The sequence below is a fragment of the Podarcis muralis genome, chromosome 6 (assembly GCF_964188315.1).
Source record: "Podarcis muralis chromosome 6, rPodMur119.hap1.1, whole genome shotgun sequence".
In the NCBI taxonomy this organism is placed as follows: domain Eukaryota; kingdom Metazoa; phylum Chordata; class Lepidosauria; order Squamata; family Lacertidae; genus Podarcis; species Podarcis muralis.
The window spans coordinates 60,632,799-60,697,274 of NC_135660.1; the positions used below are offsets into that span (position 1 = coordinate 60,632,799).

The 64,476-nt window shown below is 42.9% G+C and overlaps 2 protein-coding genes across 9 annotated transcripts in view; one reads left to right on the forward strand and one right to left on the reverse strand.

The window, feature by feature from the left end:
• Nucleotides 1–2,499, reverse strand: part of STK32C (serine/threonine kinase 32C) — a 165,470-nt gene extending 162,971 nt beyond the window's left edge. Inside the window, exon 1 of one of the 4 annotated variants that reach the window (XM_028729875.2) lies at nucleotides 1,731–2,499. In XM_028729875.2, the coding sequence (XP_028585708.2) occupies nucleotides 1,731–1,821 (91 nt within the window). In that variant the 5' untranslated portion in view covers nucleotides 1,822–2,499. Of the gene's footprint in view, nucleotides 1–1,304; nucleotides 1,325–1,730 lie in introns of those variants that run through there. The other 3 variants (XM_077930398.1, XM_077930401.1, XM_077930399.1) reach the window with 3 other exon arrangements.
• Nucleotides 2,500–15,707: 13,208 nt separating this feature from the next.
• On the forward strand, nucleotides 15,708–55,921 carry LRRC27 (leucine rich repeat containing 27). 5 transcript variants are annotated; one of them, XM_028729871.2, is made up of 12 exons: nucleotides 15,708–15,909; nucleotides 16,040–16,120; nucleotides 17,052–17,327; nucleotides 17,594–17,724; nucleotides 19,254–19,312; nucleotides 25,778–25,930; nucleotides 34,421–34,661; nucleotides 37,139–37,282; nucleotides 38,210–38,297; nucleotides 50,767–50,900; nucleotides 53,360–53,486; nucleotides 55,177–55,921. In XM_028729871.2, the coding sequence occupies exons 3-12, from the start codon at nucleotides 17,118–17,120 to the stop codon at nucleotides 55,324–55,326; spliced, it is 1,437 nt and encodes a 478-aa protein (XP_028585704.1). In that variant the 5' UTR covers nucleotides 15,708–15,909; nucleotides 16,040–16,120; nucleotides 17,052–17,117; the 3' UTR covers nucleotides 55,327–55,921. The 5 variants fall into 5 exon arrangements, with proteins under 5 accessions (XP_028585704.1, XP_028585705.1, XP_028585707.1 ...); XM_028729872.2 differs by having other exon boundaries at nucleotides 16,040–16,103; XM_028729874.2 differs by lacking the exon at nucleotides 16,040–16,120 and adding an exon at nucleotides 28,829–28,951.
• The last annotated feature ends 8,555 nt before the right edge of the window (nucleotides 55,922–64,476 follow it).

Here is a 64,476-nt window from a genome sequence, read left to right on the forward strand (position 1 = left end):
TTTCTGAGAAGATGGCTGTACTGCACTTAGTTGTGCTCTGGCTTGGCTTCGTGTATAGGGGCGAGCTGTGGTTTTGTGGCCTGTGCCAGCCAGATCTGTGTAGGGATTGCAGGGGGGTGCAGCATCCGGAGGTGCCACCATGGTTTGGCTACTGGATGGTATCTGTAATTTATCTGTGGAGAGGGTCTGGGTTTGGGTTTGGTGTGGTTGATTGGTGATGGCATTCTGTGTGCCTCTGGATCTGGTGTCAGTTTTTGTGGGGAGGGCTAATTTCCAGATGTCTGGCAAGCGGGATGTGTCGTCACGCTTGTTCATGTTGTGAGGGTGTTCATGTTGTGAGGGTGTTTCTCTATCTCGATGGCTTCCAACTCAAACACTAAGATCCTGCTCTGTTCCAGTAACAAGAAGCCGAAAGCACCAGCCTGAAGATGACGAGTGAGACCTCGTCGAAACGTCGCCTAGACACCCCAACTTTTACACGGGAAGACACCCGAGGACACCAAAACCTGCATATATATATATATATATATATATAATTATAGATGGCTGGGTCTTAGTGCTTATTCAGAGTGTTCAGAAACTAATGGGTTGTGTAGAGGTTCATTTTCTTTAGAACTTTATATTTCCTTTTGCACTCTAAGCCTTCAGTGAGTTGGGTCCTGTAGGGCACCTGTGATTCACGACAGTTTCTTTCTCAGCACTCTTTATCACAGAAGCCAATGAACACTGCTAAAATATTAATAATGCATAGAAGGAATAATACCATTTACCATCAACCAGTGCATCCTGCTAATTCTGTATGGTAGTACTGTACCAGTTTAATGTAAGCAAATCCTGAGAGGACCTGTAGCATGCACAATCCAATTCTGTGCATGTTCCTCTAGGAATTCAGAAGGGTTTACTCCTGAGTAAATGTACACAAGCTTGCTGCAGCCTCCTCTTCCAGTCTAAATAGCCTAATCTCCATTATCAAAAGTGATCTATAGAGCCTAATCCCCATTACCAAATTTTCACAGCTCTCCTTGTTCCATAATCCCCTGCCATTAACACGTGCAAATGTCTAATCCTATTAGCCCCCCCCCCATGGTTTTATCAAATTAAAAGAAAAGGACATAGAATTATAATATATAGATACAGTATAGGAGGTTTAATAATATAATATAAAGCCTCCTATATCTATGCAATGGTCATATTTGCATACTACCAGCTCCAGATTCTGCATCTGATACGGATGTGCGACTTATAATTTTTTTTAAAAAAAAAAGTTATGAATTGTATACGTTTGCGCTTAGAAGTAAACTTACAGGATGGCAAAGGCATAAACCACAGACACGGAACCGTGCGGACACCATGTGCCCCTTCCGGAGGCAGAAAACAAACCCCAATCTTCATTCACTCTTCTCTTTCTTACAGAAACTGCCTCTTTGCCCGGCCATGCGCCCGCAATTGGCTACATCATTTCCGGGCAGTCTTGTCGGAGGCATCTCAAGCCCATCGATTCCCCCCCCCCGCGCCGTCCACAAAGCACTTCTGAGTTTCCTACCATTTCACTTTCCCCCTAAGTGCCGCCTTAGAGGGTCCCACGACGACCCTTTCCGGAGCGGAGTTCCTGAGCCGGACTCTTCCCTGGACAGACATGCACAGTCCACACGCGCCCTTCGCGCGTAAAAGGAAGGATGGGCAGTGTTTGAAAAGCAGAAAGGGAGAAGAAAAGGGCTGCTCTTACTCACCATCCTCCTTCTCGTCGAAGACGGGTCTCTTGGAAGACGAGGAGGAAATGCTGGCTCCCATCCTCTTCTTCCACTTGCTCCAGTGAAACATTGGCGAAGGAGGCGCCAGGGCATTCCCTACCAAAGTCCCGGGAAGCTGGGCGAGCCGGGCGCGGCGGCGGCGGTGGCGAGACGGCACGGGAGAGCACCTTCAAGATGGATCTGGGGTGTGTGAGAGGAGAGAGGGCGCGCGTGTGTTTGTGCGCCTGTGTGCAACGTGTCTGAGGGGCTCTTCTTCCCTGCCAGCCGCTTGCTTCTCTCTCTCTCTCTCCGTCTCCAGTCTCTCGCTTTTGTCTGCACGGCGCGCACCCCCAGGGCCCTGGGGGAGGGAGAAGAGGAGCCAAGTGCCCGAGCTTGGCTCCCTTTGGGCGCCTTCTTCCCGATTTGGAGAGAAGGGGGTCCCTTCTACTCCCCGTCAGCTTCTGGGGAAAGGAGAGAGACCCGAGCGCCTCTTCAGCTTCAATCTCTCTCTCTCTCTCTCTCTCTCTCTCTCTCTCTCTCTCTCTCTCTCTCTCTCAACACACGATCGAAATCGCCCTGGTTTTGTTTAAGCAACACGCCCCTCTCCCCCTCCCCCTGCCTCACCAGAGCCTGGGCTTTCCCCGCGCAAAGACGCTGCTGGAGACGAGGCGCGCCCCCGGAGCGGTCGGGGTTTTGTGTTCCGCGGCGCGGGTGCGCGTTTACAACGGCGAGACTCGCCAGCCGCTTGCCCTCAACTCCAGGGAACGCGAGACTCGCCACTTCCCGGCTAGGTGGCGCTCGAGTCGTGCCAACGTGGGGATTACCTTTCACCTTCTGAGATCATCCGAACGCAGCTCGCTGGAGGAGGTGGCAGTTTGGAGATGGTGGAGGGTGAGGGGGCTAGGCTAGTTGCCCATGCCCGCCTCCTGATTGCCCTGCCTTGTTCGCTTCAAAGCAAAAATAAATGCCAGCAGACTAAAAATTGTATCCAAACAGGATGAGGAGGGGAAGTTTATTATTATGCAAAGGGGAGGGGGCATTTCTCTTGTGTTCCCGCTCCCCTTTTTGTTGTTTAAAGGCTTTGGCTGTTCTTGTTAAACTAAGATCTCTTTGAGAGTGTTTTCTTTTCTTGGTCTGCAATAACCTGGAGAAAAAGGGAAAGGGGTTTGATTATGGGGTGTTCACAGAAAAAGAATGCCATCAAATGACCACCAGAATATGCCCAAGTTTCCTCAAGGGCCATTGGAGGGTGACTGGTCACTTCCCAATTGAAATTCCTCTTCCAAGTGGCCTGTGCAAAATGCACTGAGATGGAGAGGAATGGCGCCAGAACCTGACATCCTTGAGCAGTTGCTGGGGCCACAGTGTCTAGACAGGGTCCATTGTTGATGCCTGCCCTGGGACCTTTTAAAAACATTTTCCATGCTTTGAGCACCACTTGGTGATTGGAGTCAACTGCCAATTTAATTGAACACCTGGTGCCGGACATGATCAGTGTGGTGTAGTGGTTAAGAGCGGTAGATTCGTAATCTGGAGAACCGGGTTCGCGTCTCCGCTCCTCCACATGCAGCTGCTGGGTGACCTTGGGCTAGTCACATTTCTTTGAAGTCTCTCAGCCCCACTCACCTCACAGAGTGTTTGTTGTGGGGGAGGAAGGGAAAGGAGAATGTTAGCTGCTTTGAGACTCCTTCGGGTAGTGATAAAGTGGGATATCAAATCCAAGCTCTTCTTCTCTTCTCAACATGAGGCATGGTGGGAAATTAAAATGTCAGGCAACCTCAGTCATCTGAAACTGCTCAGAGAACTGCTGCTATATTGCTGATTGCTGATTATTGTTTTATTTAATCTGCACGTGCTGTAGAAGGAAGTGAGTGGCAGATGGGTCTTGTCAACCTGGGAAGGTAAGTCGAAGTCCACCTAGGAGAAGGAAAACTCTGATCCTAAACCTCCACTGCCAGATATCTTTGGGAGAAGAAAAGTCTACGGAGTAAACCCTACACAAATCCAGAGTGGAGTCCCTAAGACAGTTGAATGGCGTCCAGTACGCCTCCTTCTGGCAACACATGCAGCCAAGCTGGTGCAAAACATATTGCTCTGCTTTCCTTTGGACCACATCAGCGAGGCTGAGAGGAGGTCTTATCTGGACAGCCCAGGTCTTCTATACACAAGGCCCAGGCTTCTGTGGGGGTGTGTGTGTGTGACTGCAGTGCTGCTAATGCAATGGTTTAACCTCCCCTCTGGAGGTGCACTCGATTGACTCTCGAGACAGATGCCAACAACAATATTACTTAATATATTAAAAATATATCTAATACCTTGTGGTCTGCCCAACATCTCTGCAATTCATTCGGATAAAAATCCAATTCAAAAGTAAATAAACTTTGGCTTAAGTCCATAACTTATTTTCAATACATGTAAACCCATAGACAGCTTTTCAGCATGTGCAGAGTGTCATTATTACTAGCGATTGATCCACAACTCGCACACTTCTGGGATTTGGAGAAAGGGCCTGCAGGAGAGGTTGAGCTGAACAACATCTCTTAAACATGCCACTCCTCTCCACAACCATCCACCATTCCACCCAGCAATATCAGAACACCCAGGACTACAGTCAGGTTCTATATTTGTTCCTGCCATTTTTTAAAAAAATGAATTTCAAAGAACTGAATCCATCACTGTGTTTTAAAGCCGAAAATGGCAAAAACAACAACAACAACCCTAAAATCATCATTTTGGATAATTGCATATCGTAGACAATTTAGTGTTCTATAAACTTTAAACAATTCTTTCAGTAGGCTGGATAAGCACTTTATAAAAAAAAAACGCACACACCCAAATGTGCATTGCTTTCAATTAGAACTGCTAATTAATTCACAGCGGTTTTCTCCTTTTATTTAATTGTTCATTTAAACTGCGTGCTGTGCACTGAAAAAGACAAAGGGCGGGGCTTTAGGAAAGGGGGTTTGAGTTTAATGCATATTCTGGATTTCTTCATTGGTATGGTATTGCATATAATGCATTTAGTTCTTTGGAAACTCATACATAAATAACACAACAAAGATGAAAGTTGCATAATGGATACATAATTTCCCAAGCAGCAAGAATCAGAAGGTCCTAAATTACATGATGCTTTCATTGTGCAAAAGAAAAGATGTGCAGACTTCCTTTCAAATTACCAGTGCTGTGATTATCTGGAGCTTCAGAGACACAAACAGACAGTGCAGGTAATTAACATTTAAAGTCTTGTGGCTCCCTCAAAGAAGTTGTGTGCATCTTTGTAGGTGCATTCAGACATAATCCACATGGACTTACTCCCATGTAATTGTGCCTAGGCTTGCAGCTTTCCTTATTTTCTACATTAGGTTTACTGGCATTATAGCCAAGTTTCAAAAATTACATCAGAGCTCTCTGAATTCCTGGTGTGCCATTAGCACTTCAAGAGAAATGTGATCCGTACAACTATCAGAACAAATTCCAGAGGGGTAGTGTTGTGCTAATGCACGACAGCAAAATCACCCAAAAGTCATGCAGCAGTTTCAAGAGTAGCAACTTTAGTGTAGGTTAAGCTTTTGTGGAAGAGAATTCTCTTCATCAGATGCATGAAGCATTATCCTGAATTAGCAGATTGTTTACATGACTCATAAAAGCAGAACGACCCAAAAAGTCAGAAGCAACAACAACTTGATGAGCCCAAATACAGAAAATAAAGAAACACCAACCAATTCACAACAGCAACCCCCAGTGATTTTTAAATTTTAATTTATAAGAATATGTATAAACTGTCAAATGTATAAACATAATTGTATACAATAGTATACAATTAACACTTAATCAAATTCTTCAAAACTGTTTGGCGAAACAAAACTGTTTTCAGTAGATGATTGTTGATGCCTGTCTGATTTCGATAGGCAGAGCGGGCAGGAGTCAAGTATAGTCTGTCCGATCCAATGCCTAAGCCAATACCACTCACATTCTGTAACCAATAAAGTTGTGGCCTTCTTAACCCATTAACCTAAATACTTGTGTCCATGTGTATTATTTTATCTCCAAGCGGGGGAGGGGCCTCGACTCACAAAACTGTTTTCAGTAGATGATTGTTGATGCCTGTCTGATTTTGATAGAAAGTGTTTTCCAAATTACTGGGGCCACTGTGCTAAATGCCTTGGTACATGTAAAAATTAAACAAATATAAGATAACTGTGGAACAGTCAAGTGGGCCTCATCAGGTGACTGCAAGAATCTGGGACAAAGCGGTCATTCAGATACCCTGGTCTCGGCTGCTTGGGGCTTTATATGCTAACCATACAGGACTATTAATGCTACTGCTTTTCTGGCAAGGCTACACCCCAGTACACATGAAAAGGTAATGTCAGAATCATCCCTGAGTGCACAATCTAATGATGGGCTGCACAATCTTAGACTCAAAAGCTAGTTTCCCTGTGTTTGACAGGAATGGCTCCTTTGTAAATGAGTAAAGGTAAAGGTAAAGGGACCCCTGACCATTAGGTCCAGTCGCAAACGACTCTGGGGTTGCGGCGCTCATCTCGTTCTATAGGCTGAGAAACTGGTGTTTGTCCGCAGACAGCTTCTGGGTCATGTGGCCAGCATGACTAAGCTGCTTCTGGTGAACCAGAGCAGCACACGGAAACACCATTTACCTTCCCGCCGGAGCGGTACCTATTTATCTACGTGCACTTTGATGTGCTTTCAAACTGCTAGGTTGGCAGGAGCAGGGACCGAGCAACGGGAGCTCACACCGTCGTGGGGATTCGAACCGCTGACCTTCTGATCAGCAAGCCCTAGGCTCTGTGGTTTAGACCACAGTGCCACCCGTGTCCCTTGTAAATGAGTATAACCATAGAATTGTAGGGTTGGAAGGGGTCCCAAGGGTCATCTAGGCCAACTCCCTGAAATGCAGGAATCACAATGTTAGAATCCTTGACAGATATTCACAGACCCTCCAAGTGTCCCTATTTTCCAGGGACATCCCTGATCTAGATAAACCATCCTGGTTTTTTATTTGATCCTGGAATGTCCCACTTTTCCTTAGGATGTCCCTATTTTCATTGGAGAAATGTTGGAGGGTATGGAGTAATCCAACCTCCGAGCCATCTGAAGGCAGTCCTGTATCGGGAAGTTTTTTTTAATTTTTAATGTTTTATCATGTTTTTATGTATGTTTGAAGCTGCCCAGAGTGGCTGGGGCGACCCAGTAAGATGCATAGGGTGTGAATAGTAAAATTATAATTATGGAATGGAACATCCGTATTTTCATTGGAGAAATTTTGGAGGGAATCCATCTTCGGTTTAAATACCTTCAATGTAGAAGAATCTACTGTGTTCCAATGGAGTCTGTTTCACTGTTGAACAGTTCTTGCTGTCCTGAAGATTGCAGCCTTAATCCAGGAAAAGCTTCTGTAAAGATAATGGGAGGGCCATGAGCAATCTCATCTGCTTATTCAATTACCTTAGATGCATTTTTAATGTAATTGGGTGTATAATAGTTGCTGCAGAGACACTGCAGTGAAAATAGGAAGAGAGGAGAACTAAAATAAAGGCTACAGTCCCATGGGCAGTTTCTTGGAATCTCCACTGAACTCTATGGGATTTACATCCAAGTACACAGACATAGGCTTGGATTTGGGGAAATCCTGGGGGTTTGTGGCGTTCTGTTATCTATACGTCTGTGTAAGATGTTTGTCCTGGACAGGACCCAGTAGATGAGGAGACAGAGGAATGAGGCAGGAAAAAATGTCTCATTTCTCATGGATAAAATGGTAGATGACCCTCAGGGACCCTTTCAACCCTAAAATTCTATGATTCTATGTCTCTAAAATTATCTTTTTTGGAGGTGTCCCTCTATCAAGCTCTCTATTTCTCTGTTCTTTATTTGGTTTGGGTAGGCCATCAATCTATTCTGGATGTTTTAAAAAGGGGGGAAACATACCAAAACATGCTATTTTTAGAGTGATTGATACCTTATTTCTTGCCAGAAGTGAATAACTGCAGTACAGACCTTCAGAGGGTGCAGCAACTTTTCCTGCAATGGAAATGTAGTGATGAAGGAAAAACTTTTCCCCATGCTCCATCAGATGAGCTTACAGTGGTGCCTCGCAAGACGAAATTAATTCGTTCCGCGAGTTTTGTCGTCTTGCGATTTTTTTCGTCTTGCGAAGCACGGTGTCGGGAAAGTTTTGGAAAAGCTCCAAAAATCACCAAAGTCTTAAAAAACCTCAAAAAAGGCTACCACACCGTGTTCTATGAGTTGCTCCTCGAAGTCAAGTTGCAACTGTATTAACGGTGTTAAGAAAAAGGAAACAAACTTGCAAGACGTTTGCATCTTGCGAAACAAGCCCATAGGGAAAATCATCTTGCGAAGCAGCTCAAAAAACAAAAAAACCCTTTCGTCTAGCGAGTTTTTTGTCTTGCGAGGCATTCGTCTTGCGAGGTACCACTGTATTCTGTTTGTCACTACAGCAGATAGAGGTCCAGAGCCTCTGCCAGGATGAAATTCAACCAATCCTCTTTTCCCCTTTCTTTTTTAATGCACTTTGTTCACTATTCCATTTTAGTTATCCTTCAGCAGCTCTCAGAACTAAGCCTGGCTTGGAACAGTGACGGGATGATGACATTTTAAAAGCGAGCTCATAATTTAAAGCAAGCTCGTAATTATAACTGAAATATAGAAGAAAACACTTTCTTGGCGATATTGATGCTGTAAGTTTTCAATAAAGGACTTCAACTGACAATTCATTGTATGCCAAATGAGTGTTTTCAAAGCTGAATTCTTGAGAACTCCAAGCTCTTGGAAACCCAGAAGAACAATAAACTCTAATTAAAATAATATCACAGGCTGCCTTCTATACATGTGCCTGATCTTCACATTTCTCAATTCCCTTTTGCTAACACCAGAAAGATTCCCAAGAAATGCTACTGGCTTGTTTTCTTTCCTCCAGCATTGTCAACAGACCAAATAATTTTAACCAGCATGGAGTGCTTTTGAATAATGATGCAACTAGGGCTGGAACTCAGGGCTGATGTCCACAGCCCTGTAAACTAGGGGGCACCCAAATGACCATCACAATGCTAAAAATACCACATTGCTCTTTGAAGCACACCATCCAAAAATTAATCCCTGGTTTTGTTAATATAAATACTACCATGTTTCTCTTTACTTCTGCTTTCTGCCTGCCCCAGAACCTGTGTGTTTTGTTTAAGGGTTACAAGGTTGGACCAGATGACACTCAAGGTGCCTTTGAACTCAACAGTTCTATGATTCTAAGACAATGGGAGCAGACATTGATTCTCTGTAATAGAATCCTAGGGGTATTACCTGGTACCTCTAGCATCTGAGAGGGGCTTATGTAGCTTGCAATCTCCACCTTGGATCTGAGTCTACAAGATAACCTCATAATTACAGTGTCCAGACTAATTATTGCATTCACGAGCCCCCTCCGCACCCCTCCATTCCCTGCTTTTTGAAACAACCAGCTGGATGAAAAGTTCTTCAGAACTCAAAAGCTTGCTATGATTTTATGACATCTTGGTTGGTCCAAATAACTATATTGCCCACCTGTGGATTTTGGGTTTGTTCTTATCGGCCAACCTTTTGCAGCAGATGCTTGGTAAATACAAATTTCTTTCTCCCTTTCCCATCAGGGGATGGGAGAACAGCCCTGGCATATGTCAAGGGAGGGTCAGCCCACCAGGTGAGTTGTCCTGCTCACCTGACAAAGTCGGTTGGGCTGGGTAAAGATATGGCTCTCATAGCCGAAAAGGTTCTCCATCCTGGATAGATATAGTATGTTGCATGATTAGGCAGTTTGAGGCCAGCACCTCAGGTAGCTGACATTGCATTCAACGACAGGGTAATGATTTCTGATTGTCCTGGAAGTAAAAATATTCCTGACAGCTCTTGCATTGTAATTATTTACTTGGTGGAGGGGGAGTGTTGTTTGTTTGGTACAAATTTCTGGTCCTATAATTGGAAGCAGCATTATATTCTCTTTTGCTGCTAATGAAAATTGCCTTTGCAACACGAACGCTCTTCCTTATAAAACGGCAAATGTTGTAAAACATGTTTATTGTGGCGATAAAAACATTGTGTGAGTAGTACAACTGTGACATTCTGGCTCTTAAGAAAGCAATATTTACTAAACATAAAATGTCAACATATTTAGGCAGCATTTAAAAATAGACAGTGTTTGCAATCTGTACAACAAATATACCTTTTAGATGAGCATAGAAGCTACTTCCCATGCAGGGCAAAGTGGGTGGGTGTGTATGTGCATGTGTGTGTGTCTGTGTGTTTAAGTGGGGTTCAGTGGTGCCTTCGACACCTGCAAGCTGGGGCACCTGGTTTTTGCTGAGGCTCCTTATTTAGCCTTCCACCCCCCAGAAGAAAGTTGCACACTAGATATCAGAATAGGTATCAGGGATTGGCAAAGATCAGTTGCCCCAACTTGCAGAAGTGGAAGCACTTTTTGCTAAAGGAAAGCCATCATTTAATATAACCAACCTATTAGAAATACATGCACAAGATATTGATGCACACAACCCGTCTCCAAGCAGTGTAGAGGTTCCTGCACTTACTCAGGTTTTGTTTCCACAGTCAGCAGAGACTGTGGGTGTTTTTAGAAAATATAGTTTTATTTACACACACACGCGCGCACACACACACACACACACAAACACACACACAACCTGAGAACAGGATGGAGAGCAGGCATAGGCAAACTCGGCCCTCCAGATGTTTTGGGACTATAACTCCCATCATCCCTGACCAGTGGTCCTGTTAGCTAGGGATGATGGGAGTTGTAGTCCCAAAACATCTGGAGGACTGAGTTTGCCAGTGCCTGATGGAGAGTATCACAGCATTAGCACCCCAACAGATCTTGCTTCCCCAGTGGTTTCCAGAGAAGCTGCTGAAGGCTGAGCACAGAGCAAGGCAAGTCTTTGTGTCTCTGTGTCATCCAACTTCAAGCCTCGCACCAACTCTATTGTTCTCCAAGTACCAGCCAGGTGAGTGGCATGGTGGAAAGGCCCACCCATTTGTTCTATGGTGCAGAGCAACTTATTTCGATGTGCAAAATTGTGCTACTTAAACAGCCAGCCAAAAGGAACTAGTTTGGCAAGCTTCCCGTTATGCACCCCAGAGGTGCAGCATCCAAATGCCTGCTTGCCACCTTATGGGACTCAGATATAAAATGCACATTTAAAACACACACACACAATCAACAAGAAAATAAACTATTATCATGAGCATATGACATATCCGCTGCTGCTTTGCCAGTCCTGCCAATTGTAGTTCATGGCAGGCAGCCACTATCAAAGCTCAAGATTAACAACCTGCAGCTACACTAAGAGACACCCAATATGGCTTCAGTAGCAATTTCAGCTTTTGTAGCTAGAGGCAATCAGGGCCCCACCCACCCAGGCCAAGAGCAAAAAGGTCATAGGAACGTTGCATGCATGGATTAAGGGGAAGTGCTTATGGGGAAGAGGGAATGACTAGCAGGTAGTTTTGAACCCCTATTTCTGCTTGGAAATTAGCCACTGGGCAAAAAATAACATATTGAGGGACAAGAACGTGTACAAAGCATGCACCTGGAAGGGTCCTAGTGGATGTTTGGCTTTCATGGGTTTTCTAAGAATGCATTTAAAACACACACCGGTGTGACTTTGGAAGGTTTATCCATTTCTTTTCATAGTAAACTGAGGTGGGAAATGGCCTTCAGATCAGCTTACATTTTCACATCTGAGCAAGCAAGCAATTCCTTTGGAAAACAGCGCACATCGCACTTCACGTTTCCTGCCACTGGTGTTTCTGAAAATAGTGCCAGTTCTATCTTAGAAGGCGATAATAGTGACAGCTCTTTGCCTGCTCTTTAATTAATACTATTATATCCATCTGCAGAGGCCACAGCCAAAAATGAGAACTAGATCCACAATATAATGTCACACACCATCCCCATCTCCAAGCTGTGAGAGACTCCAGGGGTCTACAGTTTGCTTACAGTTCTTATACATTATTTCTTAAGACTATTTGAAAAGCAGAGGAGGCATATATGTGAAAACTGAAGACGAGCAAGGTGTTGCTTACTCATAGCAGTTCTGTCCTTCCATTTACTGTAGGTAACCAATTTCTTTAAGTAATCTGGTTTCAGGTTGTTCAGGGCTTTCTTTATAGGTTAACAACAGCACCTTGAAGATGGCTCAGTAGCTAGTAGGCAGCCAGTGCAGGTTCTTCAGGACAGGTGCAATATATGCACAACCAGGAATTCATTTCAGCACTCTGGACACCTGATGGCAGTCCCACTTAGCATGCATGACACTAATCCAATTGTGACTCATGACGTTACCAGGCACCAAGGCTTTTTTCCAGCCGGAACTCAGTTCTGGCACCTCTCAGGTGGGCGCCATTGCATTCTAAGAGAATGTGGGAGGTGTTCATGGTAGGTTTTGGCACCTCTTTTTCTAGAAAAATAGCACTGCCAGGCACAAACCAGTGTCTAAGCCAGGCTTCCTCAACCTCAGCCCTCCAGATGTTTTGAGACTACAGTTCCCATCATCCCTGACCACTGGTCCTGCTAGCTAGGGATCATGGGAGTTGTAGGCCAAAAACATCTGGAGGGCCGAGGTTGAGGAAGCCTGGTCTAAGCTATCCCTAGCATAGCACACAGCTGAAGAGATAAGGACTACTTACTACACTGAGTGCTACTGTTTTTAATAAATACTTTAATAAAGTATCCACAATTACTTACAAACAATCGTGTTGCAGAGTAGCTTAAATGTCTCCAAATTGCTACTTGGTTTGCAGTGCATGTTGCTCCTGTTACATTTTAATCCATGTTTCACTTGAAACCATGTTTCACTGACTAAACAAATGAGTGACAGGAATGAATTTATACACGAGAAATTGCTACAGTATATAACAGCCTGTTCTTACATCACATAAAAGACCCTAGCATATTGTGTGGCTGATGTTTATTTCCAAAATGTAAAAATTAAGGACAGGATTCAACTAAGTGGCCGCACTAGCAGAAATTTGTGTAATAACTTACATTTGAGATAAAAGGGCCTAGCTTTAAAGATGGTATGTGTTGCACAGTGTGAAGTTCCATGACAACTCATCAGCTTTTATGTAAAGTACACCTCATCAGATCTGAGCAAGACAACAAAAAGTGAATTAAAGGGTCACACTTTCCACCCTGGGACAACCATTGATTCCAACCATTGAGTAAGGTTGATTTGATTCCCTGCTTTGTTCCCAATGTAGATATTCACTCACCCTGTCTTCCTGGGTGGGAGGATGCCAATCTTTGCTTCACCTCAAGTGCCAAAATGTATTGGCCCAGCCCTGCTCACAGTGTGTGAATTGTTCTTTGTTTTACACTTTTATGAGTACTTTCATCCTTTTAATAACTTGTCAGCCTTGGGTGCATTTACTTTACTCATCCTCCATGTGCGTATCTATTTCCACAGCTTGCATGTTCTCCTCTCGTGCAAGAAGCAATCCAGATGTCTCATTAGGAGGTTTTGGACATATGCTACTTGCTTTTAGTCATTCATTCATTGGTATTTACTCACCAGCTGGAGGAAAAGGAACTATTCTTAATTGCCTTAATTTAAGACTCTGTACTTAGAAAACACAAAAACTCTCCCCCCTCACTCATCCAAAATGAATCCCAATATGATTATTTTTATTTTCTTAAATGTAAAAGTAAAACTTGAGAGCAGTTGAATTACAGGGGCAATAAGCTTGCAGTGATGGTGAGGAAAGCAAACATTATTTTAGTAACTAGTATCCTCTATTGGTTAAACTGCTGTGTATGGAATTCGTTTAAACAATATATGTGAAGAATGAAAATCCTCAATGTCTGGGTTTTGGTCAACACAGTGCAACACAGAGTATTTAGCTTCAATATTGAAACATGAAAGAGAGAAAAGAGGTGGTGTTAATTTCTAGTGAGTTCAATTGTTTTAGAGACTGATGCTATGCTCCTCACTCCAGGAGCATAGAAAACAACAAAAAATTCCTTCCTCTCTTATTCCTAGTCATTAATGCCTCCAGCAGCCATTCCACTATCTTCTGACCCTACCTGCATTTTCATTTCCACTGTCCATGTATGAAATATTTCTCTCAGGCACACTGACTTTATACTTTATACCCAGATATTGCACCATTTGACAGCATTCTGTAACTTCCCACACAACATTTAGAACCCTATCCACATCTACTCAGATGGAAGCCACACTGCGTTCAATGAGTCTTACTCCCAGCATGTACAGGATTGAAGCCTAAAGAACATTATATAATATCTCAGGAAGGCAGCCAATGGCTGTAGAGAGTTTGCAGAATGAGAGATTATAGACATACAGGAGGCCAGCCAGTGGCTAAGGAGAATTTGCTGAGTGAAAGGTAACAAACAGTTTTTCATTTATTCCACATTTAGGAATATTTTAGTATTTAGTACAATATTTTTAGGAATTAATTAATTTGTTCCCCAAAGGTACACCTGAAAGCTTAGCATGTTCTTAGTTTTGCATTTAACGCTAATCTGGATATCCAGAAAGAAATCCCCGCAAAGATAAGGTGCAAACGGTGGCATTAGCCGTCATCAATTTCTCACCTGTATGCACCTTGCTTCCTCCTCCCACAAAGCAATTACTGTCTGCATCAGAATTATTTTTATAATAGCTTCTTTCTGGCAATGCCATATTGGCAATTTGATTTTCCATCTTGCAAGAATTAGGGGCAGTATGAATCAAATTATTCATAGATTACTTAACAGTTATCTAAGATTAATGTAAGTTGGTTATGTCTTATATGTTCTTTGTCTGCATTTAGCCATGTAATAGATTTTTACCAATCCCTACAAATCCTCTTGGGCAGGGAGGGAAATAGATCCTATTTCAGACTGATGCAATTCCTCACTAATCTTTGCTAGAGTTATACGCTGCAGTTTTGTATTGTATGCTAATAGATGAGGAGCTATTACATAACAATACGTGGATGGTATGGGTTGTGTTAGAAACGAATGGAAATGTAGGGGTTTTTTGAGTGATCACGGCAGCAGTATGACTTGACCACAGTAGTTCACAATCACCTTATTTTGTACCATTTTGACAGCCTCGTAAATTAATCTGTTAAAGTGGGCGTGTAGAACCTGTGTCTCAAAAGGTACGCCTAAAGGAAATGCCCTAGCATTTGGCAATAACAAAAGTTCCTTTAGAAACACAATTTACAAAGACTCATAATCAGAATGTAGACACCCTATATATAGAAATGAGCAAACCAGTGGTATTTTAGGGAGCAGGCTAGCAGGCGGGGCCCGTTACTTACATCATAAGAGCCAACACAACACAAAACATTGTTGCTGTATGTAGGTTTTATTTGATTTGTTTGTTATCTTGTATTTCATAGGAGCCAACACAACACAAAACATTGTTGCTGTATGTAGGGTTTATTTGATTTGTTTGTTATCTTGTATTTCATAGGAGCCAACACAACACAAAACACTGTTGCTGTATGTAGGTTTTATTTTATTTGTTTGTTATCTTGCATTTTGGAAATGTAGATCCAGGCTTTTTTTCCCCTTTAATTTTTGGGGAGCCCTAAGCTATAGCTTGTTTAGCTTATACGTAAATCCGGCAGTGCCTGTGATGGGTTAGTTGAAGCTGCGTGAAATGAATAAGGGGGAAATATCTGGAGTTCATAAGAACGGGGTGGAAACAGCTAGCAAGCATCCAGAGGGGGAGCGAAGAGGAGATGTTTCCCCCCCCCTTTCCCGCCCCCCCCCCCGCCTGCATGTTTTGTGCATTTTCCGCGCACCATCCTTCAAACACCCTCGTCCCACCTAAGGTGGAGGAGATGGCGGGAGGGGGAAAAGGGACGCAAAGCAGGCTGGGATATGGAGGGAGCCAGGGGTCGGCCTGGCCTGCATTGCGCGGGCCTCTCTCTCCCTTCTTCTCCCTGGCGGCGCCCAGGGAGGCCTCCGCCTCCTCCTCCCGGCGCTTCTCGGCAGCTTGAGGGTTGCCATGGCGACCGCGGCCTAGCGGCCTGCTTGTTACCCTTCGGCCACGGCATAAAGGAAGATCGCGGCGACAGGGGCAGGAGGAGGAGGGAGGTCGCCCCGCTCTGGCACTGGGCGGCCTTCACAGTCCCCGGGAAGACGTCGGTGAGGAAGTGGGGGCTGGCTGGCTGCTGGGGGCCTTTTAAGCGGGAAGAGAGGAAGGTTTGGGGAGAGAGACATGGGGAAAGGCGAGTTTCAGGTTCTGTGGGGAGAAAACTGCTTTTTAACTCTACAGAACTCAGGAGCCGCCTTCGTTCTGAGCGCACAGCCGCATTAACAACGACGACGGGAGAGAAAAGGTCCTAGAATCGGAACCGTAAGAGGGACCGACGAGGGTCATCTAGTCCAACCCCCTGCCAGTCGGGAATATTTTGGCCAGCGTGGGGCTCGAACCCACGATCCTGGGATGCAAGAGTCTCAGAAACAGGGAATGGGCGCGCGGGGGGGGGGGGCGGTGCCGACTTCCCGGCTCCTTCTTTGTCACCATGTGGACCCTTAATGAAACTGCTAGTTTTTGTTATTATTATCTATGCCCCAACACGGGGGGGGGGGGGGTGTTTCACACGTTGCACGTGACCATCCAGGGATGGGGAAATTGCAGATGTATTGTCACCTGTGACGATGGCACGAGAGTGTGTGCATTTTGATACGTGTATGTAGGAAATGCACAGTCTAGTGGGCAGTTTTCTTTTTTTGGGCCAGGGTGCTTTGAGCATTAGAACCAATTTCTCTCCTTGATTTCTTCAAAGGGAAGAGATGGTTATGTTAGTGTTCAGAACCCCACTGCTACAAGTATTGCCACTCTCATCAGTCCCCTTTCCCCATCCTCTTGCACACTTAAATTTTTTTATTCTTAAGATAATACTTGGCCATCCTGTTACTTATGCTGATTTAAATGTAGACTTTACTGTCTTTTATTTTCATTTGTAATGCTTCTGTTTGATGTAGCTTTCTGTTTGATGTTATAAGATAGGAGGTTAACCATTGAGAGATTCTTTTTATTTTATTTTTATTGTTATCTTTGGAAATACAAAGAACAATGCTCTAATGGGGCTACTACCTTAGTTGTGTAAAGAAAGAAGTTACTCCTGTTGGTCTGGAAAGCTGATTGTCTGAACAGACAGTATAAAGTATTTAGGTGGTTGATTTACCTGCATTATATACTTCTGTTACAGTACATGGGGGGGGGGGAGTTGTTGGTACCTTCCAATTTTTCTATATATAAAAAAAAATCTGTTATTTTTCAGCTTATTGCTTACCTTTGGATGATGAGTGTGTAGGTTTCTGGTTTGGGCCAAGTGGTTTCTCATCAAATGGAGGAAAAGTGGACTTCCTCAGAAACTGATGGTGCTGGTGGTGATAATGCAGAAAACAAAAGGAGAGGTGATTCTGATTCTGGTTCATCAAGTCGTATCTGCCAGGCTCTTGACAAGCTTGAATCTAATTCTACAATCTCTCTGGATCTGAGTAGAAAAGATCTACAGCATCTAACAGATGACATATACAAGTTACTTAACCTTAGAGTAAGTTTCTCATACATAAAAACAGTTGTTAAAATATCCAATCAGTAAAGAGTAGCTCAGTTACAAAGTATAAAAACTTAACAGTGTTCTTGTGTACAAATTAAAAGTATAATTCCATTATTTCAATATACTTTCTTGAATAATTCTAAAGTTTTACATATCTTTGAGTATTTCTAAGGAATTAATAATACATGAATTATATACCAAGCAATCGTTGCATATTTGTGTGTGTGTGTGTCTGCATAATATATATATATTTGTCTTAGCATTTGCATCTGGAAGGAAATGTCCTGTCCGTAGTTCCTGAGGATTTCTTTCAGAATGTGCCAAACCTTGTTTGGCTCGATCTGCGTTACAACAAAATTCAAGAGCTTCCCCCTGGAATTGGGTGCCACAAGTAAGTCTTCTGCCCTTTTACTTGTTTATCATTCTTTAAATTATTCTGTCTGTTGAACAATACATACCCATTATGAAAGTAAGTACTATTCCATTTCTCCCCAATTGACATCAGAAATTATAGTATAAGAAATAGATTTAACACAGTTGGTTGTAGGCCAAACTACATGTTACATTAGTCACTATTTTTTTAAAAAGTGTGCTTAAATTGGTCACTTTTTTGTTTTGAACAGTGGTGTGGAAACTCTGGCCCAGAGGCCTAGCTGGTCCAGCACAGGTCTCATTTTGCTTGCAACCACACTCGCCTGCCTCACACCTGACATAAGTGATGTCAGATGTGGGACAACTATGGATATGGCTACAAATGCACAATTGCAAGGTTAAATCCACCGCAGTAGAGATTTTCCCATCCAAATGGAACACATTTTCCTTTGCAGGAAGCAATTTGAATCCAAACTGCTTCCTCAAAATGAATTTCAGAGAAGAACCCTGTGATCGCTAAGTAACAGCAAGCCTCTTTGAAGGTACATTCCCAGTGTCAAGATGTACTGCAATTGAGGCAATAACTGGATAAATATTGCCAATGGATCCCTTAACCATGTTGTTTGGTTATATAAATGTACTAGCAGAAGATAAGGAATTGGTCCTGCATCTGTTAACTGTTTGTGACATAACTATTTGTTATAATAGTTAATTTTAAAAAGACACCAACTTTGCAACAATGGATTATTAAAGTTTGGGATATTGTATGTATGCATAAGTTTACAAACATAATAAAAGTCAAATGGGAAAATGAAGTGCATTTATTGGTGTAACAAGCTACAAGATAATGTAGACCCATTTGTTTTGCTTGGAACTTAATGCATTTGCAGTTTATGGAATGGAACTTTGTAGTTTGCTTTTATACTCTTACCCATTTTTGTTGTCCTTCCCTCTGTCCTTTATACATTATACTGACTATAAATAAACTGAAAAGTCACTAAATGAATTGACTGAGGCCCCAAAACTTTTAAAAATATATTGCTTGGGAACTTATTTGGAAGTATCTGTCCTAAAATGACATGGCTAAAAGTATTTTGAAACTGGTCATCTAATCAAGTTTAAACATTGTCTGATATAGAAATGCTGCTCCATCGCAGCACCTGCATCCATGATCTGATGAACCCAACTTCTGAAGGACATGACATTTTTCTATATTTTGACACTAACCATAAGATCCCTTTTGGAATCCATCTGTATAATTCTGTTTCTTTGAAATAGTTCAGTATGCCTCTGAATACCATTTGCTGTGAACTGCAGGTGTGCAGAGGGCTGTTGTGCTCATGTTCAGCTTGCAGACTTCCCATAGGCATCTGGCTGGTCACTGCAAGAACTGGATGCTCAACTAGATAGGCCATTGGCCTGATCCAGCAGTCTTGTCTTTTTATTTCTGTGATAGGCTCATAAAATAAATTAGAGAATTGACAATTTTTGACATTTTCATTTAGATTTATTTTATATTTACATTTTGTTTTCTTATTTATTGCAAAGGCAGTTGAAAACGCTGCTGTTAGAAAGAAATCCTATTAAAAGATTGCCTGTTGAGCTTGGTAAGTACTCCTCTCTCCCCAGTAAATGCTTAAGGGAACCTAGTAATTTTTAGTAATTTACATTTATTGTAAAAGCTCTCTTGAATAGTAAGGAACTTTGGACAGATTTCACCACGGCACAATGCACCTATGTAGCGGCACAGTGTGACATGTACACAATTTAATTAATATATAATAGCAACAGATCTGACGTAAATGATTGTTAGGACCAAGGCTAATCTGATTCAAAATTCTGTAATAGTTCTGAGAGGTTGACTGGGAAACGATTGTTTGCTTTACTGGTTGGGATCATCGGTTGGATCTAAGCTCCTTTTTTACCAGCACTAGTACAGTGGTACCTTGGTTCTCAAACGCCTTGGTACTCAAACAACTTGGATCCCAAACACTGCAAACCCGGCAGTAAGTGTTCCGGTTTGCGAACTTTTTTCGGAAGCCGAACATGCTCCATTTTGAGTGATACGCTTCCAGTTTGAGTGCCACACTTCCGTTTTGAGTGTTACGCTGAGGTCTGTCTGTTTTTGCAATTTTGTGTTTTTGTTTTTGTGGCTCTTTTTTGTTTTGTTTTTGTGACTGTGTGGAACCCAGTTCAGCTACTGATTGATTGATTGTGTGACTGCAGTACATTGTTTATTGCTTTCATTTTATGGATCAGTGGTCTTGTTAGATAGTAAAATTCATGTTAAATTGCTGTTTTAGGGGTTGTTTTTAGAAGTTTGGCATGGATTAATTCATTTTGCATTACTTTCTATGGGAAAGTGCACCTTGGTTGCAGGAGTTATGTTAATTGTAGCAGCAAGACAGTGGGGAGAGGCGATTCATATGTTTCCCACTTAAGGGATGGATACAGGGTGATTCATGGGGATAGGCTGTTGCCACTAGTAAAACACTTAAATGAGTATATTCAAGTAAAAGGCTCAAATCCTTTAATGAGCAGCTTTTTGACCTGTTCTGATACCATTGCTACCATCATTATGAGGTATACACAATTAACCACAACAAAAGCTGTTAGAATACACTGCTTGCTTTTTAACAATTTCATCTTGAAATTATCCAAGCACGGGCATCCGAGCATTAGTTGATGAAAATCTTAAATCTCTTTTAACCCACCTGCCCTGCCATCTGAAACAAAGCCCGATCTTGCTCTGAATGTATGCTAGGGTCTTTAGTGGGACACTCAGCGTTACTCATATTTCTCAAACATAATAGCACCACTTGCAGTATGGATTTACTGCTGATGCGTTTGCATTTGTATGGTAATTTTTCTAATAGTCACATACTTGGAATTTATTTTAATTTTCTTATTAAAATAGCATGAAATTAAATATGTGTTAGAAGGAGCACGAACTCCTCTCTTTGCTGCTGCTACTTGTTTTTTAATGGACGAGCTACTGCCCAGGCACAGGTGTGCTAACAATCTGAATTTCTCAGTTATTTTCTCTGAACAACTACTTCTCTCACAGGGAAGATGAAAAACAGCTTCAAGAGGAGCCAGTAAGTCTCTTCAGCAATGAACCAGGCAGTCCCTTCTACATTGTCTGTCTTTAGAGTCACACACATGCAAAGGAAGACCAAAGTGTAGCTTCGATACAAACCAGGAAGTACCTTCTAAATTGTCTGCAGAGCGGACTTCTTGGGTGATTCTGAAGCTGTTTTAGGGTTTTCTCAATTTGTGTGTGTCTCTGAATTTCTCCATAACACTTGTCAATCACAGCTCTGACCTGATTTGTTGGCTGAAACAAGGGAGCACTTCTAATGGTGTCTGCATGTTTCGCTTTGTAACTTTAATTCTATTATGAAAGTATATTAGGGGCTTAGACCAAACTCTCCTACCCCACCAGCAGCAGAAGCAGGGACAGAATGATTTGACCTGATCCGAACACAGTGATGTCACTCCACAGCTTTGACTGGGGCTGAGGATGAAATGGAACGCAGGAAGCTTAGCCCCTCCCCAATTCTGAATGCCCTGTTTTAGGACCTTCTACTGGCTGTTGATGGTGGGTATCATGCCAGCAGCACACACCCACACATTCAGCAGGTGGAGAGGGGCAGTTCTGTATCAGTGAAGTGCCACTTGAAACCAGTTTAGCTGTCGGAACTGGACCAACAACACCCTTGATCAGTGTTTTTTTTTTCTAAAAAAATGTTTAGAGGTACTCTCATTTTCCTACTCATATTAAAATACTGGCCCTCAATGAGGCCAAACTTAGATTCACAAAATGTTTAGGGGTATGCGTACTCCCACGTAGCCCCAGAAAAAAGCACTGCCCTTGCTCAATCCAACCTGACAAAGGGGGGGGGTGTTGATTCCTCTGCAATTTTTTAATGAAGGCTCAATCGAGGCCTCCTACTAGTTCTGGGTCCAGTATAGTGGCACCCCCTGTATCACCTTTTTAGCAGTGTAGAACCACACCAGTTAAACATGAACTGCATCCTGGAGCAACTTAAGCCCCTCATCTGTTATATAGCATCCATATTCCTGAAAGCCAATTATATGTTGGGCTCTGTGAGAACATAATGAACATATCCCTGGTGGGTCAACTGTCAAAAGATGCTTGAAAGTTTGAGCCCCTCCCTCCGCTTGTTACAATTTGTCAAATATGGACCCTCCTCATCCAAAGAATGTCATATTCCTGCATACAATAATGTTTCTAATGTATAAACTTCACTGTATATTTCTTTAAGGAATATCTTACATTATTGCTGTATAGTGGTCATGGATATTACGTGGAAAGAAATCTATACATTGTTCATCCTCCTACAATGGGGATTTTGTGCACTTTGAGAGTCATGATAAAATCACAGCCTTGTATCCTCTTAAGAAAGCATTCCTTACCATATGACAAAGGAGGGCTGTAGATGTGTGTGTGCAGGCAGGCAGAGATTTTTTACATTATACAGAATTTCACATATGAGTGGGTGAGGAGAGCTTAGGAAAAGAATAAGACAAAGAGGAACAGAAAATACACACTGGGAACAGCAAGACTACCATTCTTATTACAGCTAACATTTCTAGAGGAGCATCCTCTAGAGGAAGTTTGTTTTACAGCGTTCATAATGGCTTTTAATTGCTGGCAATTTAGAATAAGGCAAACAATCTATAACAATATTTGTCTTCCAGAACTGGTTTCATGGAAAGAATTTATGTGCAAATATGCTGCATAATGCAGTCATGAATAAAGTATAGACTCATACAGAATACTAAGTATTGCACTCTCAGAAAGTAAGGCTGAAAAAGAAAGAATGATGTTCATTCAAGCTGTGAATGGACTTTTAAAGATATCATTTTCAAGGCAGTGAGAAAAATCTGTTATTGACTGCTATCAGGATCTTGACACTTTTCATATTGTTCTCCGCAAACTGATGTTAGTTCTGTTTGCCTGAAAATAGGCAGTTGTTTTGTGTAAAAAATATTTCTTACCAAACTGTGTATTCATATGAATAGAAATTCCATTTTCCAAAAAGTATTATTATAGGTTTTTACCCTGCAGCAGTGCAAACATATCTGTTTCTATGATCTGACTATGGAGATTTTTATGCATTATGTTTATTCATCTATCCTTGTAAATAAGCACACACAAAAATACTAGCTACAAAAAAGTTTACTGTTTTGCTGGGGGCTGGAAGAGGGCTTATTTAGTTGCATGCCTCCTCCAGCTGCCTGCCGATTTCTGTGCTGGGTGAGATTGAGGGACTGAATTTCTGCTGTGGGTGTAGTATTGTTTTTAGTGTTTGAAGATTTTGTGATATTTTAAATTGATAAAACTACATTTTTATTTGGTTGTTAGCAGCCTTGAGCTTTTAATAAGGAAGGGTGATTTGTAAACGTTTTAAGTAAAATACATAAATAAAGCTGGGTATGACATCCCACATTTGTACTAGTGGTAAGGGAAGTTCCTGCCCTCCAGTAGAGGGGGAGGAGAGGGGGAAGGTTGATGGGTGGTCTGGACCATACCTGCCCAAACACTACATTGGGTGTGGATGCCCTATCCCCAGTTTTGTTACTTTTGTCCTTTTGTTACCTAAGCACTTAGTGCATACCAATTGCACACCCAGGTGAATGACTTTGGGGTAGCATGACTGCATCATGTTGCTTGTTGTCCACAACCTCCCTATCTCCCTTATCAGCTTCTGTGCAGAATAGTATTCTTTTAGTTATTAGGCTGCCAGTGATGTCTCTGCCTATCTTATGTCAAAATAAAGTTGTGGCCTTCTTTGGAATTATATGCTGGCATTTTGGATTATGAGCCTTTAAGACAGGAAGCTTTTTACCATTTGTTTTACAGTACTTTTTATTTGCTCCTAGTATGGAGGATGTGGTGCTATAAATCTAAGTAAATAGGGTATCATCCCAATGCGCGAAGGTGTGTGCATTCAAAAGACCCATGTGCACTACTGGAATTTCCTCTAGAGAAGGTGCAAAGGGTTTAAGCTATTCTGCAGCCTTTGCAGAATCTCTCACATTGCGGTTTGTTGGCTTAAAGAGCAAGTTATTTTTGGACTTCAGGAGGAGGGTTTTCATACTCCCCCCCGCCATTCAATGCTTTATTGAGTTTCATAAATAACAAAAACAAACTTATATAAACCAAAAATGATCTTATGTAAATAATCTTATATAAATATACAGATAAAAATTGATTCAATCTTATACAATCTCTTTTGTTCAACATTCTTACTAAAGTGTAATAGACTTCCCATCAACTTCCAATGCATTTACCATTTCTAATATCGAATGTACTTATAATTATTATCTTCATCTATTCATATTTTCTAATACATTCTTACAACATATCGTTCCATTTTTCCTTATTTCTTTGTTATTATTTTACATGGGGGTCACTCAAATGCAGCCATAGATGTCACACCGCTGTTATGTTTTTGTAAATATATCTTAAACATGTCCCATTTTTGAATAAATGATACTTTCTCAATAAGACAACTGAAGACTTCAGAATTGTGGCCTGGGTCTCTTGTTTTCTAAGGAATCTACCCTGTCTGATTAAAAGCAAAGTTTTAGCTGTAGCTTTGCTATACTGTATTCAGTTTTGGCTTAAAGCTTTTAAAAACATGTTTACATCGCACATTTTCACTCTCTGCTCAGTAGAAGTTGGTATTTACAATATTTCCAATTCTGGGAAGGAACCAGAGACTACATTCTGTCTTTGAGACTGTCATGGTATTTCACTTGTTCTTTGTGTTTGTATATGAGAATTGACTCCACGCTTTCAGGCAATACAAAATTAGGTCATACCATCTGCCCTCATGACAAACATACTGCTGATCTGGGATCCTTCCATAGTGCCTGAAAGCATCTTAAAAGAATATGTAAGGGTAGCATTACAAGCATTTTAACCTCATTTCTGGGAAATCACAGAGTAGTTTGATTGCAATTGGTATAAAAGAAGAGGCATGTATTTTCCAAAAGCCCAAGAATTGCCCCATGTCATCTTTTGTTTTTGGCTTCAAACAGTTGAATGAGTCGTCTTTTTTGTGCTCTCTGAAAGTACTGTTAAGATCTATTAAACTGTGTATTTGGAAGCTATATGTCGCTCTTGAGTTTTTCAAATGTCTAGCTCGTGGGTAATCAAGAAAGCAGCCACCTGAGATTTCCATTTGTCAGCCACCTCTTTCTATCTCCTTCTCAGGCCCATGCTGACAGATCTAGAGGTTTGACAGGAAAAGCTGATACAGCCTGGGCAGAAAATAGACCTGAGCCCAACAGTAGCAATAGAACTATAATCTGTGGGACCTATCAGTAGGAAGTCTCCACTGATTATGGATTAGATTGAGAGGGAAAAGAAAAGGCAGCTACTTAACAGGGGGCTGAGAAAAGTGAGAGCAGGGCGGGAATAAGATCTGGAGAATGCTTTGGGGCAGAAAGGAGAAAGGGCAGCAGAGGCTGTGTTGGTACAAGGTGGTGAACCTGCAGCCCATGGACCACATACACTTACTGGTAGCAAAGAGTGGGAAAACAGTGCGAAAGGGAAAAGCTCAGAAGGAGAAAAGGGTGTGCTGTGTGAGAGAGAATGAATGCCTTGTCCTGGTCCTGTCACTTTTGGCTCTGGCTCCACCTACCCCTAACATGCAGCTTCTCTCCCTCAATGTGTAAATTACTTGGGAGGGGAAAGTGTTCCTCCACAGCAAGATGATTCTGCACCCCTGGTACAGCAGTGTTGTAGAAGGAGAAGCTGCTGCTGAAGAATTACATTATCGAGTGCATAAATATGTTTGTGTTTGTCTTTAACCCCCTAGGAATGCTGACCATCTCTGAATAAAATGTGTCACAAAAACTTTACGTGGCAGTGGGTGGAATTCAACTATTGGAATTAATAGACGTAACTTATTCATGTTCATTGATTTCAGTGGGTCCGCTCTAGGTAGACCTAGTGTTGAATTCCACCCACTGCAGTGAATTTTCCCAAATGACTGATGGTGGTCAACTTAAACCATTTTTTTCTTTTGTGGCAGGTAACATAAGTTCACTTACAGCTTTGAATCTCAGGCATTGTCCCCTAGAATTTCCTCCTCTTGAGGTGATACAGAAGGGCCTGCCAGCCATTCTATCCTTCCTTCAAAGGATGAGCGGTGAGAACCTTGACTATAGAGAACCTGTTACTCCAGGTATAGTAACTTTAATATGCTTTTTTATATATAGAAAAGATGTGTCCACCTAGAGAAAAATAAATAGATAAGAACTGTTCTTTCTACATATATAGTTCAGGGGTCAGGTTGTGAAGTCATAGATGTGAAGTTAATTATTGCATTTTATGGCATAAGGTTAAAAGTTTATTTTTAGTCTATTTTTATGTTGAAAGGCTCTGCTGTCATCCTAACAAGAACAGGAAGGGTCAATTTAATGATTCAATTAGTTAACTTTGTGGAGTCTGATTAGGCTGGGATAGTATGGCCATGTATGTTTCCTCATTACATCTCATTGTGGTGTGTACATTGGAAGCAGAATGAGGATTCATTCATTTGCCCTGTTGGTCTCTCTTGTTTCACAGAAACCCAAAATTACCCCTGTGGGTCATAGTGCCGGCCCATCAGCCTTCTCTGTGCCAGCTCAGGTTTTAAGAGTGCCAGATAGTCTTAACACCCCCTACTATTGTGAATGGGCACTATAGCCATTGAAGACAATTTGTCTTCTGACAGAGCCTCAGTGTACATGGTTTATGTGACTTCTCAAGCTGTGAAATAGGCTTCAGCTGCACTTATTAATGGTCATAAGTGGTTCTCATGTGGATTATATTTCATATGAAGCTTCGGCTTGTATTTTATCTCCTGCCTTTCTATTAGTTCCATAGTTCAGAACCGATGAGGTGTCTTACATTTGGCAAGACGTGAGGATAGAGTTGTTCTGAATTCTTAGTACTGATATTTGTGGCAACCTGAAAAAGCATTCAAAAAGCAAACTTTCGAAATTGTCATCTGGTTCAGCTTTAGTTGCATATAATTACCATTATTTGGATAGAAATGTTCATCTGCATAAACATCCCACTGAGAGCAATGCATTGTGGATTTAAAACATCCACATTCAGACTGCGTAGTCAGAAGCGTTTAAAATATATACCTGCCCAGGAAGAAATCTTTCACTGTATTTATGGCATACAGTCAAAAGCTAATGTTTAATAATAATAATAATAATTATTATTATTATTATTATTTATTTATACCCCGCCCTCCCCAGCCAAGGCCAGGCTCAGAGCGGCTTACAAGCAATAATAAAAACAAGTTGAATGATTACAACTTAAAAACAAAATTAAAGTACAACATTAAAATATTGAAACATTAAAATATTAAAATGTAGCCTCCTCGCAGGAGGAGAAGGAAAAGAAAAAAGAAAGAGAGGGAGGGAATCAAATTGGCTCCAAGCCAAAGGCCAGGTGGAACAACTCTGTCTTACAGGCCCTGCGAAAAGAAATCAGATCCTGCAGGGCCCTGGTCTCATGAGGCAGAGCGTTCCACCAGTCCGGAGCCAGAGTTGAAAAGGCCCTGGCTCTGGTTGAAGCTAATCTAACTTCCTTAGGGCCCGGGACCACTAGGGTGTTGCTATTTGTGGACCTTGAGGCTCTCTGTGGGGCATACCGGGAGAGGCGGTCCCGTAGGTACGAGGGTCCTAGGCCGTGAAGGGCTTTAAAGGTCAAGAACACCTTAAATCTGACCCTGTACTCCACCGGGAGCCAGTGCAGCTTGAAAAGCACTGGATAAATATGCTCCCATGGCAGAGACCCCGTGAGGAGCCTCGCTGCAGAATTCTGCACCCGCTGGAGTTTCTGGGACAGCTTCAAGGACAGCCCCGCGTAGAGCGAATTACAGTAGTCAAGCCTGGAGATGACCATCGCATGGATCACTGTGGCCATGAACACTGTGTTCATGTTATATCAAACCCCACTTCATAAGATTGATTGATTGATAATGGATGCTGACTTGAATAATACTGTTCTGGTTTTATTTTATTTTTTAATGTATGGGGGAAACCCAAAAACTCATTTTCCTGTAACAAAAGAAGTCTTGAGTCTGGAATTATGATGCTATTCTGCTTCCCATTTTTATTAACTAATTACTTGCCATGGGGAGGTTTAAACATTGAGTGTCAAGACTTGGAGAGGAAGGCTGATTTCATGAGAGACATTTTAATTGTTTTGTTAATTTCCTGTATCTTCATGATGTAATACCTTTTAACATTTTTGAAGATATTATATCAGTCATGCTTCAGTTTCCAGATCGAGGCAGTCATTAGAATTCCTGGCAATGGCTATGTAGAAACATCAGTTTAGATAAGTGCAGATTTCCGCATCTCTACTTAAAGGCATTCCAATCACTAAACTTCTCCTTTCTGCATACCCATAATATATGCAGGACCTTTATATGTGAACCTTGCTACACCACCAGTTTCTAGTGCAGGAGAAGCCACCCCCAGATTTTCTGTGGTGCAGATTTATAGAAAATGAATATCTACATGACTATTACATTAAATAAGCACATTTCCTGGGACTAGAATTCAAACTTAAAATGCTGCATTCTTATTTTTCACAATTAAAAAATGGCGTGAAGTGACTTGTGAAAGTGGCATAAATCTTCCTTAACAACTGGTAATGTTTGATGTGTCCATAACCTGTTGGCCTTCAGGGAAACAATGTTTATTAGATCAGTGCAGAAATTTGTTAAAAGAGTTGGAAAAGGAGCATCGGCTTGGTGCCTGCTTAAACAACACACTTTTAATCCTTGTCTTAAACTGTCAATGTTTCATTTTTCCAAAAAATCATATTGCTCCAATATAACTGGATTGTAACTGGAAAAGGACATACTGTATAAGCTTGTGATTTCTCGCTGCAAACATACTACACCTGAAGGAAAAGCATGCTTTTTGCACAACTAGACTCGTATTTTATCTGTCGCCGAAAGAACAGACTGCTCCCAGGTCAAGATATCTTTCATAGAGTATTTGTAAAGAGTCATTCCATGCCAGTTTAGTCACTTATAAAGTGCACCCGTACCTTGAAATTCTGTATTTCGCAGATTTGCCTTCTCCGCTAGAAGAAGAAGCAAAGGCCATTGTTAGAGAATATAAAAGAAAATGCGACAGACCACCAGATCGCAGGAAAGCTTTCAACGATTTGTGGAGACAGATGAGCTGCCTTAGTGAGTTTAGCAGAACGTATCAAGTTAGAGGACAACAACATTTTGATGTTCATTCTTTCGTACATATTTTCATTTCCGTTTCTGTAATCTGTTTAGTTCAGATGTTGCAGCCAAATCATGGTTTGGACATTAGGATTGTGCCTCAGGCTCATGCACTGCCTTCTCTCCTTCATGTGCTTGAGTTTCCTCCAGCACCTCTTGATCCATAGTAACCATAGTTTGCTATGATGTCCAAATAGAGCAATATGTGTTGACAGCAAGCCATAGTTTGCCCGGAAACCAAATTCTGGGATGCACATTCTGGTATATGGATATCCATAGTTGTCAAAAACTAGGAAATTTGTGTAAGGAGATGAAGTTGGAAGAAGCATATGATTCCAAATGATGGCCTCAAGAGCCAAAAACATGGTTTGGCTGTGATGCCTGAATCAATTCATTGTAAATATGTATACAAATTGTTCCATACTTTGTAATCAAATAAGGGCCTATCCAGACTGCATTGTTTTACATGATTGTTTTTACCCATTTGTTGGGCATGGTCCACTAAAGTCTGCCCCCACCCCCACGTCCCACCCCAAGTCAAGCAGCTCCATGCCTGGGAAATTGCATTTTCCTTGTAGTCAAACCACAGTATTAAGCTTCTGAGAAAATACAGTTCTATTAGAATAACATTGTTTTCTGTACTGTGCATCAATTGGATGGTGCCTGTAATAGCATTGCTCTTGCATTTTGCACCCTGTAACAAGCGCATCCTCCTCCAACTCTATTTTTACTGCCCCACAAGTTGATCTACTTCTTTCTCTGTTTTATTGCATTTCCCCCCCTAACACTTTGGATGCTATGTATCCTTCTGTATTTTTCTTTTTTTAAACAAAGTACCTATACCCCAAACCCAACCCATTTCCATCCCTGTCCCTTAGGTGGAAATAGCAATATAGTGCCATTGGTGCTGGATCAGAACTAGTGATTCTTTAACCCTTACATTATAAATACTTTTTTTGAACCCCTGAACTTCTGAGGGTCATACATGAAATAATACATTTTTCTTTAATTTTGTGATTTATAGATGTAATTCGATTTAAATCCAGAAGTGCTCGGGAATATCCTGGGATGCACAGACTGAATGCTTATATTGCTGCCAATAGTCTGAACCGTAGAAGTGGATCATATGCATAGATGTTTAAATAGATGTTATTATTTATTGCTTTATATATATTTATCCATAATGTCTTAGAATTTTTCTGGACTGAACCATGTAAGAACAGCCTATTTAAAGTAGAGGTGAAATTCCTCTGTATTATATATGTGTACAATGTTTATTGTAAAATATGGTGCACTCCTTTTATGCTTAGCTCAAACTGCTGCCCGTTTGAGATAAAAAAGTATCATTTTGCATAAAGTATAATGACCCTAATGGCCTGATTCTGAGACCATGTCCCACCAAATAAATGTTTAGGTATCAGAAAACTACCTTGTTACAGCATCTCAAAATATGATTTGGAATCAACATTGCAGCAGTATTATGAAAGCAGAGATCTTGTATCTGTGTGATCATTCCCCACTGTTTCATTGCCTCTTAGGCTTACAGTGCATTTATATGAATGTGTCTGTCATAAGAAGAGTGTACTGTAGACACTGCTCAAACTGTATATGCAAATTAATGATCAAAATAATATTAAAAAGCAATAATGAGGTAATTTGTGTTTGAAATGCACCAAAGGCATGAGATTCCTCATAGCACTTAAATGTAAACCCGATTGCATGATCAGTTATGGAAGCATAAGAATGTAGAATCAGATGGTATTTATATTTATCCTAACTGAAATCTATTTGTACACATGCAATGTTTGTTTTCAAAATCACTGTAAATATTTCTGAAAAATATTGTATGTTTTATCAGTGCTTGTTATGGCCATGTGTCTAGAAAATAAATTATGTATTAAAATATGCATTAGATCTTGTCTAATTGCCTTCCTTGATGCATATATGATTTGTGCTGTTCTTGTATTGTGGTACCTACATGTTACCCCAGACCCCATTGCAAAGCTAAAAGCGGCATCTGTAGGGATTAAGATCAGGAAAACAGCATAGAGGACAGACTTAAGGCATGGCCCTCCAGATACTATTGGACTCCCATCAGACTCAGCCATCATGGCCAATGGTCAGGGATTAAGGGAGCTGTAGTTCACCTCTGGAGGGCCACAGGTTAAAAACCTAGGAAGCTTCTTAGTAGTGAGTCACATCATTGGTCCATCTAGCTCAGTATTATCTACACTGAATGGCTATGGCTCTGTTATCGAACCATGGCTCTTCTCCTAATCTATACTCAAAGTATTTAAGGAGTGATGCCACAAGTTCGTGTTTGGATCAGATTCTTCTCCTCTTAACCTTTTATATTTAAAAAGCTCTGTGTAGTCTATTAATGCTTGTGAGTAAATTGCCATAAATGAATAGAAATTATCTGGTATTCTACCCAGGAGGCCAATTAAATTAAAAACCAAGCCTCAAGGGGTTCTCTGTTCCATGCACAAATATTTCTAGGCTTGGTGACATTTATAAGCACGGAGATTTCAAGTGCAGGTTGAATGTGTCTGGAGACTTTCCCAGGCCTGTAAGCATTTAATATGCTTTGGGATTTGTACGTGTTGCCCTTTTACCTGATACATATTTTCTCTGGCATTTACATCGTATTAATTGTGCAGGGTAATCTAGTCTGTGTTACATGTACAGCTAAGCCCTAAGCACACTCCATTGGTGTTGCTCACGTTAAGCATGTAAATGAAGGATATGGCAACTTTATTATTTACATGTGCATTTTTAATTTGCATCGTAATAAAACAACAGGCTTTACAGTCTTGCTCATCTAAATCCATGCCATAAAGGGCAGCTGCTTTGCTACATCCTAGTGCCATTTGCATGCTGGGAAAACCATGGGTGGTCAGCATTCAAAAACAAGGCACAAAGTTTTCGCCAGGAATTGGGAAGGAATTGTAGAAAGAGCCAGCAACATCAGGAGCACCAAGGCAACCTGCACATGACTGCAGGAATCTACAGGTCTCTAATATCTGTGGGCTTCTTTCAACTTTCTACTCCTTCCCAACCCATGAAGCTCTCCCTGGTGAGAGCTGTTGCACTTCTGTCCATCCTATACCTTCCAGAATAGCTCCCATTTTTCCTGCTGCTAGAACAGAAACACTCTATAAATTCATTAATTCTAGTAAATGTGTGAAAACTCAGCCTATCCTGAATCTTGCGTCTTAAACCAAGGATAAAATATTGAATGGTGATTTAAAAGTGGAAGGATCTGCCAAGATATACTGTACTTATGAACTGTTGCCTATTCAGAACAAAAAATAATGTTAATATGCATCCCCAAACCCTGAACAGTGAGGCTTCAGGTGTGCACCATGTGCTCAAATTTGGCTTCTTTTGAATGAGGTCAGTGGAGGCTTAATAATATTTTGTAATAATTGCATCTATTTATAAACATACTGACTGAGCATAAGTGGAGACACAGGATTAAACCATTCTTTACAGTTAATCCAAAATTTCCTGCTCTTCCATAAAACCTTATGGGGAACAGCAAGAATATTATCAAATCTTCAGAGCCCAACTCAGCAGTGTCTTCTCAGCTTCTCAACCTAACCCTGTAACTTCTTCCCAAACAGCTTGATGACATCATCTTCCACAGAGATGGGGGAAGTGGGGAAAGAAAGCCCCCCTTCCTAACAACTAGCCCCTATGGAAACATTTCACCTTAGTTTGCTTAGCAATAGAACATGCTTAGCTGGAACCAGCTTGGCAGGTTTCAGTCTCATCAACTACTCTCAAAATTTCAAACTCTTTGAATTTGGAAGGGAATGCAAGAGGCATCCCTCAATCCCAAACCAGTTGGGTATGGCATTGGTTTTTGTTGCTTTTCCTGTACTGTTTGGCGCCGTTCCAGGAACAATGGTTCATAACCTGGGCTGTGAACCTATATACAATGATAGGCGGAGAGACCATTGAACATAATGGGACTGCCTTCTAAATAAACATGCCTAGGATTGAGCTGCATGCTATTTCCCAGCTTGAGTTATATGCAGTAGTCACACATTAAGTCCTTTGACTTTTTGTCCCAGAGCTCTGTAGGAAATGCACGCCATACCCAACATACATGCCATAACTGTTTTTCCTAGTCACACATTGTGGAAAACCTAAGAGAAAATCTACATAGTCTGCCTACTTTAACAGTGCAGTTCTAACCATGGCTACTCAGAAGTAAGTCGTATTGAATTTTATGGCTCTTAGATAAAACAGATTAGATTTGCAACCTAAAACAATGACAGAGCATCAGATGATAGGAAGGGTCCTCTAATCAGACATTACCTTGGAATGCTCAGAGAAAGTATGAGGACAAAGTCTAAAACTAGTGTTCACCCCCTTGTAGCAAATTTGTTGCCATGACTGTACAAGAAGAATGTGCTATAATTGGTCTCATCATACGTTAAAATGGTGAAATGCCAAGCTATTATTTCAGGTCCATGATTCTTCATCCAGGTATTTTGTTTCCCAGGTATGACATTTGCCTATTCAAGATACAGAGAAATAGAAAACATGGAGGTGGTATAGAACCGAAAGCCCAGAGGTATTGGGAGGTCAGAGGAAGTTGGAAAGATGTGTAGGGCCTATGTCTTCTAGGTTCCTAGCAGTGTTTTGGGATTCAGCACTTCTGGTGGAGAGGCAGATTTAGGGGAATATGACCAGTTCAGTTGCACTGGGCCCAGAGCCTCAGGGGTGCTGCTGAGGATATCACAACTGTGATGTAGAATGCAGCATGAGAGGCAGAGGGGCACCAAATTTTGGCATTGCACAGGGTGCCACTGAAATTTGAGACCCCAAGACCTGCTGCTGCCTGCCTGCCTGCCTACCTGCCAGAATGGAGCTCAGGATAGCAAACCAGCAAACGAGAATCAATGAAACCTTATCCTCTCACCATGCAAAGAAAATGGGAACAGGGACTAATGGATATGTAAAATAAACTAATAGTATTCCCTTTTTAGGAGATGAGGAAGATGTTTCCAAAATAATCTTTTTAAAATACCCTACTAGGATCATAAAGCATGGATTGAAGGAAAAGGGGCAGGGTAAACAAATCCATCAGGCTCTAACATAAAACAAGTGGCAGAGTGACGAGAGCTGCAAAATGTATTATTTTTCTTTTCATCAAGCTTTTTTCTCTCTGCCAGCATAGAAAACATTTCCATGTACAGTACTATAGTGTCATTTCTGATGATTGCACTGTAATAGTGAGCAGAACAGTGGCTGAGAAAAGCAAGCCAGGCTTTCAAGAGTAGAGTCACATTGCTTTTTATGCTTAATTCTGGAGAGAGAAAGAGAGAAAATAACCAGGTCTTGTTTTGCCATTTTCCCTTCATGACTGCTTGCACCAATGAGTTTACTACACTCACCTCTTTTTGATTCCAATAGAAATTCCTCCTGTTGAAAAGTTAAACTTGACAGACTTCACAAAATCCAGTTTGGATTTGTCAGATGGGTGGCCTAATGAAGAGGAAATGGTACGGTTTCAGAAGCTAAGAAACGAACTTATACAAGATGAAAGAGAGGAGTACCTGGATAACAAAATGGTACCCAATGAATCCATGCCTTCGTTAAGAAGACCAAAGACTAAAGAGAAGCTCTCTCGTAAATCATCCATGTTTTCATGCAGGTAACAAAATGCACTGTGCAACTTGCTCTGCTTTTAAGTTTCTTATGGTGAAAAATATATTTAGTATATTAAAATGCATGTAAATAGTGAGTTGCATTTACACATTTAATATCCCACAAGAGCCCTTTGAAATCGGAGCCTTTCATAAAACCCCTCATAAGGTGGGTGAGGGAATCAGAATTTTGGAAGGGATAGAAAGAGTCCGCAGGTAGTTATATTTTATTACTTTATGTGAGCCACCTTTGGGATTCTTCTGAATTCAAAAACAGGCCAAAAATCAAATTATGATTTATATTTGCTGGTTGTCTTCTATAAATTCCCTAAGCAGTGTACAAAAACTAATATAAAACTCGTATCTAGCTATCTATCTGCACTAGAATCCAAAACTAGCACAAATAACCAATAAACTGTTTTTACTGATTTTAATATTGTATTTTTTTTTATAACCCACCCTGTTGTAATCTGCACTGAGATCTTATAGTGAAGGGTGCCTAAGAAATCCAATAAATAAGTATCACTATTATAATTTAACACATGGTAAATGTGATTAATTAATCAGCCAGCTGTACAAATGTCCTGGGTGAATGAATGAAGGTTTGACAGTTGTGAAATGAAACCTTGTTAATATTATCCTAGACAGTGCACATCACTTAGCATCTTTCTTCTTACATTTCTACTCTTGTCTGCTTCACCCGCCAGGTGCCCTCCCAGCTGATGAAATCCAAATCATCTGGGGGGCACCAGGATGGCAAAGACTGGTCTACCGCGTGATGTGAATTAGAATATGTTGAATTTTTAAACATGAAGCCATTGTAGAGATCCTTGAATCGTAATTAAAATTGTTAAATGTTTCCCTTCACCTATGCTATTGTGACAGCTGTTCTAGCTGTTTGCTTTCTGTATTTTCAAACTTCAAGCATGCCACATTTCAGATGCAAATAAATAATGCTCAGAAGTTCCAGGAGTAGATGCTGCCATCGTTTCAGACCATTCTTGCATAATTCTTCAAAAGCCAACCCTGTGTTTCAGAGTATAATTCTACATTGTAGGATCTTGAGGACATAGAACCAATATACAAGCTAGCTACCCTTCAGCTTGCACAGAGCTATAAATTGCTTGATGGGCTAAATAGCTGCCTACCTTTCCCTTAGGTGAGAAATAAATTGTGGCACATTTGACAGAGGAGACAGCAAAAGTACATGTTGAACAATCTAGAGTTATGGTTGACAGATTATACTGCAGGAACGGCACTTAACCCACAAGCTATATCAGAGGAACACTGGAGAATGAATAACATTCTTAGCGCAGTCTGTTGTGTGGCACAAACACAGTTCCTGTATTTTTTTCCCCTTTCCTGAAGAAAACCAGAAGGTGGCAGACTGTGTACACTCTCTTTGAAATTTGCAGCGCTTCTTTAGGTTGCAATTAGTTCCCAGGAATTTCAAAAATAGACCAGGATAGCACCATACAAATTGCAAGCTTCCACTCATGCTTTTCAAACAGCAACCTGCTTTGGACGCATAGGGCAGTTTTAAAAGAAAAAATGCTGTGTCAGGATCAGAGCATCATTTGGCAAAGGGAGCCGGGGTATGTGCTTCCACTACATACATGCATACATTGCAGTAAGTGTGCAACCGATCATTCAGCAGGAGCAGCTGTATCTTAATATAGTGTCAAAATAATAACATATGGTCTCTAAATGCAATTAGTTTTGTTGCTGTTATGTGTGTTTACTGTAACTATCTCCTGCATCCCCCACGGGCCAAATTTGACAGATGGGTGGAGCTTCACAAGTTCTGTTGATCAGGTGATCATAGCACAGCACAGCAATCTGCAAGGTTTAACAATCACCTGATCATTGGAGCTTGCAAAGCCAGGTGCATAGCACACCACACAGAGCTCTGCAACCCCCTCTCCCCTTTTTGGCTCAACCACATCTTTACCTGCCCCACATCTGACACTATATATGGCATCAAGTCACCAGGCCTCATGAGCCAAATGGGGACACACAAATGGTGTGCTTAATTTGGCCCACAGCCTGGCGATTCCTCATTGCTCTCCTGAATTATAGAAAAAGTCACGTTCAAATCACTTTGATTGCTTTTATGCCTATGCTGCATGTATAGCTAACTCAGATGTGACCAAAATCATAACAACAACTGGACACGTTGCATTTTTTCAGGAAAAATCAAAGGAACAAGACTAGATTTCTTGGCATCTCAACCAAAGAGTAACAGCCCTAGCTATGTATGATGCTGAGACTTACACTTCTATAATGTGAAGGATACTATTCAGTTGTGTTATTGTGTTGAAGGTTCTGCCTGGAGAACCAGGCATTCTGAACTAAAGGGACTATCTTTTATGAAGCTGGGATAGTCTGGGAAATAGAATAGATATTTTCTATATATAGTTCCCTTTCTTTTCAGCTATTGATGTTAAACAATTGTTTTGTTTGACCTTTAATGTAAAATCTAAAGGACTTTGGCAAGAGGCAAGAAGACCCTGTTCCCTGCAGTTTCATCATACGATGTGCTCATTCAGAGTAAGAAGGTAGAGCAGTGCCGATTGGCAGCACTAAAGGACATGAAGGAGAAACAAGCTTTAATCGAACAGCGGAGAAAGCAAGTATTATTATTGGAATTATTAGCGAGTTATTTGGAAATTGCCATGCTGTTCTGAACACACACACACGGCTGTTTCCTACTTGACAGAATGCACAACCATTGCAGATTGTTTGCCTGTAGACAGGAATCTGTAGGCGCTTTGCCCTGCTTTTTGATTATTTGTGTTCCTTTGCAATGATCCTAACTCACATTTACTCTGGGAAGTGCTTCATGTGATGGCAGCAGCCCTACAAGCAATGGGGAAGGGCGAGACTTCCTCCAGAACAGAAACAGCAGGTGGGAAGAAGGTGCCAAACTCTTCCACACCCACCAATTTTCACTCCCTCACCAGCCAAGTTTCTCCCAGCAGGTTGGGAAATGAGTCAAGCTTGGGTTGATAGTCCAGAGAGAGGGCAGACTTGGAGGGACGGGGGAAACCGCAGCTGGAAAGAGATGTTTCACAACCACCCAGTGCTTCTCTTCAGGCAGTTGTGCAGCTTCCATTTTATTGCTTTTTTACTGGCAAGGTGCTGTGAAAGACATAGGCTGTCTCCTGTCACTGTTCAGTGCCATCTTCACATGCATGCTACAAGGCCCCATTCCTCTTGAAAAAGTTCCCAGTTCAATTGTCAGCTAAAACGATCTCAGGTAGGAGGACTGGTAAATACCTTTGCTGGAGGTTTTAGACTCCAGATAGGAATTGCCAGACTGAGGACCTGATACAGCCGGTGCTCCTAGCTCCCCACTCTTCCCCAACATCACATTTCACCTTTTAGAAACACAATGAGAGGTTTTTTTTGTGTGTGTTTTTTTCTAAACCTAAGTATGGCATGGAGGGTCTGAAGTGCAACTTTTCAGCACCTCTGTAGCACATACATGTTGCTTTCAACATCTGCAGAGAGAGAGAGAGAGCTTGATAGAATTTTATTTCATTTCTTTTGGTAGAGATAAAGAAGTGCTTCAGAAATGGAGGAGACGGAGCAGGATGATGAAAGAGAAGAATGGCGTATCATTTGATAAAGAAGACACTGAGGTATGTAACAGCAGCTACACTGTAGAAACCTGCAGTTGATTCTCATCTCTGACACTGGCATGCTAACTAACCTTGGTCTAGCTGCTCCATTTTTCTGTGCAGTTGTCACCCCATCCCCGACAGCTTACTGCTTGTTACTCCATCAGTCGTCTTGAAATCCCATCCTAAGGAGCTTCTTTATCTGCTAGGGAACGCATAGATGTTTCACAGTTGAAACATCCTCTTACTTTAGGCAAGTGTAGAATAGAACCATCCAGTCCTGCCCTAAAAAGGGAAAGGGAAAGGGGACCCCTGACCATTAGGTCCAGTCGTGGCCGACTCTGGGGTTGCGGTGCTCATCTTGCTTTATTGGCCGAGGGAGCCGGCGTACAGCTTCCAGGTCATGTGGCCAGCATGACTAAGCCACTTCTGGTGAACCAGAGCAGTGCACGGAAACGCCGTTTACCTTCCCGCCGGAGAGGTACCTATTTATCTACTTGCACTTTGACGTGCTTTCGAACTGCTAGGTTGGCAGGAGCTTGGACCAAGCAACGCGAGCTCACCCCGTCGCAGGGATTTGAACCGCCGACCTTCCGATCAGCAAGTCCTAGGCTCTGTGGTTTAACCCCAGCGCCACCCGTGTCCCTACTCATCACCAAATTCTTTTCATCCCCTGCCTCATGTTAAAAAGTTTTTTGCTACCCAAAGTAAGAGATACTGTGCAGGATTACATGAGGTTGATTCTGGTCCCACCAGAGGGCAACTATCTAGGTCACAGGCAAAGTGCCAAGGATTGTTGGTAAACCAATTCAAACTCTGGATGGTTCCTGACATTAGCACCAGGGTGCCATTTCTGTCCTTAAACTACACCTGCACCTGTTCTATCTAATCTGATAAGCAGTGATACCACCAGGAGAGAACTTTATCAGCAGAATGAGGAGGAGGAGGACTTCCAAACACAATTGGGCTGCTTCTTACATTACACTATACATTTCAAGCACATAGATTCCCCCTCACAGAATCCTGGGAACCATAGCATGTTAAAGGGTGCTGGGAATTGTAGCTCTGTGAAGGGTAAATGCACAATCAGTGAGTTTCAGTGAAACGGCAAACATGCGGATCCCGTTATTGATATGCAGGCATGCTATTTAGGCAACCATGCTTTGACTACTGAAGGCACAGAACATTTGGTGTGAGTAGGGTACAGAGTACATTATCAGATCCTTGCCTCTGCAGCATTTCCTACATACACCAGTCACTTTGCTGGCATTCAGAGAGCAGCGCAAGACCATCTTTGCAATAATAGGATTCCAGGGATATGGATTGCCACTTGATTATCCGGTCCAGCCTTTGGTGCCAAGGCAGGGTCCTACACAGATCAGCCCCCTGCATATTGAACCCCCACCGTCAAACTTCTCCCCAGTAGAGAGTTTGTCTAAAACGATTGCTGCTCAGCTTTTTGGAGGAAGCAGGTGCAAATTTAAGTAAACACTTAGGCGACGGCATCATGGCTCAGTCGGGGGGAGGGGGGGCATGTGTGTTGTAGGTGTCGAAACATCCGGCACATAGCTTTTCAAAAACTGCGGCTGCCCAAGCTGTTTGGAGGCGTTGAAGCAGAAGAGCTTTCGTTTAAAATAGGATTGTTAAAATTGATGGATGCCTCCTGAGGTTTTTGCCTCTGCCAAGTCAAAGCCAATGTAGGCTGGATATTACAATTAATCCAGGAGAGAAAAACCTGTCATCCTGACCCCAAGAGAGAGCTGCATTGTTTTTAAAGAAACCCCTTTAGAGCAGCTCGTTGACTACTGCTCTTTTACATTGTTTTTTTTTTTTAAAAAAAAAAAAAGAAAATCCTACAAAAGGGCGTCGAGAGGTCCAAAGGGAAAAGATCTAGGAGAATACCCAGGAAGGATGGCTTGAGAGAAGTGGCAAAGATGCTGGGGAGGAGAGCCATGTTACACCAGAGGACATAGGGGATCCAGAGTGTATTAGAACGCAGTATGTGGCAATAGCCTGTTGTCTTTGTCCATCAAGTTTTCTTGGCAGGGATACTGGAGTGGCTTGCCAGTTCCTGCTCCAGGTGGATCACGTTTGGTCAAAACTCTCCACTATGACCTGTCCATCTTGGGTGCCCTGCTTGGCATAGTTCATAGCTTCTCTGAGTTATTCAATCCCCTTTGCCATGGCAAGTCAGTGATCCATGAAGGGGAATTATGGTGCTGGAGGAGACTCTTGAGAGTCCCATAGACTGCGAGAAGATCAAACCTATCCATTCTTAAGGAAATCAGCCCTGAGTGCTCACTGGAAGGACAGATCCTGAAGCTGAGGCTCCAGTACTTTGGCCACCTCATGAGAAGAGAAGACTCCCTGGAAAAGACCCTGATGTTGGGAAAGATTGAGGGCACAAGGAGAAGGGGACGACAGAGGATGAGATGGTTGGACAGTGTTCTCGAAGCTACAAACATGAGTCTGACCAAACTGCGGGAGGCAGTGGAAGACAGGAGTGCCTGGCGTGCTCTGGGCCATGGGGTCACGAAGAGTCGGACACGACTAAACAACAACATGTGGCAATAGCACATCCTCCCTGTGCTGTCTCTGGTCCCTCACCATCTTGCTTTTGTAACAGCAACAGCTCCTGCTGCTATTATTCAGCGTTCCTGGCCTTCCGTACCAGTAGTGTGGTATGGACTCCATTGTCCTCTCTGGTTGTGTGAGGGAAGACGTCCCTGGCTAAAGGTTAAGTAATCAACCCACAGAAGCAGCTCTTCTGCTGTTCCCAAGTCAGAATCTTTAGGTCCCTGGCTGTCGGTGATCAGAGTCCATGTTCCAGGCTCTCCCTTTTCCTGGATCTTTCAGAGAGTCACAATCCCCGGCATCTGCAGCAGGACTGCGAACATCCCTTGCCCGAAACTCTGGAGAGCCAATGCCAGTCATTGTAGGATATATAGATGTAGATATATATAAGTTTTATTAAGGCATTTCACAATACAAAAAACGCAAACTATTCTAAACAGAAAACAATAATAAAAAAGAGAAGGGAAAAGAGCTAGAAGAATACAAAGTGAAAGGAAATAATAAAAGAATAGAGAAAGATAAAAAAGAGGTGGGTAAAAGCAAGGAAATAAGAATAATGACAGAGTAAGGCAAAAGAGAAGAGAAGAATAAAAGTGGCTTCCAACTACCTATCAGTGGTAACTGCAAGCGTCCTCACAATAATCCATTGTTCAGTCCTGAATGGCGTCCCGTTCTTCCTTCCTCTGCTAGTTGATTTTTTCCCAATGTTCAATTCAGGCACCTCACGTTCATTTCTTATCCTTTTCATCCAAGAGGTCCAAGAGAGGTTTTCCAATTATTATCAAATATAAAAATCAGTCTTGAACTTCCTTCAGTCCAGCCTCACAACTTCCTCACAAATTTCTTTGCTGTGTTTCTAAAATAAGACCATATCCATTATTAGTTATGAGTTATGTAGACATTTGCTCCCAATTCCATTTCCTGTTACCATGGCCTTCCATCCTTATCACTTAGAAAGCTTAATCTTCCACCTTCTATATTTCCATTCTTTTTCCAAAAGCAGCTCGCAGCACCAGAGCAAGCAATACAGCAACAAAAATGAGCGTCAGTACTGGACAGTGTTTCCATAAATGGTCTTACTACCAATTCATTTCGAAACATCACAATCCAAATAAGCAATTCGCGTTGAGAAAATTAACATGGTAACATTTTAATTTCATTCAAAAAAAATAGGCAATACCAATCAGTAAACTATATTGCAACTGATATTGTTTATGTTATTTTAGAATATGTAAGTCAAAAGTCAGACTTGCTTTTTTAAAAAATATTGATTGGAGTCAGGTCTTAATCAGCAGTCAGTAGAGCATGAAATCCCAGAGTTGTGGGTTTGAGCCCCATGTTGGGCACAAGATCCCTGCATTGCAGGGGGTTGGAGTAGATGACTCTTGTGGTCCCTTCCAGCTCTACAATTCTATGATTCTAAATGCAGGAAATGGTAACCAAGTTTCTTAAAAGCTAGAGCACGTGGTCTCTTCCACTCACCATACTCTCTCCATCATATTCTGGTGCATCTCTTAAAGGCTTCAAGAGCAACAGAGACAGGGCGAGGGCAGGTTAACCTGATCTTTCCACGCTGACTAAAAAGCTTGTGATACAAGCATCCCTCCCATTCAAGCCTGCTATTCTTTATTTGAAGAACCTTCTTTTGCATCAGATTAATATCTACTGACTCATACCCTCATAAATCCTCTCTCTTTTATTCTGATCACCTGTGCCTGAATGAAAGCTCCGGGTAGCTCAAATGCTTATTCGGCCAGCATTTGGAATCTTTGTTCTCACTTGCCTCGTTTGCTTAGTGTATGCACACATGTATACACACACACACACACACACACACACACACACACACAAATATGCATTGTGACATGGATGAAATACATATCTGAAACACAAGAGGGCACTCGAGTGCCACATTATCCAGCCTGCAGGCTGACAATGCAAATCACCATGCAAGTAGCAGAGGAACAAATAGGATCGTATTTCCTTTATTCCACTTCTGTCATCTTGTCCACTGGGTAGTCTTTCAAGGGATTGCACAATGAGAGAGTTAGAGTTTCTGACCTAGCATGGGAGAAAGTGCTGCTCAGCATATCACCATTGCTTCTTGTGGGTGGAGAAAGTGGCAGGGTGGTTAACGTGCTGCTTCCTTTATTAGTAGCGTTCAGGTTTCATTTATATGAATTGCTATAAAGAGCAGGAAGAAACACCCAAAGCAGTCATGCAGTAATAGTTACATGCAGCAATACTTACTCTACAACTGAGTTTTTTCAATGCTTTTTGGCTGTGCATAGCATTTTGTGTATTATCTTAGTGATCCTGACAATATCCCTGCAAGATAGGTTAATGTTATTATCCCCGTTTAGCAGAGGAGCAGGAAGGACTAAGGCTGGGAGACAGAAGTCCCCCTCACACATTAACTATGTGAATAATCATAGATTTGCAGAGCTGGAGAGGACCAACGTCCCGCAATGCAGGAATCTTTTGCCCAACATGGGGTTCGAACCCGAGACCCTGAGATTAAGAATCTCATGCTCTACCCACTGAGCTAAATGTGAAGAGGCTCTACACAATCAAAGGGACAGCAGGAGCACACTATTGACTCTAACCCAAGGTCACACAGCTTATTGATCCTGCCCTCCAGCATCCATGTGTTGAAATGGAGAATGCTATATTCACAGACCTCTAGGTTTCTGTTAGGTGTGCCGGCGTGGTTGCTCGAGAGGTTGGTCTTTTCAAGGCTTTATTATCTATCCAAAACGTTCACAATGCAGATCGACTCAATTCCATGTCTGCTCACTCGCCAGCAGAATCTGGGAGTGGGCGGTCCTTAAACTTTCCCCAGCAGAGTAGTCTTTTGACCCCCACCCTACTCCTCCCCTCTCTGCACGTAAACTGACTGCACAAAGAGGGCGTGGGCAGAGGGGGACCTGCCTCCCCCCCACTTTGTTCATGCTCAGTGCTGTGTCTCTCCCTTGCATACTCCTAGCCCTGCACCCCTTCCCCAATAGAGGCATGGCTTTCCTCCTCCGCAGAGGAAGTGCTGCTTCTCACGATCTTTGGAGGCTCAAACTGCCCAACTGCCCTTCCACCTCTCACCTCTGAGCTGATGGCAGTTCCCTGACAGTTTCCATGGGAGCTGGAATTCTGAGGCTTGATACATAGAGATGGGGGGTAAGAAGTCATGTGACCTCAGAAGCTAGGCATGTGGTGTGACTCCACTTATTTATCTGAGTATGGAGGGACGTGGGTGGTGCTGTGGTCTAAACCACTGAGCCTCTTGGGCTTGCTGATTGGAAGGTTGGCTGTTCGAATCCTCGCAATGGGGTGAGCTCCTGTTGCTCTGTCCCTGCTCCTGCCAACCTAGCAGTTCAAAAGCATGCCAGTGCAAGTAGATAAATAGGTACTGCTGCGGCAGTAAGGTAAACGCCATTTCCATGCGCTCTGGCACTCGTCACGGTCCTCCATGCGCCAGTAGCGGTTTAGTCATGCTGGCCACATGACCCGGAAAACTGTGGACAAACGCCAGCTTCCTTGGCCTGAAAGCGAGATGAGCTCTACAACCTCAGAGTCGCCTTTGACTGGCCTTAACCGTCCAGGGGTCCTTTACCTATCTGAGTTGTTGGGAGACTAAGAACGTGTAGACAGCATCTTAAAAAGCAGAGACATCACCTTGCCAACAAAGGTCCCTATAGTTAAAGCTATGGTTTTCCCAGTAGTGATGTATGGAAGTGAGAGATGGACCATAAAAAAGGCTGATCGCCGAAGAATTGATGCTTTTGAATTATGGTGCTGGAGGAGACTCTTGAGAGTCCCATGGACTGCAAGAAGATCAAACCTCTCCATTCTTAAGGAAATCAGCCCTGAGTGCTCACTGGAAGGACAGATCCTGAAGCTGAGACTCCAATACTTTGGCCACCTCATGAGAAGAGAAGACTCCCTGGAAAAGACCCTGATGTTGGGAAAGATGGAGGGCACAAGGAGAAGGGGACGACAGAGGACGAGATGGTTGGATAGTGTTCTCGAAGCTACCAGTATGAGTTTGACCAAACTGCGGGAGGCAGTGGAAGACAGGAGTGCCTGGTGTGCTCTGGTCCATGGGGTCACAAAGAGTCGGACACGACTAAATGACTAAACAACAACAAACAAAGAACATGCCAGTGGTCACCAAGCGATTCTTAAAGCTAATGTGGGATTTGATTCAGTTTACTTCCCAGGCTTGCAGTGAAACGGGCCAACATGGGAAGCACAGAAGGTTTAGCTAATTGTATAATCTAGTTTGCACAATAGAGTTTCTACAGCAGCTTGGCAGCTTCTTTCATAAGTGGACCCAAGTTTCGCCCAGCAGAGGGCTGTGTAACATTGCTAATGCTGTGTACTTATTGAATAAGCTTGCAGCAAGATGCTGATCAGGGAGCATTGAGTAACAAAGTTCATTCTGCTAAACTCTGGAGCTAAAACAAACAAGCAAACAAACAGAATGCTAAACTGTCTAGTGTCTACCAACAATTGCCCCAGTTTATCCTGGCACGTGGCTCAGACTAACGTTGGTTTCAAAGAATATATCTGAGGGGAAAGTTGTTAATTGTGCAGCAGTTTCATACGAAATACTTTCATAATATTGGCAGAATAACTTCAGGCTGGTATTACTTAGATTTAGAAGAATCTTGGAGCCCAGAATTACTGGGAGTTCTTGTTGCTGTCAGTGGAGACCACTGGCTGAAGTATGCGTCATGGGTTGGGAATATAGGAGCAGAGTTTCCATTAGAGGCAGCATCTACACTATACATTTAAGGTAAAGGTAAAGGTACCCCTGCCCGTACGGGCCAGTCTTGCCAGACTCTAGGGTTGTGCGCTCATCTCACTCTATAGGCCGGGAGCCAGCGCTGTCCGCAGACACTTCCAGGTCACGTGGCCAGCGTGACAAAGCTGCATCTGGCGAGCCAGCGCAGCACACGGAACGCCGTTTACCTTCCCGCTAGTAAGCGGTCCCTATTTATCTACTTGCACCCGGGGGTGCTTTCGAACTGCTAGGTTGGCAGGCGCTGGGACTGAGCGACGGGAGCGCACCCCGCGCGGGGATTCGAACCGCCCACCTTTCGATCGGCAAGTCCTAGGTGCTGAGGCTTTTACCCACAGCGCCACCCGCGTCCCACACTATACATTTAAAGCACTATGATACCATTTTAAGAGTCATGGCTCCCCCCCCCCCAAGAATCCTGGGAATGGTAATATATTAAGAGTGCTGAGAGTTATTAGGAGACCTCTTACTCCCCTGAGAGCTATAATTCCCAGAGTAGTTTAACAATCACTTTCTTTGAATGGAAAAGCTTTGTTTTCTAATCTCACGTAAGACAAATGCTTTAATGTACAGTACAAAAACGGATGTGTTTATTCTCTAGGCTCTCATTGTTTACTAACAGCTGTTTGCATTTTTAACAAAAAAAGATGGTTTAACATTTTCCACTTTATTAAGTCATTCGGACCTTGCCAAGATGCCAGTATTATAAAGCAAATAAATAAATAAATAAATAAATAAATAAATAAATAAAGTCTTTTTTTGTTTTTAAGACAGTATGTTTTTAAAGCTTTCACTTACTGAAATGTGCTTATTCTAGCTCACAACACATTTTTCTGTAAATAAACAAACTTGGATTCTTTGAGAGGTCTTCAAGAACTGATAAGGTCTTGAGATAGCCTGGGTTTCATCAAAAGCTTTCACATTGAAGGTCACTGGCACATTCTTTTAGGCTGTTTCTCAAAAGGCATGTGATTTATTTTATGGCAAATAGGAAGGATCAAGGACTTCTTTTTGGAAATGGCTTTGTGAGTCAAGGTCAAATCTGAAAGTTCTGCTTCTATTACAGTGGTACCTCGGGTTACAGACGCTTCAGGTTACAGACTCCGCTAACCCAGAAATAGGGTTAAGAACTTTGCTTCAGGATGAGAACAGAAATCGTGTGGCGGTGGCGCAGCGGCAGCTGGAGGCCCCATTAGCTAAAGTGGTGCCTCAGGTTAAGAACAGTTTCAGGTTAAGAACGGATTAAGTACCGGTACTTAACCCGAGGTACCACTGTATTGGAGGCCTGACAAAATGAGCAAATATAAACAAAGTGCCTTTTGTTAGCCACGTGGCCCTATGTGTATTCCAGAATTCTTTGCTTCCCCTAGAGACTGATCCCAAAAATCTGCATTACATATTGCAGCTACAGTAGGGCTGTTGCCATAAGGGGCATCTTTACCAGTGGGACAGAGTGAGATAAATCTCCCCCATATAGGGAAACCTCCACTTTGGACTGCTTCCTATTTAACAAGCCTGTTTCAAGATGGCTTTCATCTTTGGCCACAGCTCTGGTGTTGGCTAATTTCAAAAGCCAAGATGTAGTCCACTGAGTAGACAACTGGGTTTTCTTCTGGGAGATTTAGGTTTGTCCTCTTCCTGTTGGCATCACTGTCCCTTAGCCTCTGGTGTTTCCTTGTCTATAGAGTGGGAAATCCTCAGGGAGCTGTTGTGAAGGAAAGCACAATGAGGGCTGTAAAGCCCTTGACAGATTAAAGTCCTAGGTGAGTGATGAGGAGTAGTAGAGAGGCATCTTTTCCTCCAATATTGGGGATGTCTGCATATGCAGCATTTTTTGCAAGGAGAGCAGCTTGCCCTCTAATTGATCGCAGGTAGAAGAGGTACCATATTTTTCCGTGTATAAGACTAGGGTTTCCCCCCTAAAAAATAATGTCAAAAATTAGGGGGAGTCTTATACATGGATAGTCCCGAGTGTGGACTGGCGACAATCTGAGTCTTATAGACAGAAAAATATGGTAATTCTGACAGTGGTTTCTTTCTTCCTTTAGTAATTTGGTTGATGTGTACAGAGAGCTGTTTTCCTCTTCCTTTTTTGCTATTTTTGGGAGCGAAGGATTCCTTTGGGGGTTTAGGGTTTTTGGTTCAGTGGCTTCCTTCAATGCTTGCAGCAGACTGCTGTGTAAGAGAAGAGGCAGTCAGTTTCCCGTAGCTCCTCGTATCGCCTTGGGGTGGTGTTCAGTGCCATGGTGTTCCAGTCACCGTTAAGATCAGAAGAGGCAGAGATTGCACAGTTCAGGTATGCCCCCTGGATGTATGGGAAGAAATAAAGATTCACTCACAGATGAAAACCTGCCCTTGGACAGAATAACTGACTAGGCAAGTTCAATTGCAATAGGGTATGTGACTCACTGCAGGTAGAGGTACACCACATGATAGGATAGGACTTTGTAAACCTTGAGCACCCTAAGATGTGTATGATGAAGGCCCCTGATTCATGAGAGCTGGTGGAAATTCAGATCCCGTGGCTCTTCACCTGCCACCCACCATCAAAGAGGAGTGTTCTATCTGAGGCCCTGCTTCCCCTGTCTCTGTTAATGGCAATTAAAGTGTGGAACGCAGAGTGTTCTTCACCAAAGCCTCTTGATTGTGACACCAACCCTAGGGCGAATTCCAGTGGGAAACACCATCTTTTTGCAGCTGCGTATCCTGGATGTCAGCCAAGTCACCTTTGTATTGCCTCCCACATAAGTGCACCATGTCCTACAGTTGCCGAAGAAACTGTGCAGTACCAACAATTTGGAAGCTTTGGTCAAGGCTGGGTGCCACAGGGCCCAGTGTTGAGATCGCAGGCTGTTCACAAATGTCCACTCATTACCACTGGCCCTTTGGTTCAGAAACAGGCTTCTCTAAAAGGAGTGAGGTGTGGCTGGAGGTGCAAAAGTTCTGACTTGGACTGGAGGGAAATGCAAGGGGGAAATGGCACCTTTGACCACCAGTGACATATCCAGCGACTATGAAACTGACATGCCCTTTCTGAGCATGCAAATCCACAACCTTCCCACCTGCCCAAGAACACTTGTTGTATCCGTCCAGTTGCAATAAAAGACTAAGTAGTTTTTAGTCACTTCCATTATTAAGAAACTGCGGTTTCAGAAATGTTTTAATACGGAGTTGATTTCCAGGGACAATAAATCATGCTGTGGGTTTGGCTCAGTGGTAGGAGTATGCTCATTACATATACTATATTATTTACTATAGTGCTATATTGTTTTAATTAAGGTGAGAAATAAATCTTCATATGAAGCAGGCAGTGGTAGTGTGTGTGTGTGTGTGTGTGTGTGTGTGTGTGTGTGTGTGTGTGTGTTTAAGCACCATACTTTTTCTTCCTCCAAGGAGATAAGCCTCCTTTTATCCTCACAACAACCATGTGAAGTAGGTTTGGTAGACAGAGGGAGGCCCAAAGCCACCCACTGAGCTTCATGTCTGAGAGAGTATTTGAACCCAGGCCTCCCAGGGGTAAATTGTGCATTGTACCACACAGGCTGAAATGGGGACAGGTATCAGCAATTCATTCCTTCTTTACCTGAAGTGCTGGCTAATTTTGCTCATGGGGTGAGAAGTGGCGAGATTAACCTCCAATAGGACTTCATCTAGCAGTTACCGGACGCGACAGTTGCTGTCTATCTGCTACCTATAAGGTCTGGCTCCCAGCTTTAGGCGCTGTGTGGACAAAGTGGAGGTTTTCTTCTTCTCCCTCTTGCATAATACTAGAACCGGGGGCAATCCAACGAAGCAGAATGTCGGAGGATTCAGGGCAGACAAATAAAGTGCTTCACACAGCACATAGCTGAACTCTGGAATTTGCTCCATAGTTTAAAGCCAACTGAGATGGCTTTAAAAGAGGATTAGACCATGGGTAAGCAAACTAAGGGGCCCGGATCTGGCCCAATCACCTTCTAAATCCAGCCCATGGACAGTCCAGGAATCAGTGTGTTTTTACATGAGCAGAATGTGTGCTTTTATTTAAAATGCATCTCTGGGTTATTTGTGGGGCCTGCCTGGTGTTTTTACATGAGCAGAATGTGTGCTTTTATTTAAAATGCATCTCTGGGTTATTTGTGGGGCATAGGAATTCGTTCATTTCCCAACCCCCAAAAAATATACAGTGGTGCCCCACAAGACGAATGCCTCGCAAGACGAAAAACTCGCTAGACGAAAGGGTTTTCCATTTTTTGAGTCGTTCCACAAGACAAATTTCCCTATGGGCTTGCTTCGCAAGATGAAACGTCTTGCGAGTTCTTGCGAGTTTGTTTCCTTTTTCTTAAAGCCGCTAAGCCGTTAATAGCCGCTAAGCCGCTAATAGCCGTGCTTCGCAAGACGAAAAAACCGCAAGAGACTCGCGGAATGGATTAATTTCGTCTTGCGAGGCACCACTGTAGTCCGGCCCCCCACAAGGTCTGAGGGACAGTGGACAGGCCCCCTGCTGAAGAGGTTTGCTGACCCCTGGATTAGGCAGATGTGTGTGGGGATAAAGCTATCAGTGGCTACTAGCAACAGTGGCTATGCTCCACCTCCACCGCTGGAGGCAGTAGGCCTCTGAATACCAGTCGCTGGGATCTGCAAATGCCGAAAGTTGTTCTAGCATTCAGGTCCTGCTGTGGACATCTGGTTGGCTACGGTGAGAACAGAATGCTGCACTAGATGGGTATTTGGCTTGATCCTGCAGGGCTCTTGTTAATGTTCTTATAGAAGGCTGCAGTAGGAGGGGATCAGAGGCAGAAGTAATGGCCACAGACAGTCAAACAAAAGGTTGCGATGAGGGAATAGATTCAGTAGTACTTGAAGTTTCCGGATTCAGTACGGAGCTGGGCCCTTGCTCTTTCTCTTGTGGTGAACAAGGAATTCAGTAGGTGAAACTTCTCTTTTAAAAAAAAATCTAATCATGTAACTTCAATAGTAATGGGATAAGCTGCATCTGGTGAAATTCTCCCTGCTCTGACATAGTTTAAAGCCCAGGAGCCCAGGCATGTCCAATGTTGAATCTTTTGGCAGCCCGAGCTACTGCCTCTCCTCCCACCCCTGACATTTTAATGCCATAATATGTTGCCTTTCCTCTAGGTTTCTCGAAACGCACCTTACGCAACAGACAATATGAAGAACCACGACAAGCCGGAAGACTGGAAAGAAACAAGCAAGCAAGATGAACAAATGGAGATGACCCTAAACTTAATGAAAACAACTGACGAGTTAAGGTGAGAGCAAAGATGTTCTCTGCAAGTTGCTGAACTGTAGTTCCCATCAAACCCAGCCATTGGCTGTGCTTGTTGTGGCTTGTGGGAGTTGTAGTTCTGCAACATCTAGAGGGCCCAAGGTTCCCTGCATCTGGTGTATGGGGTCTGGACAACTGGGAATGCATCTGAAGCAGCACACTCCTCAAACCTCCTTCAGTGTGGTGTAGTGGTTAAGAGCAGTAGACTCGTAATCTGGGGAACTGGGTTCGCGTCTCGGCTCCTCCACATGCAGCTGCTGGGTGACCTTGGGCCAGTCACACTTCTCTGAAGTCTCTCAGGTCCACTCAACTCACAGAGTGTTTGTTGTGGGGGAGGAAGGGAAAGGATATTGTTAGCCGCTTTGAGACTCCTTAGGGCAGTGATAAAGCAGGATATCAAATCCAAACTCCTCTTCTTCTTCTTCTTCCTCTCTTTCTGCTCCTGTGTTAGGTCCAAAGTTACTGTAAGATGGAATGCAGATGAGTAATGTTTTAGTTACCGATGCGATCTTCAAAAGAAAGTGTATTTCTTCACCACCACACACCCTCCCTAGGCCAATGTTGTAGCCCCAGGCCTGTTTTAAACCATTAAGTACTCATTCAACCCCCACGGTGTATTTACTTTTTGTACTAATGGATGCACTGCAAATATTTTCTCATTAGGGGACCAGGATAGCAGTTCTGTCACATTCCAGCCCCACCTGCTTTCAGACTTCCCAGCAGCAATTATCAGCCAGCTCTATTTTTACCTTTTTTAAAATAAAAGGTCCCGAGGCATTCTTACTCTTCTTTTGTTTTCAGTTTTGATTTCTCGTTCACATCTTTATTTCATAATGCACTAAAACATCATCCAGATAGGGAACCCAAAAATTATACTAAATTAGAAACACCTGTCATATACTGAAAGAAAGAAATGTGTTGATCCTGTGTAAGATATTCTGAAATATCTGAAAGTTCTGAAATATCTAAAGTTGTTAAGCCTGAAGAGGGTGGATGGGCAGGGAGGTGACATTCATTACAGTGGTTACAGACACTTCATGTTACAGACTCCGCTAACCCAGAAATAGTACCTCGGGTTAAGAACTTTGCTTCAGGATGAGAACAGAAATCATGCTCCGGTGGTGTGGCGGCAGCAGGAGGCCCCATTAGCTAAAGTGGTACCTCAGGTTAAGAACAGTTTCAGGTTAAGAACGGACCTCCGGAACGAATTAAGTACCGGTAATTAACCCGAAGCACCATTGTACATTGCCAACATTATATGGCTTCCATAATAGGGCAACACAACTGATTACAGTGTTTTGTTTTTATGAGGACAAAGGAAAAGCTGCGGATTCAGTCAAAGGCTCAGCATTTTCAAGTTAGTGATGGGGGGGCGAGCGCAGGGAGAGGAACCTAAAAACTGTAATGCCAGTTACTTTTAAGCCTGGATTATGTAGAAATGTTACAGACTCTAGCCCTCACATTTTGCAGCCACTTTCCTCCATCCTTTACAGAAAAGCCCACAACTTTATACCCTGCATTTGTGTGTGGGTGCAGGTGCAGTCCACAAAAGTTTATGCCACAGATACCATGATACTTGTTTTTGCTGCAACATACTAACATCAGTCATTGCAGATATTTTCCTGGTGTTCTGAGGCTTCTCACAGTTGGGTGTTTTCAGGGAGTAGAAAAACTTTTTAATACTGCTTTTAGAGCTTGAAGATAGCAAGCAGACACTTTTTCTTTAATCAGCTTAAGCTATTCTCCTTCAACAGCAGCTGATAACAAAGCAATTGATACCAGCAATGAGAAGACCGCTCCCCTTCCCAGGGGGGCGGAGTTGCAGGCAGGCCACGAGCATTCCCTGTGTTCAGTGGGGGGCATGGCAATGCCTCCTGCGTCATTGGGGGTCCCAGCCGTGTCATGCCCCACAGCTGACCAATCAGGTTGACTGGGGAGCGTGGCTTACCCAATTTAAACCTACACGCAGCTGGGGCTCAGTCTCCTTTTCTCCTCCTGCGTCGGACAATATTTCTGTGGCTTGCTTTCTAAAACAATGGCACCATCATACACACCCACACCCCGTTTGCTCCACTGTGTACAGATTGAAATAACCTCTGGGTTTTCAGGCAGTTTCGTGTTTTTGATGTTTTGTTATCTGTAGAAAAATGCTATTACAGTAATGGGCTGATGAAATGTTTTAAGTAGATCCATAAATGGAGGTGAGGACATACTGAAAAATTCATAGGATTGCAGAGTTGGAGGGGACCCCGAGGGCCATCTAGTCCAACCCCTGCAATGCAGGAATCTCAACTAAAGCATCCATGACAAAGGGCCATCCAACCTCTGCTTCAAAACCTCCAAGGAAGGAGGAGAGAGACCTCCCGAGAGAGACCGCTCCACTTCAAACAGCTCTTACTATCAGAAAGTTATTCCTGCTGTACTCTTCTCTGTTTGTTTCAGAGCAGCCAAGCGCAAGGAAGTGGAGAATCGCATCAGGCAGCACACGCAAATGATGAATGAAAGAAGGAAAAGGTTAACAGGGATCCCTCAAGAAGATATGGAGAGAGCAAAACAAGACTATGAGATTGTAGGTTGCATGATTACATTTTGTTGCTCCATTTGCTTTTGTTTTTTTTCTGCAAACCGTGGCTATCCTCATTTTATATTCTTTATTGAAAAATAAAAAGGACAAAGTCCACAGAGTAAGATAAAACAAAAAAAAGTAGAAACAAGAAATAGTAGAAACAAGAAGCAGAAACAAAACCGTAGCTTTCTCATTGTTACCAGATCTGCTCATGAATGCTTAAGGCTATCTGACTTTTAGAAGATATCTGAAGGCAGCCCTGTTTAGGGAAGTTTTTAATGTTTGATGTTTTATCGCTTTATCATCATCATCATCATTAATATTCTGTTGGGAGCCACGCAGAGTGGCTGGGGAAACCCATCCAGATGGATGAGGTATAAATTATTATTATTATTATTATTATTATTATTATTATTATTATTATTATTATTTTCCTGCATTATAGGGAGTTAGACTAGATGACCCTCAGTGGTCCCTTCCAACTCTACCGTTTTATGATTCTAACTCATACAACTTATATACATATTCAATGAAGTATCACTGTAGGGATTTTTACTGGAGACAGTTGTGTGCCACAGAAGTTTTTGCAAAAGACATGATTAGAAATACCAATATTGTCAAGGTAACACTACAAATCAAAATTGCAAACCACATTCAAATTTTGCTCTGCAGTTCTAGTCATAAATAAAACACAGTTTCTGCAAAACATGCTTTCCCTAGTTCAGATACAGTGCAAAACTATGGTTTGCTAGTCATCTGTCACCAACCCTCATTCATCTGGCAGCAAATCAGATTTGGGCTTACATCTGAATTGACATATCATGATAATACAGTTTTTTTTGTTCCGGTAAGTTTATGCTCAAGTGCTGCCAAAAACTTAGGGCATCTTACATTTTTTTATATTGGTTAATAAAGCTGCAGTCATGTGCACATTTCTGTGGGAGTGAATCCGATGGAACTAAGTGGGACTTACTTCTAAGTAAACATCCATAAGTTTGATCTGCGTAAGAAGCAAGAGGAGCTTTGCAAGACTCACTTAGATTAAGTCAGACCTCTTTGCAGCTCTCTGCCAAATGAGCTTAACATTTCCATGCTTCTGGCAAAGTGAGCCCTGGCCCAAGAAAGATAATTCCTGATAAATTTATTTGTCTTTATGGTGCCACCAGACACCCCGTGCTCTTTTGGCTACAAGAGACTGATACAGCTACCCCTCTCAAATTGGTATTGGCAGCAAAGTTTTGAGTTGTGCAAAAGGTTTCTTTGAAGCTTTGTTGCTGTGGATTCAGTTCTTTGCTTTGGGGAACAGTGTAGGAACCATTTAGCTTTGGAATCCAGTTACACAAATACAGTGGACCCTCAGGTTATGTTACCTTTGGGTAACGTAGCTTTTGGGTTGCGAACACAGCAAACCCAGAAGTGTATACTTCCGGGTTTCGCCGCATGCGCAGAAGCGCTCTGCGTGCTTCGTGCATGGACAGAAGCACTCTATCGTGCCATGCACATGCGCAGAAGCGGTGCTTCTAGATGCGGAGTTTGGGGTATGTACGAACCCCCAGAACAATTAAGTTCATATCCAGAGGGTCCACTGTACAGCAATAGATAGCTACCTGAGACACAAATGAATAGTTGGGCACTAGCCTTGTTAAGGTGATAACAACTCTAGTGTTCATGCTTTTTATGTTTCCTGCCACAGGCTGAAAACCTAGAACAGCAGCTAGCAAATCTGAAAAGAGACCTGAACCAGGAATATCGTTTCACTGCCTTTACAGGAGAAGCGCAACCACCAGAGAATCCACTGCCTATCAACAAGCCTCCAAATATCTTTTCTAACACGACATTTTAAATTATATTAAAGAGAATTTGTCATGCAGCAGCCACCTACACCAGCTTGCTTTGCAGTTGATCTGCTTTTAACCAGGCTTTCAAATATGTCCTTTTCTCCTTTGTTCTTGTTTGTTTTGCTTTGGAACGTAAAAATTGGAATCTTTCACACTCATCACCCTCCCCGTTTCAATATGTGCCTACAAGGTTTTGAAGTGCCTTCCGTTACTGCATGGTTCTAATGCCGATTATTGTTAATATTACCTTCCTGTAACCCTGCTTCCGAGATGAGCCTCCTAGATATTTGTCATAATTCTCAATCTCTTTTAAGATCCAGTGGAGCAGAATTGCAGGATATCCTACAATTCTAATGTAACGGGCCTCTCTAATTAAAGGAAAAGTTCACACCTTCTAAATGAAGAGTTAAAAAAAAACCCAAGTGATTGGTAATATCCTTAATAAACATATTTCCAGCTGTAGAGAGTGGAAGGTTATCAGATTGGCATTCGACCTCCTGGAGGTTTTAAAGAGCAGCAAGTGACTCACCTGGCCGCTTTCTGCTATGCCTCCTTAGGCAGATCAGTTTTGTAACTCATCATTAAAGCCATCATGTTTTATTTCAAGAGTTTTTTCACTACGGCTCAACATGCAATTTTGGTTTCTATGTCCTTGGGAAGAGTCAAATCCTCCCCCCCCCCCCCCGAGTTTTGTTGTCAGCAATATTTTCTCAAGGTCTTTGTGGTTGTGGACGATTAGAAACTACAGGAGGAACTTGAGGAGCTAAGGCTCGAAAATAAATCATATTGCTTACGCAAGTATTAACCCGATGCAATGTTTCACACTTAGACTGAGATGAAGATCAAATATCACTTTAGCAGGGAACCTTCGCCAGCCTTCCTAGATATACCCTATTTGAAATACCTTTTGAAATAAGGGCATTTTTCATGAAGATTCGAGGAACAAGACATCCTTTTTGTTGCACATTCATGACCCGATGTGCTCTCGGTGCTATCAGGGCAGTCACACACAATCCTGCTTTTAATGCTGTTGGTGTCAGAGGCTTAATGCTGTCCAGCTGGCATAGATAAGACTCCGGACTCCCAGCCAGTTCCAAACTATTTGATTTATTTGACAAAGTTCAAAAGTACATCTCCAGCGTTTCAATTAGCGTCCGTCCCCTTGTTGCACAGTTGCCGCATCTAATATTTCTTTTTCCTTTTCCGTACCCAGCATGCAAGTCTGCGGAAACCCCTCCCCTGACTTCCTCTGTGTACAGAATGACTTGTTCCAGACTCATCCTCCTCCCTCTCTTCGTCAGACCCACTGTCAGACGACAGGCTGCTAATGATCTCTTTAGGCTCTCTATAACTGCTGGTTTCTGTTCTTTCATCTTTTCCCGTTTGCCTCTCCCTGACAGTTGGCACCTGCAAAGGTGTGTGGTTTGTTGTTGTTGTTGTTTTTGGTTTTTTGTTTCACGCTGCTTCTTTTCCAATCAATGCATATCCTATAGCTCCTTGCTCAAATCCCATGACTTTTTATACCAAAATCTTCTGGTTTATTTCCCCCACCACCAGCAAACACACTTTCCTTTCTCTGTAGCCCTCCTAGACAGCAATAGTGTGGTAGCATTGGGGAGGCATCGCAGCACAACTAATAAAGAAGAATAAATTCACTGCTGTGTCAAGAACACGCAGCCAAATACACCTGTGGAAAAAATGCCAGTCTGGAGAGGCCCCAGTAGCAAAGTCTTGGGTAGAAGGAAGGATTTGAGATTTAAACAGATCAGATAAATGCTTCATCTCAGGGTGTGGCTGTACCAGCTGTTATTCCCCCTCCGGATTCCACAAATAGCTGGTGTTCCATCCCTATTTCTAAATCCATCTGTAGCTGTAGTTTTATAGCCACAAAACGAACAGGAGGGATGGTGCTGGCCTTGTAGCTGGAGAGAAATTTTTAGGTTTTCAAAACAGTTGGGAGATACGCATTTTCATACAGCAAAGGGGGAGCATTAGCTAGCTAGAAAATGAGGGATGGGGGTGAACAGGGGATGGAAATGCCAAATGATAAATCTTTGGAAGGAAGAACAGGGATCACAAAATGTTTACTGCAACAACAGAGCCTGGTGATAAAACTTGGGGGGGGGGGCGGGGGTAATGTCTGTTTTAGTTTTTCGGGTTCCTTGCCCTCTGGACACAGATTCTACCTGCTGACTCTTTGGGAAAGATACAGTTAAAACAACCAGAGTTGTGCTGTCCCTCCTGCTAATGTCACTGAAAAAAGACCTGTTTAATTGTTGATGGCCATGCGCTCATTCCCAGCGCTAAAGGATGAGCAAGAGGTACCTCTGAGATGACAAGGGTCACTTTGGATCCACAACTCCAGCTAAATATATTGCTATTGAGCAGGGAATCCCAGCTACAGAAGTGTTTTGGTGGCGCAGCATAATTTGGCTTGTTAACCCAGCGCTGACAGAATAGACTGATATACCTGAACAGCAAAGGTGCTTGGAAAAGTAGGGATGGAGAACCTTGGGTTGAGCGGGGGGGGGGGCAAATTTGTTGAGAAAAATCGCAAAGAAATTGGACTTTTTTTTTTTTTTGAGCTATTTCTATGGAAAATCAGATTTCCCTGGACATTTAGGCAATTTTCGCCCGGACACTGCTTGCCGTTGCAGTATTCTGTACATTTTTTGGACTTGTGGCAACCCTAGGCCAAGCCCCTCTCCCTGTCTCCTCCCCTCTCACCTGTCTCCAGCCCTGCTCCTCACTTTGTGCTATTGCCTAGCTGGAATGCATCTTTGAACTTTGTGACAGTGCCTCTCGGTTGCCTGTATTAAGAGATGTATGTGTGGAAACCTCTACCTTTTTGGCATGACTGAAATGTACTAAGGTAGGAGTCGCCACTTTTGCCTCTGGCCAACTCTCTCTTAGTCTCTGGCTCTGCTCGCCACTGGCATGTAGCCCCAGAATGCTGCTTCTGAGGCAATGCAGTCCTCAGGCTAAAAAGCTCCCATGCGTTCGTCGCCCCCCCCCCCTGTAGAATTGTTCCTGATCTCCCATCTATTGGGCTTGGGAAACTGCATAACATCTTCTTGGCTTCCTGGATGGGTTTGTGTATTGCATGTCTAAGCCTGCCCAGTTCAGCATTTTGGATGTGGTTGGAGGTGAGCACCTAAAACAAGACGGCAGAGAGGGAAGCTTTGATAATTACATCCAGAAGAAGGCGTGTGGAAACTTCACAAGGCATATCCAAGTCTGAATTATTATTATTACTATTATTATTAATTTATTTAATTTCTATACCGCCTTATACCCGAAGGTCCCAGGGCAGTTCACATAAAATAGCAAATACATAAAATCAAAACAAAAAAAGCACAACCCAGTAAAACAAAAACAAAAAGAGCCAGCATTTTAAAAAGGGTATAGGATGTAGATCAAGTCGGGCAAAGGCCTGGTTAAAAAGGAATGCTTTTGCCTGGCACCTAAAGTTGTATAGTGAAGGTGCCATGGTAACTTTCCTGGGGAGAGCCACTGCGGAGAAGGCCCGTTCTTGTTTTGCCACCCTCCTGACCGCTCGAGGAGATACACGAAGAAGGGCTTCAGAAGATGATCTCAGGGTCCTGGTAGGTTCATATGGGAAGAGGCGGTCCTTGAGGTATTGCTGTCCCGAGACATTTACCGGTAATGTGCTTTAAATCATGCTGGAAGGTTGATCATGGGTCAGTTCTGTTTTTCTGCCTGCAGAACACATCAGCAGTGACTCATTGGTCAGCACAGAGCAGCCTTCTCCATCCTGGTTGCTCTCCAAACCATCCTAGACTCCCAATTCCAGTGCAACATGACCAATAGTCAGGGATAGTGAGAGTTGTAGTTCCAAACATTTGGAGGTCACAAACTTGCAGGGGGTTGGATTAGATGACCAATTGGATCCCTTCCAACTCTACAATTCTATGACGCAATGTTGGGGAAGGCTGACAGGGTCTCATCGTATGGTTCCAGCTAGAACAATAGTCCAGGGCAAAGTGTCCCAGCTATGAATGCCCCTTCTCTTTTTTCTGTCCATCATGGGCCACCTACCATCAACTGCTGCATATGCCATTGAGTCTTAACTCCTTGCTTCCTAAGCTACAATTCCTAGAATTGTTTAGGGAACTCTGGGAATTGTAACTCTGTGGAGGGAACAGTGATATCCTAACAACGCTCAGCACCCTTAACAAACTACAGCCCCCAGGATTCTTTGGGGGAAGCCATGACCATTAAGATGGTGTGATAGCGCTTAAGATACCTTCCACGTACTGAGGACTACTTTTCACTAAGGTGTCAGAGCTACAGAACTTCAGGCAGCCAGCAGGGGTGACTTCCTTGAGCGGTCCTCCGTACAAAAAGGCCTTGTGCACAGAAAACAGTTCTAACCCTGACCTGGTAGGTTTCTGTGTAGAGAAATGTTTTCTCCTAGGGAACATTTCTCAGATATTGTACAGCCCAGGAACAGGGTCATTGCCTCAGTAAAATATGAGGGCAGAGGGGTACAGGAGGCCTACAGCACTACTGACCTCGTCAAGGAACGGCAGCATATGAATAACAAAGTTACAAAGAGGTCAACTGCTCAGCTCACAATTTATCAGGAGAGCACCAAAGTATCCACAAGTGCCTTTTCTTGCAACTGTACAAACCTGGTGGTGGTTTTTTGTTCTTGGAGAGAGCCCATTGACTGTACTGTTTGTTGCGGCTCATTCATTGCAAATTAATTGATGTAGTTGATTCTAACTGCAATCATCAATTAACTGCAACGTGCTCAAACAGCTGTTGGTTTTAGTGAGCGGCCTAAGTTTAGATACATTTCCCAAATGTCTAAGTGTATAAAACCACATCTTAAAAATAAAATGCAGGTACATTTGCCTGTGTCAGCTATGGGCAACTTAAATTTGCCACATGATTAACTCTGCATGTCACAGTGTTTCCTTTGGTTTCTCCGTTCTGGGATCAATTTCTAATCATTTGCTTATTTTCCTTTGTCCTTAAAAAGAATTGATCTCTACAGCATTGGACTGAGCAGTGATGTAATGCAGAAATGGTTAGACATTGCAGCTGCATTCCAACATTCTCTTGCCTTTGGGAGTGACAAAGGCAGTTTTCCGGAGGCTAAATATTAACCAACCCTCCTACTCAGCTACTAAAACCTTCAACTGTACTTTGGCTCCCCCCCCCCCCGCCCCGTGGTAGCATCCATTTTGAATTGAGTCAGTACCCACCCATGTTTGATCATGATGTATCATATCATGCTACACTGCTTAGCTCATAGCTTGCCTTGAATATCTGTGTGTACATGATTAGAGAATATTGTGCTGGATCCAAAGGTTAGCCTGGCGGCGAGGGCAGAATTTTCTTTTCCCTGCACATCCAAACCTCTCCAGAGGGTCAGGGGATCTTCCTGAACAACAGGATGAGCCGTGACAAGGAAGTGACTGTTTGGGGACAGAGTGCCAAAAATTGGCCAGAGACACTTTGCAGAAACAGCACTTCCAACATTATACTCTTTTAAGAAGATGGTGAAAACATACCTCTTTTACCAAGCTTTGGGAGGTGAAGAGGTGCAATCTGTTTGAGCTTAGTTTAGTATTGTACCTTTTGCTGTTTTGTGTTAATTTTATTTGTTATGTTAGTTTGTGTAGTGTTTAACTTCGCATTGCCTTTTAAATTGGTTTTAGGAATATGCACAGATGTGTTTTAAGAAGTTGTATGCAGCCCTGTGTTATAAAGGTAAAGGTAAAGGTACCCCTGCCCATACGGGCCAGTCTTGACAGACTCTAGGGTTGTGCGCCCATCTCACTCAAGAGGCTGGGGGCCAGCGCTGTCCGGAGACACTTCCGGGTCACGTGGCCATCGTGACATCACTGCTCTAGCGAGCCAGAGCCGCACACGGAAACGCCGTTTACCTTCCCGCCAGTAAACGGTCCCTATTTATCTACTTGCACCCGGGGGTGCTTTCGAACTGCTAGGTTGGCAGGCGCTGGGACCGAACAACGGGAGCGCACCCCGCCGCGGGGATTCGAACCGCCGACCTTTCGATCGGCAAGCCCTAGGCGCTGAGGCTTTTACCCACAGCGCCACCCGCGTCCCTACAGTGTTATGGAAATACCTAAATAAATACATTCATTTAAAGTGATTCCCCTGCCCCTCCCACTTCAACCCCTTAACGGAGCCCAGGCTGGTTGGGGTGGGAGGGGTATCCTTGATCTTCTTGTGGAAGATGGGGCAAGGGGAGGATGAGAAAGATTCATTATCGGAGCCACCCTTTTGGATCCAACCCACTGGGCGTTTCCTAGAAAATAAAAACATCTCCAGGGTTGGGCTAACTAAGAGCAGGGAGGGATGCTGCCAGGTGACTATGCAAATCTAGAGGCTGTAATATAGACATGTTTTGATATATTTAAATATCTCTATCAGTCATCAAGGTAGAATGGCAGCAAGTATACTGCTAACACCTTAATCCTAAAACATGAAATGAATGGGGAACCTGCACATCAAAGGCCTCCTGTGCATCACAGAGCCCGTGGGAGTCTGGATCAGTGAGCATTTAGACACCAGATGCACCTAATGTCTAAATGCTCACTGATACAGACTCCCATGTGCTCTGTGGTGCACAGGAGGTCTTTGATGTGCAGGTTCCCCATTCATTACAATCTAGGCCATAGGTCTCTCTGTGTGTGGCTTACGCTTCTGCTGAAATGGGGTCGGGCAAGCCTCCTGCACTTGCAAGATGTGCAAGAGCTAGGTATAACAGATTGCAGTTTTGCCAATGGGGAAAAACCTGTTTTCATATCATTGTAGGATGTTATTAACCATGTGTTTTAAATGCCACCTTTATTTGTTTGTAAAACAGTCAACAGGGGGCCACAGCAAGCTATATTAAACTTCAGTTTTGGAGGAGTAAAAATAATAATAATAATTATAGTATAATTATCGCAAATAATTATAGTTTTGCATCATATAGATCAAGCTAGTGGGATCAAGCTAGTGGGAGAGAGTCAGCCCAGATTATGAAAAAATAGGCTTAGACTTTAGAAACAAGCTCAGTGTAGATTTCAGTTTTCCTTGGTAGGTGAAAAAAAGACTCCTGAAAGTATGAGCTTTCAGATCAGTTTAAAACCAGCTAAAAGCTAGTCTAATTTATCAAAATATACAGCAGGCACATTGTTTTCATTAAAGTAACAACACTAGGCATGGAGATGGGCGTAGGAACTGTATTACTCATTCTTGCCAGCATTCAGTAGATACATGAGACAGTCATGCACAAATGTACACACATCTCTTGCAGGTAGGTGGACCCCTGTAAGCACAGCTCACAGGCAGTTTAGTATTTCTGTACATGAGTGTATGACAGGGAAGCTCACTTGGAGGGAGTAACATCATGGGAGGGGTGTTTCCAGCTCTCTCACCTTTTGCCCTTGGAAGCCTGATAAGGACCTATGGCTGTAGAGGGACTGAGAGCAACACCATTGCAGGGTGGGGGGTGTTTCTAGGAGTGTGGTGAAACTGTGAAGCTCCCTTGTTACTTTTACTATTGGATGCTGTGCATTGTCTAAGTAATCTTGTCATATTTATAGTATTGGAATGTGGGTTTTGGGGGATGCTATTATAGTGGTTAGGGACGCAGGTGGCGCTGTGGGTAAAAGCCTCAGCGCCTAGGGCTTGCCGATCAAAAGGTCGGCGGTTCGAATCCCTGCGGCGGGGTGCGCTCCCGTTGCTTGGTCCCAGAGCCTGCCAACCTAGCAGTTCGAAAGCATCCCCGGGTGCAAGTAGATAAATAGGGACCGCTTACTGGCGGGAAGGTAAACGGCGTTTCCGTGTGCTGCGCTGGCTCGCCAGATGCAGCTTTGTCACGCTGGCCACGTGACCCGGAAGTGTCTCCGGACAGCGCTGGCCCTCGGCCTCTTAAGTGAGATGGGCGCACAACCCTAGAGTCTGTCAAGACTGGCCCGTACGGGCAGGGGTACCTTTACCTTTACCTTATTATAGTGGTTATTGCTTTGCTATGTTATGAAATAGTTGCTACAATCAAACCTTGGCTGTCAAACGTAATCCGCTCCGGAAGCCCTTTTGGCTTCCAAAATGTTCGACAACCGAGGTGCAGCTTCTGATTCCTGCACACAAGCAGAAGCCGTGTTGGACGTTCAGCTTCCAAGAAACGTTTGAAAACCAGAGTATTTACTTCCACGTTTTCAGCGTTTGGGAGCCGAAACGTTCCAAAACAAAGCCGTTCAGGAACTGTGGTTTGACTGTACACTATTATGAAATTGCTTTGGTAGTACTTGTTTGAAATGCACCCTGTTTCTTTGTTATAAGCCGTTTCGTGCATGATTTCTTTGTGCGTGGGAAAGTGTCGTACAAGTGAAATGAATGAACAAATCAATCTTTTTTTTTTTAGAGGTCTCTCATGGCTTGGAATGTTGATGCACTTGTCTCCAGGGTGCTAGTTGCATGCATTGTATTGGCCATCTTCTTGGGAATTCTAATGCCCCATACCTGCTCGGGAAGCTGCCTTATACCAGACCAGGCTATCTGTCCACTTCAGCTTAGTGCTATCTATTCCAAGTGTGGGCAACATTTTTGTTTCTCTCAAAGGCTGCATTCCCTTGCGTGTAATCTGTCGGTGGGCGGAGGCACATGCTGGCCGTGGGCAGGGCTGAAGCCAGCCAAGGGCAGGACTACAGGCAAAAGTGAATGGGACCCCTGCCTCTTTCACAAGCACACACCCTCCCCTAGTAAGCTGCCAGGGGAGACCTAGATCATCCTGGCCAGAGGTCGGAACTGACCACACCTGAGGTCAGTAGGCTAGCTTTGAGGGGCACAGCACTATCTCTGTACTCGAGCACCTGATCGCCACACCTGCTGCTTGAAATGACTTTCCTCTGTCTGAGGGTTGGACTGGTCTTGCTAAGGACATGAACTAAGGAGCAGGCCCCATAGAGGTCTGTGGGGCTCCCTTCTATGTAAACATGCTTGGGATCATGCTGGAAGTCACTTTACACAGGGATGGGGAACATGTTGTTGAACTCCAGATGTTGTTGAACTCCAACTTCCATCAGCTCCTGCCAGCATGCCCAGGAATGGTTTGTTTTATTATTATTATTTATGAATTAAATTTATATACTGCCCTTCATCTGAGGATC

Excerpts from the sequence above, each read along its gene's own strand:
- LRRC27 (XM_028729874.2), top strand. The coding sequence starts at position 17,118 with ATGGAGGAAAAGTGGACTTCCTCAGAAACTGATGGTGCTGGTGGTGAT. Across the intron at positions 19,313-25,777 it reads AAGATTGCCTGTTGAGCTTG|GTAACATAAGTTCACTTACA; the intron begins GTAAGTACTCCT and ends CTTTTGTGGCAG. Across the intron at positions 28,952-34,420 it reads GAGACAGATGAGCTGCCTTA|AAATTCCTCCTGTTGAAAAG; the intron begins GTGAGTTTAGCA and ends TGATTCCAATAG.